Raw genomic sequence first — 72,089 nt, forward strand, 5'->3', positions numbered from 1 at the left:
TTCTCCCTCCTACTTAGACTGTGAGCCCTATGTGGGATAGGGACTGTGTCCCACCTGATTAACTTATATCTACTCGAGTGCTTAGAACAGTGCTTGACACATAGTAAATGCTTAGTAAAATAATAATAATCCTCATCATAATAATCATTTCCTCTGGGCATGCTCTCACTCTCAGGACCAAGGACAATCCTTCATTCCCAACTGGAGGCTCCAGTGTTATCTGATTCATTCAGAGAAGAGAGAAGCAGGAGAGAATATGTCTTTGGAAATCAGATCCTATGTACAGTGACGAGGGTTCAGTTTACTGTCAAGACGCCCATCTGATCAAGACAAGCTGTATCACAACTGTCGTAAAGCTCAGAGATGCCGAGGTAACTTTAGTTTAAGTGACGATATTCTGGACAAAGTAGGCACTCAATAAATACATTTGATTGATTAATGAAATCAGAATTACTGGGAACCAGGAGTGGCAGAAACAGTGTTCTGATGGTTTGGCTGAATCCAGCCTGGGCTTGAAGCTGCCTGACACTGAAGGACTTGTTAAACTCCTCAAGGGTGAAGACTGTGACTACTCCTTTGCTCGATGTGTTTGAGAGCCCAATATAGTGTTGTGCCAACAGGTGCTTGGTAAATACTGCTGACTGACTGACAGGTTGAGTGACTCTTGCCCCTGGCTGAGCACTAAAGATAAAAGAGAACCATCCACCCCGCTCGCTGCTGCCAAACCAGGAGGAATCACAGAAACTTTCTACCTGCAGTCCCCCATGAATGACAAGTTCAGGCAGGGCCTGGCCTGGCAAACTTCTTGGTGACTCAGTGTGGGATGGTGAGGGGAGACAGGGGGTGGTGGAGAAGGTGGGGAAGGGCAAGGGTGGAGGAAAACCAGTAAAACCAGATCCACAAAATTGTAATTACCGCTGGATAAAGGAGGGAGGGCAGTGAAGGAAAAGTAAATGTGTGCATGTGTGTGCGTGCACACACACACACTCACACACCCTTTTCCTGCAATATTACCCTTTTGCCATCATGATGCCCAGCACTTTCCCTTATTAAAAACAAAGTCCTGGATTAATAAGCCCTCCTTCTCCAACTTCAAGGGCCAGAATTGTTGTCCAGCTGGAGTGTGGTCAACTCCGCTCCCCGATACCCAGCTGGATTCTTTCTGGGCGTATCTGGGGGGGTGGAGCTCACTCTCTGTCCCGGCTCCCCTGCCTCCCCACTCCCTCGGGCTACATCAGCTTGAGACTGGGGGATGCAGGTCCGAAAACCTCACCTTGCGCTTCATTTCCTCCTCTTGACTGTCAGCTCGTTGTGGGCAGGGAAGGAGTCTACCAACTCTGTTATACTGTACTCTCCTGAACTCTGAATAAAGCAATAAGTGCTCAGTAAATATGATTGGCTGACTAATTGATTGAACAGTGCATTGGACCATGAGGCCTCACTTTTAACTTGAGACCTTTTTCTTGTTTTCCCCTGCTGGCACCCAGGATGTTTTTTTTTATTTTTGGTTTTCCTTAAACTACTGACACCAAGGTCAATTTAAAGTAGCAGTTAAACCCAGGGACATAATCCAGCATCTTTCCAGAGTAAACAAGATAATCCTGGTGAAACACCTTCCAGAAAAACTTTCTGACCCAACTCTCTTCCATCTCCTCTCCACCCTGGAGCCCCTTTCATGGGCTATGGTGGGGACAGATGCCATGGCTCTTCACAACACAGAAACTGCCCTCTCAAAGGTCACCAGTGACTTCCTTCTTGCCAAATCCAACGGCTTCTACTCCATCCTAATCCTCCTTGACCTCTCTACTGACTTTGACACTGACAAACGCCCGCCCCCCCACCCTTCTCCTGGAAATACAACATTGGCTTCATTGACTCTGTCCTCTCTTGGTTCTCCTCTCATCTCTTTGGCCACTCATTCTCAACTTCCTTCGCGGACTCCTCCTCTGTCTCCCACCCCCTAACTGTGGGGGTCCCTCAAGGTTCAGATCTGGGTCCCGTTCTATTCCCCACCTATACCCACTCCCTTGGAGAACTCATTCGTTCCTATGGCTTCACCTACCACCTCTATACAGATGATACCCAAATCCACCTCTCCAGCCCTGATCTCTTCTTCTCTGCAGTCTTGTATTCCCTCTTACCTTCAAGGCATATCTACTTGGATGTCCTCCCATCACCCCAAGCTTAACACGTCCAACACAGAACTCCTCATCTTCCAATTAAACCCTGTACTCCCCCGACTTTCCATTCACTGTAGACAGGCCCACCATCCTTCCCGTCTCACAAGCCCATCACCTTGGTGTTATCCTCAACTCCTCTCTCTCATTCAACCCACATATTAAATCCTTCACTAAATCCTATTGGTGCCACCTTCACAACATCCCTAAAATACACTTTTTCCTCTCCGTCCAAACGACCACCACGTTATTCCAATCACTCATCCTATCCTGCCTGGATTACTGCATCAGCCTCCTTGCTGTCCTCCCAGCCTCCTTTCTCTCCCCACTCCAGTCCATATTTCACTCTTCTGCCCAGATCATTTTTCTAGAAAAACATTCAGGACATGTCACTCCACCTCCTCACAAAACTCTGGTGCTTGCCCATCCACTTCCACATCAAACAAAAACTCCTCATCATTGGCTTTAAAGCACTCCACTACCTTGTTTCCTACCTCACCTCGCTGCTCTCCTTCTATAACCCAGGCCACACTCTGGGCATGTCACTCCCCTCCTCAAAAACCTCCAGTGGTTGCCTATCAAACTTTGCATAAAACAAAAACTCCTCACTCTTGGCTTCAAAGTTCTCCATCACCTTGTCCCCTCCTATCTCACATCCCTCCTCTCTACTGCCCACCCCATACACTCCGCTCCTCTGCCGCTCACCTTCTCACTCTCCCCCGTTCACGCCTGTCCTGCCATCGGCCCCGGCCCACGTCTTACTGCTGTCCCGGAACGCCCTCCTTCCTCACATCTGCCAAACTAACTCTCTTCCTCTCTTTAAAGCCCTACTGAAAGCTCACCTCCTCCAGGAGGCCTTCCCAGACTGAGCTCCCCCTTTCCCTCTGCTCCCCCTTCCCTCCCCTCCCACACCCCCTCTGCTCTTTCCCCTTCCCCTCCCCTCAGCACTGTGCTCATTTGTATATATTATTTATCACCCTATTTATTTTGTTAAGGAGGTGTACAGATCCTTGATTCTATATATCTTGATGACGTTGTCTTGTTTCTGTTTTGTTCTGTTTTGCTTTGCTGTCTCCCCCGTTTAGACTGTGAGCCCGTCATTGGGCAGGGATTGTCTCTGTTGACAAATTGTACATTCCAAGTGCTTAGTACAGTGGTCTGCACATAGTAAGCGCTCAATAAATACTATTGAATGAATGAATGAATGAATGACAATTTGATACTCCGATGGTAACCTTCTCATTGTGCCTTGATCTCACCTATCTCGCTGCAGACCTCTCGCCCACATCCTGCTTCCGGCCTGGAACACCCTCCCTCCTCAGATCCGACAGACAATTACTCTCGACCCATTCGAAGCCTTTTTGAAGGCACATCTCCTCCAGGAGGCCTTCCCAGACTAAACCCCCCACCTCTTTCCTCTTTTCCCACTCCCTTCTGCATCGCCCTACCTTGCTCCTTGTTCTCCCCACCCCCCGCCCCCAGCCCCACGGCACATACGTACACATCTGCAGTTTCTTTATATGTATTACTTTCTGTTTCCTCTTCTCTAGAGTGTAAGCTTGTTGCGGGCAGAGAATGTGTCTGTCATATTGTTACATCATACTCTTCCAAGCGCTTACCGCAATGCTCTGCACACTGAGAAAGCACTCAATAGATACGAGTGACTGATTCCACGACTTGCCTGCACTGTGACCTCGGGCAAATCACTTCACTTCTCTGTGCCTCGGTTACTACATCTGTAAAATGGGGATTGAGACTGTGAGTCTCACGTGGGACAGGGACTGTGTCCAACCTGATTTTCTCGTAGCCGTCCCAGCGCTTAAAACAGAGCCCGGGACATAGTAAGGGTTTAAAAAAACCTGCCACTATGATTATTGTTGTTATTTTTATTGTTGACGTTGTTGCTTTTATTATTATTATCACAGCCTCGCGGTCCCGGGCCACGACAGGTACCTTCGAGCTTGCGAGAGGCCCTGGCTCCGGGTACCCGAACGGGGGCGACGGCGGGGAGCCATGGCAACCGGGAGCATCCTGGGGGCGAGGAGGAGGAGGGGGAGGAGGAGAGGGAGAGGGAGGAGGAGGGGAAGGGGGAGGAGATAAAGGGAGAGAAGGAGGGGGAGGGGGAGGGGGAAGAGGAAGGGGAAGGGGAGAGGGAAGAGGGAGGGGGAGGAGGAAGGGGAAGGGGAGGAGGAAGGGGAAGGGGAGGAGGAAGGGGAAAGGGAGGGGGAGGAGGAAGGGGAAGGGGAGGAGGAAGGGGAGGGGGAGGGGGAAGGGGAGGGGGAAGGGGAGGGGAGGGGGAGGGAGAGAAAGGGGGGGAGGAAGAGGAGGCGGAGCAGGGAGAGAAGGAAGGGGAGGGAGAGGAGGAAGAGGAGAAAGGGGAAAAGGAGGAGGAAAGGGAGGGGGGAGAGAGGAGGAAGAGAAGGGAGGGGAGAAAGGGGAAGGGGAGAGGAGGAGGAGGAGGAGGAGGAGGAGGAGGAGGAGGGCTGCAGCTGAGCGCGCCGCGGGTGCTCCGGCCTTCGCGGGTGGGCGGGTGGCGCGGCGCTGGGGGCCGGGCTCACCTGGGCCCCGCCCCGTGCCCGCGGCCGGTCGGCGGGCAGAGCGCTGCGCGGAGGAGGGCTGCGGCCAGCGCCAGCATGTCGGCCGGGCCGGGCCCGCTCTCTCCGCCCGCGCCCAGCCCCGCCGTGGCCTTCCCGGCGCCCAGGATCACCCTGCCCGTGGGCACGCACATCCTCAGGACCTATTCGGGAGCCTTCGTCTGCCTGGAGATCGTAAGTGGCCCCCTCTGCCAAGCAACCCCCCTCCTCCTCCTCCCTCTTGCCTCCTGCCCCGTCTCCCCAGCCCCCTGCCCTCCCTCCTCGCCCCCTCCGCCCTCCTGCCGTGGCCCGGGGGCTTCGGCGGGGGCCTGGCAGCCGGCGGGGGGGGGGGGGGTCACTTCGCCTCCCTGGGCCTCAGTCCCCTCCTCTGGAAAAGGGGGATGGAGACCTGGAGCCCCACGTGGGACCGGGATCGGGGCCAACCCCATTTGCTTGTACCCATCCGCTTGGCACGTAGTAAGCGCTTGACAGATAACATCGTCGTCGTCGTCGTTATTATCGTCAACAGGTCGGGCCGCCTGCCTCCTAACACTTCCTCTCCCCCTGCTCTCCCTTCCCATCGACAGGCTCCGCCACCTCCCTCCTAACCGTTCTTTCCTCCCCCTCTTCCTCTTTGCCTTCCTCCTCCCTCTCCCCCTTGGGCACCCCTGCCCTTCTCTCCCCCTCACCCACATCCCCCCACCCTGGGACTGGCAGGCTTCGCCCGGCCAGTGGAGACCCTCTCCTCCCTTGCCCCTGCCCCCTCCCCATCCCCCAGCACCTGTTGCCCGCGGGCACCTGGTGGGTGATGATAATAATGGTATTTAAGCACTTACCCCGTGCCAAGCACTGTTCTAAGCGCTGGGGTAGGTACAGGTTGTCCCAACAGAGCCCGGTAGCGTGCAGCCAGGTAGGCGATCCTGGAGGGGGCTGGAGGATGGGGCTTTTTTAGGGGAGTGGGGGTGAGGAGGAGAGGTTGGGTCCCATTGGAAGGGCCGATCATCCACGAGAGAGGCCTGTGGCCGACCTGCCGCCCTGTGGGCCGGGAACCGGGCCGCCGGGGTCCAGTGACCGGCAGCGGCGGGCCGGAGGAGGTGGTCGTTCCCTCTCCCTCCCTGTCACCCCCACCAGCTCCCCATCCTCTCCTGGGTGGGAGGAGGGGAGAAAGCGAGGACGAGCCTTCGAGGGGGAATCGCCTCTGTACACCCCCCCGCCCCAAATTGGGAACCCGGACTCTGGCGGGTGGAGGTGGGAGAATCCCGCCGGCCCCTCCTCGCCTTGTTGACCTATCCAGCCTGCTCGTTGCTGCTGCTGCTGCTGCTGCTTTGGAGCAGAGTGTCATCTTCTAGGATCCAGAGCTTATAAAGTTTGTCCCAGCCGGGGACAGGGGTGTGCAAATATAAATTAGGCAACTGCTCGTGGAGGAGTCAGAGTTGAGCCCGTTGTTGGGCGGGGATTGTCTCCCTTTGTGAATTGTACTTTCCAAGCATTTAGTACAGTGCTTTGCACACAGTAAGCGCTCAATAAATACCATTCAGTGAATGAACGAATGGATTAAGAGTACCAGGGCCGCAGTGAACCTCTGTCAGGAGAGCTCAGCGGTGGCCGTGAGTCTGGGCACGGTCCTCGTCCCGCCCCTCGGGGTGTGCGGAGCCTGGATTTGGGGGGCTATCGTGCCACTTTTGTGCTGGACTGGTAAGGGAGAGGGTTTGGTGTTCCCACCCGAGCCGGATGCTCAGTCGAATTCAGATTTGAGCCGGACGCCAGTTGTAGGACCCTCGGGGCCTTGGATGGGAGCCCAGGCTGTGCCGTGTTCAGGGGGGATCCATGGACAGCAAACCATAAGGAGGGGAGACCAGACCGAGTTTGGAGTCTGATCTGGAGACACAAAAGGGTTGCGGGGTGAAGGCAAAAAGGGACTGGGTTTATTTAGCCCGGGCAAGATGAGATGGGAAGCCGACTTCAAACGAATCTCCAGATATTCAAACGAATCTCCAAATGTAAGCCCGTTAAAGGGCAGGGACCGTATCTGTTACCGATTTGTACGTTCCGAGCGCAGAGTACAGTGCTCTGCACATAGTAAGCGCTCAATAAATACTGTTGAATGAAATATGTGAGGGATGGGGCCTCACCGTTCTTCATCTCCAGTGAGGATGGTACTCGATATAAGAGATTTATTATGATAAATTAGTAATGCCTTGAGTTTATGCAGTACTTTTAATTTTCCAAAGCAAGTTTGATATTCTCTCATTTTGCCCTCGCAACAACCTTACGAGGTAGGAGGCAAGCCACTTGCCTGCTTGTTTGACCTTAGACCAGTCACTAAACTTCTCTCCTCTTCATTCATTCATTCATTCATTCAATCATATTTATTGAGCGCTTACTGTGTGCAGAGCACTGTACTAAGTGCTTGGAGTGTGTAATTTGGCAAGAGATAGAGACAATCCCTGCCCAACAATGGGCTCAAAGTCTAAAAGGGGGTTGGGGAATAATAATAATAACACTAGCAATAATAACTCTGGTATTTGTTTACTGTGGTCCAGACACTGTACTGTGAGCCCGTTGTTGGGTAGGGATTGTCTCTCTTTGTTGCTGAATTGTATTTTCCGAGAGCTCAGAGCAGTAAATGCTTAATTAATCCGATTTATTGATTGCTTGAATGAATGGATGGATGCAAGGAAGTCGGGTTGGAAACAGTCCCTGTCTCCTGTACTGCTTTCCTGTTTCCTCACATGTAATTTAGGGGTTAAATACCCGTTCTTCCCTCCTCCTTAGTCTGTGAGCCCCATGTGGGACGGAGACTGTATCTGACCTGATTATCTTGTATCTACCCCAGCACTTACTGTTAGTGTTCAGCACAGAGTAAGCACTTAACAAATGCCATTATTTTATGGTGATGATGAAGAGGCAGGTGGCATAATCCCTATTTTCAAATGTGGAAAGTAAGGCACAGAGAGGTTAAGGGCCCGAAGACTTAGAGCAAGGCAGAGGCAGCATGGTGTAGTGGATAGAGCACGGGCCTGAGAGTCAGAAGGCCATGGATTCCAATCCTGGATCCACCACGTTTCTGCTGTGTGACCTTGGGCAGGTCACTTCACCTCTCTGGGCCTCAGTTACCTCTTCTGTAAAATGGGGATTGGGTCTGTGAACCCCACATGGGACGGGTAGCGTGTCCAACCTGATTTGTTTGTGTCCACTCCCACGCTTAGTACAGTGCCTGGCACAAAGAAGGGCTTAAAAAAAATCATTATTATTGAACCCAGTCCTCAGCTTCCTGGACCGTATGCTATGCTCTAGACTACACTGCCTCCCTTGGGTTGCACTGATCATTTAATTTACATCTAAAGAAGACCTTATTTTAGGTGAGGGGGGTTTGAAAGCTTGAAATGTGTTACCTAAGAAAATTGGAATGACCTTCTCTGGGGGTTTTTAAAGAACAGAGACTTACTGGTCTGGAATGACTTAGATGCCTTCTGACTGAGGTGGTGGGCTGGGGGGGTGGGAGGAGTGGGGAAGGTTGAGGGAGGGGGGCGACAACACACCCTGCCCAGTTAATAACTTAATATGAGGTCTCAATGGTCCATAGATTTTTGTGGGGGAGAAGGTCAAGGAGGAAAGACATTTATCAGTCCATCAATAGTATTTGTTGAGCACTTACCGTGTGCAAAGCAGAGCACTAAGCCCTTGAAAAAGTATGAAACAGCAGAATTGGTAGACATGATCCCAGCCCACAAGGAGCTTCCAGTCTACGGGGGAATAATAATAATGATGATGATTATGGTGACATTTTGTCCAAAGGTCAATACGGGCAAATCGACTTGGACGCAGTCCTTGTCCCACGTTGGACTCACCGTCTCAATTACCATTCTACAGATGAAAGTAACTGAGCCACAGAGACGTTAAGTGACTTGCCCGAGGTCACACAACAGACAAGTGGCAGAGCCGGGATTGGAACCCATGACTTTCTGACTCCCAGGCCCGTGCTCTATCCACTACACCAAGCTGCTTGTCAGTTTTTACACACTCCCTGTCCCACATGGGGCTCTCAGTCTTAATCCCCGTTTTACAGATGAGGGAACTGAGGCCCAGAGAAGTGAAGTGACATTACTTCCCTCATTTTATCCTCTCAGTATGAGAGGTCACAAGAGGCAAGGATAATTATCTCCATTTTGCGGGTGATGAAGCTGAGGCACTGAGTGTCACTAATCTGAGATTGTTGTAGGCGGGGAATGTGGCTACCAGATCTGCTGTATTGTACTCTCCCAAGTGCTTAGTTAGTGCTCTGCACACAGTAAGCGCTCAATAAATACGATTGAATGAATGAATGATCGACTGATCATCCCAACAGGGTTATGTTGGGACAAGGACCCAGTCCCCGCCGGCCCCTATGGGACCTTTTGTCCCACGGCCTGAAATCTCATCCTTGCCCCAAACAATACCTTTGTAAAAGGGGTCTGACCCCTCCTGGCACGTAGCACTTCAGAAGGGAAGGGGAGTAGGGTCCCACACTGGCAACCGCTTCTGCCCTCTCTATCCTCCCCCCTCCTCAACCACCCGACCGCCTCTCCCACCTAGTAGCAGCAGCCCAAAGTCAAAGGAGCAAGGTCCCTTAGGAAGCAGCATGGCCTAGTATCCACTAGAGCACGGGCCCGGGAGTCAAAAGGACCTGGGTTCTACTCCCGGCACTGCCACTTGTCTGCTGTGTGACCTTGGACAAGTCACTTCACTTCTGTGGGCCTCAGTTCCCTCATCTGTAAAGCGGGGATTAAGACTGAGCGCCCCATGTGGGACAGGGATTGTGTAAAAACTGATAAGCAGCATGGTGTAGTGGATAGAGCGCGGGCCTGGGAGTCAGAAGGTCATGGGTTCTAATCCCGGCTCTGCCACTTGTCTGTTGTGTGACCTTGGGCAAGTCACTTAACATCTCTGTGCCTCAGTTACTTTCATCTGTAGAATGGTAATTGAGACTGAGTCCCAGGTGGGACAAGGACTGTGTCCAAGCCGATTTGCCTGTATCCACCCTAGCGCTTAGTACGGTGCCTGGCACATAGTAGTGCTTAACCAGAACCGTAATTACAATCATTATTATTAGCTTGTTTCTATCCCAGCATTTAGAGCAGTGTTTGACACATAGTGAGTGCTTAGCAAATGCCATCATCATTTAGGGCCCAGGTCAATACCCCCACTTAGCTTTGGGAAAGGATGGTTAATAATCAACCATCTTTTCCAACCCAAAAGGATCCTGGCTCTGCCACTTGTCTGCTGTGTGACCTTGGGCAAGTCACTTCATTACCTCATCTCTAAAATGGGGATTGAGACTGTGAGGCCTATGTGCAACAAGGATTGTGTTCAACCCAATTTGTTTCCACCCCAGCATTTAGTACAGTACCTGGCATATAGTTTACGCTTAACAAATGCCACATCTCTTTATTGCTATTGTTCTCGTCTGTCCGTCTCCCCCGTTTAGACTGTAAGCCCGTCTAAGGGCAGGGACTGTATGTGTTACCGATTTGTACATTCCAAGTGCTTAGTACAGTGCTCTGCACACAGTAAGCGCTCAAATACTATTAAATGAATGAATGAATGAATAATGGACTAGATCACCACCGTAGCTCCCTCCAGTTTTTTTTTTTTTACCTTTTATTTAAAGTCCAGCCTGGGCACTGGAAATTGGATTTAGAATGCAGAAACAGTTGCAAAATCCAACCTATTGGAGCCCAGTCTGACCATCCCCCAGAGCCAGAATGCTCAGAGACTCCCGCTAAGTGGCTCATTATGTTGCCACGCAGCCGCTCAGAGGAATGCTAGGCCACACACGTCTATGAACACGCTAGCCTGGCAGCATGTAGACCACCGAACATGTGCAGATTCATACGTGCAGGTGCACGTGTGCAGACCCTGCTCCCTTCCATCCATGCCCAGAAGCAGGTCCAAGGAGTTGGGTGTCTCAAAGACGGAGTTTTTAACATGAGAAGTGAGACCCGGTCGTTCGTGGAAAGCAAGGAGTGTGGAACTGCTTCGGTATGGACCGAAAGGTGAAAGGCAGAGTTAATCAGAAATGGAGCGAAGGTGTTGGTGTTTTGGAAAAATCAAACAGCAAAATTCATTCATCGCAACATAACATTGAAATAATTCAAAATAAAGAAAAGCTTCATGTTCACCACTCACATGCAGAAGGGTGGCCCTTCTGTTGCAGTGTTGTCAGTTTTCACAAATTCTCCCTAACCAGGTTGGTTCCCACAAGCACCATTGGTCCAAGCCACCAGATAGGTCCTAAATGTTGACTGGTCAGAAACTCCTTCCATTGCACTCTCACATCCAGCCTTCCCCACCATAGTTCCTAGGTTCTCCCCTTTAATCGTCTCCCCTCTCCCCGCCACCAGATCCTCCTTCTCTTACTCCACCTCACTAGAACTCAATGAAACGGAAACAAATTCCGAGCAAAATTGGCCTGTGTCCAAATTGGAAAACCGGCAGGTCTTCACTCAGCTGGTTTGGCTTGTGAGCACGGGCCTGGGAGTGGGTTCTAATCCTGGCTTCTCCTCCACTTGTCTCCTGTGCGACCTAGGGCAAATCACTTTGTTTCTCTGGGCCTCAGTTCCCTCATCTCTAAAATGGGGGTTAAAACTGCGAGCCCTATGTGGGACAGGGACTATGTCCACCCGATTATCCTGTATCTGTTCCAGCGCTTAGAACAGTGCCTGGCACATTGTAAGCGCTTAACATATACCGTAGTTATTATTTTATTACTCTCTCAAGTGCTTAGTACAGTTCTCTACACACATTAAGCACTCAGAAAGTAAGTGATTCATTCATTCAATTGTATTCAATGAGCACTTACTGTGATTAATTGATTGATCATTTTCCCCAAGGACATGTTTCATCTAGCACCCGAGACTTAAAGAAAAACAAATCAGAGACCGCATCAGCTCCTCCTAAAAAGTTTTGGGTTCATTGAATAAGAAGAGAAAGAGCAAGTTTTCCAACTGAAAAACTAGAACTGCTTTAAAGCCTAAAGTGACGAAGGGAAACCAGGTTATGTGACTGCCTGACTGACGGAGTGACCTATGTCCTCCTGTCAGCCTCCGTGAATCGCTTGTGCTAGATGGCGGTTCCCATAGAAGGCTACGAGCCAGCTAGGGTGACGCGGAAATGTGCCTGCAAATCCTTGAACCAAGCTGTGTCCTAAACACTGCAGAGTTGTGGTAAACACAAAGCCTGAGAGTCAGTGATGACGGGGGAGGGAAGCAGGGTGAGGAAAGAGAGACAAAGAGAGCGCAAGAGATGGGCTGGCCTGAGTTTCCGAACTAGGGGTGGAGTAGGAGGTGACAGGAATGTGGGGTTTCAAGAGGTGCTGTGGAGGTAACATTCCTTCTGCTAACTCCTGAGGCGGTGTGGGTAAAAAGAGGATATAAACTCCCCAGAGGGTAGGGGCCCGGGGAGGGTCCACTGCCCATGCATCGTAGCTCTCATTCAGACTGTGATTTATGACCAGAATGGGCAGTTTTGATTGCGGTGACCGGGTAGGTGATCAGCTACGAAAGCAGTTGTGCACGGCCTGATGCCTCAAGTCTAAGCAAACACTGGCATCATATTTCGGTGGTTTGAAGTTAGTGCTTTTTCAATTGTCTTGGTGATGGCTCTTCCTTTGGAAAGTACATGTGTGGCCCTAAAGAGAAAGTTAATAACTAAGATTAAGATTCTGAGGAGTAGGAGAGAGCTATGTACTGAGTGCAGAGTGAAAGCACACAGCGAAGCAGCGTGGCTCAGTGGAAAGAGCACGGGCTTTGGAGTCAGGGCTCATGAGTTCGAATCCCAGCTCTGCCACTTGTCGGCTGTGTGACTGTGGGCAAGTCACTTAACTTCTCTGTGCCTCAGTTCCCTCATCTGTAAAATGGGGATTAAGACTGTGAGCCCCACGTGGGACAACCTGATTCCCCTGTGTCTACCCCAGCGCTTAGAACAGTGCTCGGCACATAGTAAGCGCTTAATAAATACCAACATTAACATTATTGAAAAGTACAGTATGGTCTATAAGCTTTTTAGAAAAGGGAACATACCTGTTAGCTCTGTTTTACTCTCCCAAGTGTTTAATACAGTGTTCCGCACCAAGAAAGCATTCAATAAATACCAGTGAGGATTGGAACAGGGTTAGATTGGAGGTAGGGAGGCCAGAGAGGAATCTGATGGAATAACCTAGCCTTAGTAATAATAATAATAATTCTGGTATTTAAGAGCTTACTATGTGCTGGGCACTGTACCAAGCACTGGGTGGATACAAGCAAATTGGGTTGGACACAGTCCTTGTCCCACATGGGGTTCAATCTCCATTTTATAGATGAGGTAACTGCGCCACAGAGAAGTGAAGTGATGTGCCCAGAGTCACACGGGAGACAAGTGGTGGAGCCAGGATTAGAACCCATGACCTTCTGACTCGCAGCCCCGTGCTGTATCCGTGATGCCATGCTGCCTTGATTCATTCATTCATTCAATAGTATTTATTGAGCGCTTACTATGTGCGGAGCACTGTACTAAGCGCTTGGAATGAACAAGTCGGCAACAGAGACAGTCCACGCCGTTTGACGGGCTTACGGTCTAATCGGGGGAGACGGACAGACGAGAACAATGGCAATAAATAGAGTCAAGGGGAAGAACATCTCGTAAAAACAATGGCAACTAAATAGAATCGAGGCGATGTACATTTCATTAACATATCTCTTGATATGACAAGAGCACTGACTATGATGGCAGCTTTTTGAAGAGGAACGAGCTGATTTAGGAGATGTTGTGAAGAGAGAACTAGGGGGTTTGGGCAGTAGATAGAATGTGTCTACCAATGGGATTTATTGAGCACGTACTATGTGCAGAGCACTGTACTAAACGCTTGGGAGAGTATAGTACAGCGGAATTGGTAGACATGATCCCTACCCATGAGGAACATACAGTCAAGAGGGGAGATAGACATTAAAAGAAATTATGGATGTTGATGTAAGTGCTTGGTGGGGGCTGAGATTGGGGTGAATATCAAAGGCTTAAAGTACAGATCCCAGTATGTAGGTGATGCAGAAAGGAGAGGGAATAAGGGAAAAGGGGCATTAATCAAGGAAGACCTCTTGGAGGAGAGTTCCTCTTTCAAGTGCTTCATACCATGCTCTGCACGCAGGAGACCAGGGATTGTTTCTGTTGTTGAATTGTACTTTCCAGGCATTTAGTGCAGTGCTCTGCACACAGTAAGTGCTCAATAAATAAGACTGAATGAATGAAAAAATAGCTTTGACTGATTTACTGAGTGCTTGAAAGCGAACAAGGAGTCACAAGAACCTGGGTTCTAATCCCGGCTTTGCCACTTAACTGCTGTGTGACCTCTGTGCCTGTTACCTCTTCTGTAAAATGGGGATGAAGACTGTGAACCAGACCTTGATTGACCCATATCTGTCCCAGCACTTACTACAGTGGCTGGCATATTGTATGCACTTAACAAATACCATAAAAAGAAAAGATATCATCAAGGTTGCGGGTTTCCGGGACAAGGAAGATGGCGACGGTGATGATATAGACAAAGAAGGGAGAATTAGGAGGAGTGGTTTTAGGGAAGAAGATGAGTAGTTCTGTTTTAGACATGTTGAGTGTGAGGTGCTGGCAGGAAGCAGCGAGGCCTAGTCAATTCAATCAGATTTATTGAGTGCTTCCTGTGTGCAAAGCACTGTACTAAACACTTGGGAGATACACTATAACATCAGACATATTCCTAGAGGAAGGAGACTGGCCTGGGAGTCCGAGGACCTTGGCCGATTAAGCCCTTTTTTCCCGGCTCCCTCTCTCTTCTGCGTCGTCTATGAACTTGGATCTGTGACCTTTGGGCACCTGGTATCGCCTCACCCTCAGCCCCATAGCACTTAGGTATATATCTATAAATTTTATATTCTAAAGGATCGATTTCTACAAGCATCTGTCTCCCCCTCTAGACTGTAAGCTCATTTAGCTACCAACTCTGTCGTATTGTACTCTCCCAAGCGTTTAGGACAGTGCTCTGGGACTGGGTTCTAATCCCGGTTCTGCACTTGCCTGCTGTATGACTTTGGGCAAGTCACTTAACTTCTCTGTGTCTGTTTCCACATCTGTACTATTCAATACCTGTTCTCCCTCCGGCTTAGATCTGGCACCCCAGTCGGGACAGGGACAGCGTCTGACCTGATTATCTTGTTTCTGTCCCGGGGCTTAGCACAGTGCTTGGCACATAATAATTGCTTAACAGATATGATTATCATTATTATTATCCAATCAATGGTATTTATTAAGCACTTACTGTGTGCAGAGCACTGTCCTAAGCACTTGGGAGGGTACAATACAGTGGGTAGCCACGATCTGCGCTCTTGAGAAGCTAATAGTTAAGAAGCTAACATCTCCAAGTGGAGAGGTCTTGGAGGGCATAAGAGCTGTGGAATTGAAGAGTAGATGAGAGGTCTATTCAGAGGAGATAGTTGGAGCGGCATGAACAGATGAGCTTCCAGAGAAGGGGGTGTGCAGTGTGGGAAGACCAGAGGACCCAGAACAAAGCCTTGAGGAAAAGCCGCAGAAGAGGAGCTAGCAAGAAAACCTGAAAAGGAACATTCAGAGAGGTCCAAACAGCCTGGTTTATTGGAAATCAATCAATCATACTTCAGACCATGGGCCTCAGAGTCAGAGGACCTGGTTCTAATCCTTGCTTTGCCAGTTGACTGTTGTGTGACCTTGGGCAAGTTATTTAACATCTCCGTGCTTCAGTTACCTCATCTGTAAAATACGGATTAAATTCTACTCCCTCCTGCTAAGACTGTTGAGCTTGATGAGGGACAGGGTCTGCATCTGATCTTATATTTACAAATATCGCTATTATTATTATTATCATTCAGAGGACAATGAAATCAGTACTTGTTCAAAGACCTTTAGTCTCTGAGTGTTTCCAAGTGGAGGGACTGGTCCCCAGCATCAAAGGCAGCTAACCTTCTCACTGTACCTTGATTTTGTCTATCTCGCCACCGACCTCTCGCCCACATTCTGCCCCTGGACTGGAATGCCCTCCCTCCTCAGATCTGCTTGATAATTACTTTCTCCCCATCAAACCCTTATTGAAGGCACATCTCCTCCAAGAAGCCTTCCCTAAGTCCTCCTTTCCTCTTCTCCCTCTCCTGGGTCACCCTGACTTGCTCCCTTTATTCATCCCCCCTCCCAGTCTCACAGCACTTACGTACATATCTGTCATTTATTTATTAATACTAATGACTCCACAGCCCAAGACAATGTCTGGCTTCTCCTCTAGACTGTAAGCTCATTTTGGGCAGGGAATGTGTCTGTTAAATTGTTATATTGTCACAGGCTTGTAGTACAGTGCTCTGCACCGTTAAATATGATTGACTGACCGAGAAGTTGAGGAGGATTAAGGCAAAATTCAGCCCAGTGGACTTGACTATAAGGAGATCAGTGGAGACCTTGGAGAGTGAAGTATTGGTGGAGTGAAGCAGGTCAAGAAGTGTCAGCTGCATGACTGTGGGCAAGTCACTTAACTTCTCTGTGCCTCAGTTACCTCATCTATAAGAGGGGAATTAAGACTGTGAGCCTCACGTGGGACAACCTGATTACCCCATATCTACCCCAGCGCTTAGAACAGTGCTCTGCACATAGTAAGCGCTTAACAAATACCAACATTATTATTAGGTGGAGAGGAAGTGAAAGCCGGCGTTTTGTAGGAACCGTTGAAAGGCAGCTGCACATCCACTGAGGTACCTGTCTATCCATGGATCTATCCATTATCTACCTCAGGATTAAAAATTGAACCTGAAATATGGGTATGTATAAGAGGCTGCCATATGTACACACCCACAAAGTCACACTGGTTAGGATTCGGCGCTCTCACCGCCGCGGCCCGGGTTCATTTCCCGGTCAGGGAAAGTGATTTTGTGGGGAAGCAGCGTGGCTGTGGGGAAGCAGCGTGGCTCAGTGGAAAGAGCCCGGGCTTCGGAGTCAGAGGTCATGGGTTCGACTCCCGGCTCTGCCCCTTGTCAGCTGTGTGACTGTGGGCGAGTCACTTCACTTCTCTGGGCCTCAGTGACCTCATCTGTAAAATGGGGATTAACTGTGAGCCTCACGTGGGACAACCTGATGACCCTGTATCTACCCCAGCGCTTTGAACAGTGCTCTGCACATAGTAAGCGCGTAACAAATACCAACATTATTGTTACACTGAGAGGCATCTACATATCTACTCCCCTTTTTTGGAGAAACTAAAGTAGAAATTGACAAGAACTCTCCATCTTAACATGATTACTTTGCTACTCCACTGTGTGCAGTTTAGCCCTAGAAAGTGTTTCACGAGCCTCAAGCCTTTTAGAATGGAAGCTCCAAAGGGTTCGGCTCGAGAACCAATCAATCAGTCAGTGGAATGGATTAAACACTTACCGTAAGCATGCACTTACTAAGCGCTTGGAGAAGTCCCTGGAACCACACTGACATGTAAAACCTATATTCGTTCATTCAGTCTTATTTATTGAGCGCTACTGTGTTATTATAGCACTGTACTAAGTGCTTGGGAGAGGATGATATAACAGTAGACACATTTCCTGCCCACAAGGAGCTTACAGTCTAGAGGGGGAGACAGACATTAATATAAATAAATTATAGGTGAATATAAATAAATTATAGATCTATAAGTGCTGTGGGGATGGGAGGGGGGATGAATAAAGGGAGCCGGGCATGGTGACGCAGAAGAGAGTGAGAGAAGAGGAAAGGAGGGCTTAGTTAAGGAAGGCCTTTTAGAGGAGATGGCTTTGAATAAGGCTTTGAAATGGGGGAGAGTAATTGTCTGTTGGATTTGAGGAGGGAGGGTGTTCCGGGCCAGAGGCAGGACGTGGGTGAGGATTTGGCAGAGAGATAGATGAGATCGAGGTACACCGACATCTCCTGTGCAATATTTATCAATCAATTACTCATATTTACTGAGCAAATACTGTGTGCCGAGCATGGTACTAAGTGCTTGGGACAGTATAATATAACAATATAACATCGGTAGACACAGTTCCTGCCTACAACAAGCTTAAAACTCCATTTCTCTTCTCTCCTCATCTACCTGCCCACTTCACTGCAGAAAGCAGTGTGGATTCACCCCACAGTTGAGCAAGAGATGTCAAGGTGTAAAGCTGCGTAGTCTTGTTGTCACCCCTCTCAGGGTCACTCATTCATTCAATTGTATTTATTGAGCGCTTACTGTGTGCAGAGCACTGGAAAGCACTTGGAAAGTACAATTCGGCAACAGATAGAGACAATCCCTACCCAAAAGTGGTTCACCTGGAGACTTTCCAGTTACTCTACTGGTCTCGGCTACGGGAAGGAGAGTCAAGCAGAAGCAGTGTGGCTCAGTGGAAGGAGCACGGGCTTTGGAGTCAGAGGTCATGGGTTTGAATCCCAGCTCTGCCACTTGTCAGCTGTGTGACTGTGGGCAAGTCACTTAACTTCTCTGTGCCTCAGTTACCTCATCTGGAAAATGGGGATTAAGACTGTGAGCCCCACGTGGGACAACCTGATTCCCCTGTGTCTACCCCAGCGCTTAGAACAGTGCTCTGCACATAGTAAGCGCTTAACAAATACCAACATTATTATTACCCATCCCATTCCTAGCTTGGGCAGTGACTAGCGAGTGGAAGGCAATCTGCTACAAGTCAAAACTCCCCTGTGCTGGGCAGCAGCGGCACGGGAGAGAGTCGAGGATGGAGACTCAACTTTACTGCGCTGAAGGAGGCCATGGTAAACCACTTCTGTATTTTTACCAAGAAAACTCTACGGACACACTACCAGAACGATTGCCGATGGAGGTGGGGCGTTCTGGGAGAGATGCGTCCATGGTATCGCTATGGGTCGGAGACGACTCGGCAGCATAAGACAGTTCCTGAAGTCAAAAGTGTGGGTGATGCGTTCATTAGAGGATTAAACTCTTGTTCAGTGGTCATGTCCAATAGCTCTTCTCTAGTCCAGCCGATAATTTAGCATTGGTGATATGCGTTGGTGATATCATGCAGTTTCTGGTCCCTCTGAAAAATGTCGAAAGGGAAATCAAAGAGAATGTCGCCCACAGAGGTGAATGAAAAGTCCAAGAGAATAAGCAGAGTTGAGAATTCCTTTGAACATGAAGGGAAATTCCTCACTTGACTCCTCAGTTAGAAGACTGAGCCACCGACTGACCTGTTCCAAATAGCCCAAGAAAGAATGGACATCATTTTTTTTTTTAATGGCATATGCTAAGTGCTTACTTTGTGCTAGGCGTTGTACTAAGTGCTGGGTAAATACAAGTGAATCAGATTGGCCACAGCCACATAGGGCTCACGGTCTCAATCCCCATTTTACAGATGAGGTAAGTGAAGAATAGAGAAGTGAAGTGGCTTGTCCAAGGTCACACAACAGACAAGTGGTGAAGCTGGGATTAGAACCCAGGTCCTTCTGACTTCCAGGACCATGCTCTATCCACTAGGCCATTCTAATTCGGGAATATTCATGCAGATTTGGGAGGGTGCGAGCATGGATCATTCTGATGCACAAATTAGATGAAATTGTCATTTAGTTTCCCAACCTCCTCACTGATCCGTCTAAATCACTAGCAGCCTTTTTCCAATTAAACCCTCTTTTCCCCCACTCTCTCTCCCTTCTCCATGGTCTTTGTACTTGGATCTTTGTCTCTCGAGCATTTGATAACCGCCCCCACCTCAACCCCAAAGCATTTATGTGCATACCGTTAAATTATATATTATGAATTATTTGTATTAATGCCTATATCTCCCTCTAGAATGTAAGCTCCTTATAGGCAGGGAAATTGCCAATTCTGTTGTATTGTTCTCTCCCAATAGCTTAGTTCAGTGCTCTGCCCATAATAGGCGCTCAATAGATATCATCGATTGATTGACTAGCAAGTATCCATCAGTTAATTCTTGTTAATTGTGGAGGTGACAGTAAGTAGTGAGTAAGTGTGAGTAGTCTGCAAAGGACGAAGCAGAAAGGAAAAGAAGCTAAGTGGAAAAGCGCAGAGTGGAGAAAATTAAACTTTTTTATGGAATTCGTTAAACACCTACTACATGCCAGGAGATATACTAAGTTCTGGGGTAGATACAAGCTAATTAGGTGGACACAGTCCACATCTCTCTTGGGGCTCACAGTCTTAATCCCCTTAGTACAGAGGCGCTAACCGAGGCCCAGGGAAGCTAAATGACATGATGTCCACAGTACACAGCAGACAAGGGGTGGGGTCGGAATTAGAACCCAGATCCTCTGACTCCCAGGCCCTTACTTTTTTCACTAAGCCACTCTGCTTCCCTGCCCCCCCCCCCCCCCAGATTGTAAGCTTGTTGTGGGCAGGGAATGTATCTGTTTTATCATTCTACTGTACTCTCCCAGTGCTTAGTATTCATTCATTCATTCAGTAGTATTTATTGAGCGCTTACTATGGGCAGAACACTGTACCAAGCGCTTGGAATGGACAAATCGGTAACAGATAGAGACGGTCCCTGCCCTTTGACAGGCTTACGGTCTAATCGGGGGAGACGGACAAAAACAGTAGCAATAGAATCAAGAGGATGAACATCTCATTAAAAAATAGCAGATAAATAGGATCAAGGTGATGTACATCTCATTAACAAAATAAATAGGGTAATGAAAATATATACAGTTGAGCGGACGAGCACAGTGCTGAGGGGAGGGGAAGGGAGAGGGGGAGGAGCAGAGGGAAAAGGGGGAAAAGAGGGCTTAGTACAGAACTCTGCACACAGTCAGCTCTCAATAAATACAAATGATTAAATGATTCTTTTAGGGTACCTCTGCTATTACTACTATTACTGAGAATAATACCACTAGTATTTATCAAGTGCTACTAGGTGCCAGGCACTATTCTAAATGCTGACGGAGGTAGAGAATAATCAGATCAGATACAGTCCCTGTCCCAGCTGGGGCTCAGAGTAGAAGACTGTGGGAGCTCTGGTGGTAGAAAGCAAGGGATCGCTGACCTCTCTTTCTCTCTCTCGCTCTCTGTTTCTGTCTCTGTCTCTCCCCTCCCCCATCCTGGATTTTGCCAGGACTCAAGACTGTGAGCTTGTTATGGGCATGGAATACGTCCACTAATTCTTGTTGTATTGTACTCTCCCAAGTGTGGACTCTGAGGGCAGTAGTCAGCTATTCTGTTTCCCAGTGGCCCATACTTTCCTCTTATTATTAATAATAATAATAGGAATGGTACTTGTTAAGTGCTTACTGTGTGTCAAGCACTGTTCTAAGTGCTGGGGTAGATAGAAGCTAATTAGATTGGACCCAGTCCCTGTCCCACATGAGGCTCACAGTCTTAATCACCATTTTGCAGGTGAGGTAACCGAGGTACAGAGAAGTTAAGTGACTTGCCCGAGGTAACTGAGGCACAGCAGATAGGTGGCAGAGTCGGGATTTGAACCCAGAACCTTCCGACTCCCAGGCCTGTGCTCCATCTACTAGGCCATCTAGGAACATTCTTGGTGAGCAGAGAGTGAGGAACTTCCTAATCATCATCATAATAATATGAAGCAGCGTGACTCAGTGGAAAGAGCCCGGGCTTGGGAGTCCGAGGTCATGAGTTCGACTCCCGGCTCTGCCACTTGGCAGCTGTGTGACTTCGGGCGAGTCACTTCACTTCTCTGTGCCTCAGTGACCTCATCTGTAAAATGGGGATTAACTGTGAGCCTCACGTGGGACAACCGGATGACCCTGTATCTCCCCCAGCGCTTAGAACAGTGCTCTGCACATAGTAAGTGCTTAACAGATACCAACATTATCATTACTACCAATAATATTAATTGTGATATTTGTTAAGCTCCAGCTATGTGCCAAGCACTGCACTAAGCACTAGGGTAGATAGAAGATAATTAGGTCCCACAAAGGGGACACACTCTAAATAGGAAGAACAGATATCGCATCTCCGTTTTGCAAGGTGACTGATGTAAAGAGAAGTTAAGTGACTTACCCGAGGTCACACATGAGGTATGGGGGCGAAACTGGGATTCGAACCCAGGCCCTCTGACTTCCAGACCCCTGCTCTTTCCACTAGTCCATGCCGCTTCTCCTATGATCTTATCATTCCACATGCATGTTGAGATTGTAACTGTGGGACGCGCCATGGTCTTTTACACCTCGCCCCCCTAATGAACTTGGCCTGGCTTCTTTGTCCAGTAGGAAGTAGGAACTCTACCTTTCCCTGCCCCTAACCTTATCTTAAGATAGATATGCCTCACACCCATAATTGCTCTAGTTAACAGAAAAAGATACTGGCCCTAAAAATATTGGCCCTAAAAGTATTGGTGAGCATCATCAGCAGAATAGGTTAGATAAGGCTGAAGAGAAAGATAAGTAGAAAAGAAACAGCCTTGGAAGAGATGTTGGCACAGAGAAATGATCACTGTGGTTTCTGTTAATTGCATACTATGCGCCAAGCACTGTGTTAAACGTTGGGTAGTTGTAAGATAATCAGATCTGACACATCGCTGCTCCACGTGGGACTCACAGTCTAAGGGCGAGGAAGAACAGGTAATAATAACAATAATAATGTTGGTATTTGTTAAGTGCTTAAGAGCACTGATCTGAGCGCTGGGGTAGACACAGGGGAATCAGGTTGTCCCACGTGGGGCTCACAGTCTTAATCCCCATTTTCCAGATGAGGTCACTGAGACACAGAGAAGTGAAGTGACTTGCCCACAGTCACACAGTTGACAAGTGGCCGAGCTGGGATTCGACCCCATGACCTCTGACTCCAAAGCCCGTGCTCTTTCCACAGAGCCACGCTGCTTCTCTGGTATTGAATCCCCACTTTCCAGGTGAGGAAGCTGAGGACCAGAGCGGTTAATAATAATAATAATAATAGTAGTAATAAGGATGGTATTTGTTAAGTGCTTACTATGTGCAAAGCACTGTTCTAAGCACTGGGGAGGATACAAGGTGATCAGGTTGTCCCATGTGGGGCTCTCAGTCTTAATGCCGATCTTATAGATGAGGTAACAGAGAAGTTAAGTGACTTGCCTAAAGTCACACAGCTGATAAGCGGCAGAGCTGGGATTTGAACCCATGATCTCTGACTACCCAGGCCATATTCTTTCCACTGAACCACGCTGACTTACCCAAGGTCCCACAGCAGCTAAGTGCATAGCTGGGATTCGAGCTCTAGTCCCCTGACTCCCAAGCCCGTACTATTTCCGCTGCTACTGTTGTAAACATATTCCTGACTTTTTCATTCATTCATTCATTCATTCAGTAGTATTTATTGAGCACTTACTATGTACAGAGCACTGTACTAAGCGCTTGGAATGTACAAATCGGCAACAGATAGAGACAGTCCCTGCCCACTGATGGGTTTACGGTCTAAATGCCCAAAGACAGACAAAAACAATAGCAATAAATAGAATCAAGGGGATGAACATCTCATTAAAACAGTAGCAATAAATGGAATCAAGGTGATGTACATCTCATTAACAAAATAAATAGGGTAATAAAAATATATACAATGGAATGGTCGAGCACAGTGCTGAGGGGAGGGGAAGGCAGAGGGGGAGGAGCAGAGGGAAAGGGGGAAAAGAGGGCTTAGCTGAGGGAAAGTGAAGGGGGGATAGAAGGGGAGCAGAGGGAGCAGAGGGAAAAGGGGAAGCTCAGTCTGGGAAGGCCTCTTGGAGGAGGTGAGCTCTAATTCATTCAATAGCATTTATTGAGCACTTACTATGTGCAGAGCACTGTACTAAGTGCTTGGAATGGACAATTTGGCCACAGATAGAGACAATCCCTGCCCAATGACGGGCTCACTGTCTAAACAGATTTTGCACTTTTGTACCTACCATTTTTCATACTCTAACATTTGAGCATTTCTTCCTGTTGCCAAATTCCCGTTGTCAGGCCCTCCTGCTAATTTGTGAGTTCCTTATAGGCAGGCAATATGTCCTCTTCTCCTATTTCAGCCTCCCAAGAGCATAGTATGATGCCATGCCCACAGTCAGTGTTCAATAATTGACTTTTCTCGTTTTTCGTATTTTAAATTTCAAACTTAGTGGGAGAAAGTGCTTCTTTGCCTTTCTAACAACACCTAGGAGTTGAATGGGCCTGAAGAGAGAGGGGAGGATGGAAGGAGAGCTTTCATCACTAACTTCCTATGCCCTCCTTCCCCCACTCATTTAATCAATCAATCAATCTGATTTACTGAAAACTTACTGTGCGCAAAGTACTGTACTAAACACTTGGGAGAGTACAATATAACCGAGTTGGTAAAAATGTTCCCTGCCCACAACAAAGCTCGCCGTGGGCAGGGAATGTATCTGTTTATTGTTATATTGTACTCTCTCAAGCACTAAGTACAGTGCTCTGCACATAGTAAGCACACAATAAAAAAGATTGAATGAATGAATGAGTTTAAAGTCTACACATTCGTTAATCAGCTGTTTCTTTTAAATGACATTTTCAGACTGCAGATGAGCTAGGTGGTTTCCTATGGGCGGTCTTGATGTTTTTAATTCTGCAGTTGCGCGACGCTTTGGTTTTGACGAGAACCAATTTCTCTTGTTTTCTGCAGCTATTTGGAGGGCTCGTCTGGATTCTGGTAGCTTCCTCCAACGTTCCTCTCCCTCTGCTCCAAGGATGGGTGATGTTTGTGGCAGTGACGTCCTTCTTCTTTTCCCTTCTCTTCCTGGGCTTGTTTCTCTCGGGCGTGGTGACTCGAATTGATGCCAACTGGAACTTCCTGGTAAGAAATGCCCTTTCTTTCTGATCCAATGATCATTTCCAAAAAAAAAAAAGTCTGCGGCAGTAAAGTCATCTTTTGTATTGTAAATTATTTGAGAATATGGACTATGTCTGCTACTTCTGTGTTTTTAGGGGTTTAGTACAGCATTTTACACTCAGGTGCCCAGTACAGTACTCTGCACATAGACACTCAAATGGTACTGCTGATATTTTTTTAAAAATTGATATTTGTTAAGCGCTCATTATGTGTCAAGCAGCAGACTACAGCAACAGACTACAGTTCACCCAAACAGGCAAGTGGTGGAGCCAGGATTAGTAGCCAGGTCTTCTGATTCCCAGGCCCGGGCTCTTTCCACTAGGCCACACTGCTTCTGCCGTTGCCCTTTTCCCACAGTGTCTGCCCAATTACTGCGAGCACTCGGAGAAGCCAATAGGGTGTCTGCTGCCTTTCAGTGAAAGCTGCAGATCTTCTTAGGTGAATGTGAGAAAAGCTGTAGTTTCACCTCCACTTTTCAGGCTAAGGGATTATAGCTGCCAAGCTCCCAAATGGTTGCCGAAGGAAAATGGCTGAAAACCTTTTATTTTAGATTCTGGTATTTAAATGCTGTGTGGTTCTGACCCCCTTCTCTATTTGGAACTTTGAAGCACCCAGTTCCCAAAAGGTCCCACTCTAGCAAAAAGAACATATTTTATGACACCAGTTTCCTTGGACGTTTTTTCGGGGTTCTAGATTTTTTTTCTAGAAAGAGGGAATGATTTGAGGAAAGAGGGAATGAAAAATCATCCAAAATGGTTGAAAAACCGTTGCTACTGTAAAAATAAAAAAACAGCCAGTCAAAATACTAAAGGCTACATGAGAGATTTTGGTGGAGAAAAATCCCAAAGATAATAGCTGCATGTATCTGTGACTCTAGGATAGCCTTCTCTAACAATAATAATGATTATTATTATTATGGTATTGCTCTGGCCACTGTATTGGAGAACTGTGTGAAGAAAGCGCGACTCTGAGATGCTCTTTACTCTGTCCTAACTTTTGATAGCATCTGACCATTCTGACCTCTTCAAACCCCCTCAATCCCTTCCCCTCTGATCAGCCCATTCTATCCTTTCTTCCCAGCACGCCCCCAACATCCCCTTGTCCCCTCCACCCTTCTTTCCCAGCACCACCCTTCATCCCCCTTCCACAGCGCCAACCAAGTGAGGACTGTGGAACCTCCGCTCCATTATGGCAAAGCTTTCTTATATCCTCGACTTGTTCTTGGCCTAGTCACTGCTGCTCCTCATCATCAGTGAAACCTGACTGTCCCCAGGTGACACTGTCTCCCCTGATTCTCTCTCTGGTGGGGAGAGGGCTCATTCTTCTCCAATTCCCCAAGATGCACTAGAAAAGGGCAAGAGTTGGCTTCCTTCTTGCTCCCCAGTGCCATTTTTGCACCATCCCACCTCCCATATCCCTCTCTTACCCTTCCTTTGAAGTCCATATCATCTGTCACTCCAGTTACTAATCACAGTGATCTACCACCACTGAGGCTCCTCCCCCAACTTTCTGAACATTTGATCCCTTTTTCACATTCCTTCTCTCTTCTCTCCATCCCTACATTGATCCTTGAGGACTTCAATATCTCTTTGGATGTTCCTGATGACCCGTCTCCTATGTGCTTTATTCATTTATTCAGTAGTATTTATTGAGCGCTTACCATGTGCAGAACACTGTACTAAGTGCTTGGAATGTACAATTCGGCAACAGATAGAGACAGTCCCTGCCCAGTGATGGACTCGCAGTCTAATCTCACTCCTCAACTCCACTGACCTCCTGCTCTACCCCACCTCACCTACTCACCAACTTGGACTTATCCTCATGATTATTATTATTATTATTACTATATTTATTAAGCGCTTACTGACAAACACTGTTCTAAGCACTGAGGTAGATATAACTTAATCATGCCTTGGATATTGTGGACCACCCCCTTCTACTGGAAATTTTTATCTAAGCTTAGCTTCACTGAAAATGTCCTCTCCTCGTTCTCTTCCTTTCTCTCTGGCCGCTCATTTTCAATCTCTTTGTCAGGCTCCTCTTCTGCCTCCCACCCCCTAACTGTGGTAGCCCCTTAAGGTTCAGTTCTGGATCCCCTTCTGTTCTTCATCTACACCCACTCCTTTGGAGAACTCATTCATTCCCATGGCTTCAACTCTCATCTCTATGCGGATGATTTCCGAATCTAAATCTCCAATCCTGATTTTCTCCTTCCCTGAAGCCTTGAATTTCCTTCTGCGTTCAGAACATCTCTACTGGGATGTCACATCGACACCTCAAAATTAACGTATTCAAAACAGAACTCCAAATCTTCCCACCCAAACCCTGTCCTCCCCCTGATTTGCCATCACTGTAGGCAGCACCACCAGCCTCCCTGGCTCATAAGCCCATAGGATTGGCATTATTCTTGACTCATCTCCCTCATTCAACCCACATATGCAGTCTGTTATCAAATCCTTGTGGGTTCTACCTTTACAACATCATCAAAATCTGTCCTTTCCTCTCCATCCAAACTGCTTGCCACACTGATCCAAAGACCTTATCCTATCCCTCCATGACTACTGCATCAGCTCCCTTGCTGACATCCCTGCCTCCTATCTCTCCCTGCTCTAGTTCATACTTGGCTCTGCCACTCAGATCTTTTTTCTAAAAACAGTTCAGTCTGTCTCCCCACTCCTCAAGAACCTGGAGTAGTTGCCTATCCACCTTCGCATCACACCGAAACTCCTCACCAGTGCCTTTAAAGCATCCAGTCACCTTGCTCCCTTCAATCTTACCTCACTGATTTCCTACGACAACCCAGAGCACTCTGCCCCTCTAACGCCAACCTACTCACTGTTTTTCGACTGTGTCTCATCTTGCTGCCGACTCCTCGCCCACGTCCTGCCCCTGGCTTGGAACTCCCTCCCCCTTCATATCCAAAAGACCACCACTCTCCCCAACTTCAAAGCCGTATTAAAATCACATCTTCTCCAACAGGCCTTCCCTGACTAAGCCCTCATTTCCCCTATTCCCGCTCCTTTTTGCATCACCCTTGCACTTTGATTTGTACCCTTTATTCACCCCACTCTCAACCCTACAGCACTTACATATAGAGAAGCAGCGTGGCTCAGTGCAAAGAGTCCGGGCTTGGGAGTCAGAGGTCATGGGTTCTAATCCCGGAGCCTCCGTTTGCCAGCTGTGTGACCTTGGGCAAGTCACTTCACTTCTCTGTGCCTCAGTTCCCTCATCTGTAAAATGGGGATGAAGACTGTGAGCCCTACTTGGGACAAACTGATGACCTTGTATCTCCCCCAGCGCTTAGAATAGTGCTTGACACATAGTAAGCGCTTAACAAATACCAACATTCTAGACAGCAGGGGGTCCTTGTGGCAAGAACATGTCTCCCAATTCTGTTAAACTGTTCTCTTCCAAGTGCTCTGCCCACAGCAATTGCTTGATGATTACAATTGATCAAGTGATGTTTGAACTCATCATCACTAGTCACTGAACAGACTTCAACCTCATCAGCTCTGAAATTCCACTCTCTGGCCATAATCTCCTGATCTACCTTCTCTTCCGTGCATATCTGTCCTATTCCCCCCCACCAGAGACCCCCTATCTTTTGATCTCTTCCAATTTTCCTATGTCATCATGCCCTATTTGGTGTCCGTACTTAACCTACCTTCCCTTGACCCATAAATCTAAGCCCTCATCACCACTCTCTCTGGTGAGCTCAACTCCTTCAGTTCCCTGTCCCTCCACCTATCTCAGACCAGCAACTTGCTACTCTGAATCATCTCCATAGTTTGCTCCCTCTACTCTTGTGCGTGAGCTGTGAAGCACTGCTGATAGTAATCCAGACAGCAGGTCGACTCTATCCATAATAATAACAACAGTAGAGGTATTTGTTAAGCGCTTACTATATGCCAAACACTGTACTAAGCCCTGGAGTAGATAGCAGATAATCAGGTTCCACATGAGACTCACAGTCTAAGTAGGAGGGAGAACAGGTATTGAATTCCCATTTTACAGGGGAGGGAACTGAGGCCCTGAGCAGTTAGGTGACTTGCCCAAGGTCACACAGCAGGTGTGTGGTGGAACCGGGATTAGACACCAAGTCCTCTGACTCACAGGCCTTTGCTCTTTCAATTAGGCCATGCTGCCTTTTCCATGTCTGAGTGATCCTCACCTGCTTTAACTCTGCCCTCTGAAACAATGCTTCTTCCATGTCCACGCCAGAGACAGCTGTTTTAGACTTTTAATTCCCTCCTCAAATCCTCTGTCCTCCCATCTCTTACCCCTAATAATCTTGGCACAAACCTCAACAATAAAATTTAAATCATCAGGTGTGATCACCCTAAAATCTCCCCTCCTCCTCTCTAGTCCACCTCCCACATCCTCTCAAAATTCACCCCCTCCACCTTTTTCTCCAACCCATCCCTTTGCACCTTATCAAAACACTTGCCCCCTCCCCTCTTCCCTTTCTGACAATTTATTTACAACTTTTCGCTCTCCAATGGCTTCTTCCCCACTCCTTTCAAACATGCCCATGCCTCCCCTATCCTGCAAAAAAAATGCCATGATCCCAAGTCTCCCTCCTGCAGTTCCTCTCCAAGCACCTTGAGTGAGTTACCTATACTCTTTACTTCCACTTCCTCTCAGCCAGTTCTCTCCTTGACCCCTCCAACCTGGCATCCATCCCCTTCGCTCCACAGAAATTGCCCTCCTCGAGGCCACAATTAACCTCCTTCTTACCAAATCCAATGGCCTCTACTTCATCCTATCCCTCCTTGATCTCTCAGCTGCCTTCGACACTGTCGACCATCCCATTTTGGAAACATTACCCAACCACGGCTTCACTGACAAAGTTCTCTCCTGGTTCTCCTCCTGTCTCTCTGGCGCTTCTTCAGTCTCTTTCACAGACTCCTCCTAGGCCTCCCACCCCTAACTGTGGGAGTCCCTCGGGGTTCAGTTCTGGGTCCCCTTCTATTCTCCATCTACACCCACTCCCTTGGAGAACTCATTTGTTCCCTCAGCTTCAACTACCATCTCTACATGGATGATTCCCAAATCTCCCTCTACAGCCCCAACCTCTCTCCTTCTTTGCAGTTTCACATTTCCTCCTGCCTCAGGCCATCTTTCCTAGATGTCCACCAACACCTCAAACCTATTATGTCCAGAATGGAACTCCTCATCTTCCCATCCAGACTCTGTCCTCCCTATATCTCGCCTATCACTGTAGACGATTCTGCTTTCCTCCCTGACTCACAAGCCTGTAACTCTGGCATTTTCCTTGACTCATCTCTTTCGTTTAGCCCACATATTCAATCTGTTACAAAATCCTGTTGGTTGTACCTTCTCAACATTGCTAAAATCCATCCTTTCCTCTCCATCCAAACTGCAAATACTCTGATCCAAGCATTTATTGTATCCCACCTCGATTACTGCATCAGCCTCCTTGTTGCTTACTGCTTCCTGTCTCTCCCCACTCCAGCCCATACTTTATTCTGCCGCCCAGATCATTTTTCTAAAACTACATTCAGTCCCATCCACCCCCTCCTTCATAACCCCAGTGGTTGCCTATCCACCTCTGCATCAAGAGGAAGGTCCTTAGCGCTTGCCATGTGCCGAGCACTGTTCTAAGCATTGGAGTAAATGGAAATCAATCAGGTCAGAGACCCTCCCTGCCTTCATGGGGCTCATAGTCAAAATAGGAGGGAGAATGAGTATTGAATCCCTATTTTACAGTTGTGGAAACTGAGGCACCAAAATTTTAAGTGATTAGCCCAAGGTCACACAGCAGAGAAGTGGCGGAGTTGAAATTAGAACTCAGATCCCTTACTGCTAGGTTTGTGCTCTTTCCACTAGGCCATGCTGTTTTCCTTCCTCCTACCTTACTTCTTAGATTTCCGTCTACAACCGAGCCCGCATAAAACTCCCTTCTCCTCAGATTGGCTGTCATTCTCAGTCTCCTTCACGAGCTCTTCCTCTGTCTCCCACCCCATAACTGTGGGGGTCCCTCAAGTTTCAGTTCTGGGTCCTCTTCTAATCTCCATGTACACCCATTCCCTTGGAGAACTCATTCATTCCCATGGCCTCATCTACCACCTCGGATGATGCAGATGATCCCTAAATCTCCATCTCCAGTCTTAACCTCTCTCCCCCTCTCTACGTTCTTACATTTCTTCCTGCCATCAAGACATCTCTACTTGGATGTCCTCCTGTCACCTCAAGCTTAATGTGTCCAAAACAGAACTGCTTATCTTCCCACCCAAACGCTGTCCTCCCTATGACTTTCCCATTACTGTAGATGGCACCACCATCCTTGTTTTGTTTTGCTGTCTGTCTCCCCCATTTAGACTGTCAGCCCGTTGTTGGGCAGGGGTTATCTTTATCTGTTGCCCAACTGTACATTCCAAGCGCTTAGTACAGTGTTCTGTACACGGTAAGCGATCAATAAATACGATTGAATGAATGAATGAATCTCCCCGTTTCACAAGCCCATTGCCTTGGCATTAGCCGTGACTCCTCTCTCTCATTCAACCCACATATTCAATCCACCACTAAATTCTGTCAGTCCCACCTTCACAATATCGCTAAAATCCACCCTTTCTCTTCCATGCAAACTGCTACCATGTTAATCCAATCACTCATCCTATCCCTCCTGGATTACTATATCAGCCTCCTTGCTGACCTCCCACCCTCCTGTCTCTTTCCATTCCAGTCCATCCTTAACTCTGCTGCCCAGATCGTCTTTCTAAAAAATGTTCAGGACTTGTTTCCCTACTCCTCAAGAAACTCCAGTGGTTTCCCATCCATCTCTGCGTCAGAGAAAAACTCCTCACTATTGGCTTTAAAGCACTCAATCACCTTGCCCCCTCCTACTTCATTTCACTAATCTCTTACTACAACTCAGCCCACTCATTTTGCTCCTCTAATGCTAACCTTCTCATTGTGCCTCGATCTCATCTATCTTTTGCCGACCCCTCGCCCACGTTCTGCCGCTGGCCTTGAACCTCCTCCCTCCTCAAGTCCAGCAGACGATTACTCTCCCCCTCTTCAAAGCCTCAGAAGGCACATCTCCTAGATGCCTTCCCTGACTAAGCCCCTCTTTCCTCTTCTCCCACTCCCTTCTGTGTCACCCTGATTTGCTCCCTTTGTTCATCCCCCATCTCAGCCCCACTCATGGATATATCTGTAATTTATCTATATTAATTTCCTCTCCCCCCGATTAGTCTGTAAGCTCATTATGGGCAGGGAATGTGTCCGTTTATTGTTGTACGGTACTCTCCCAGGTGCTTAGTACAGTGCTCTGCACACGGTAAGTGTTCAGTAGATATGATTGAATGAATAAATGAATGAATGCCCATTGTCTGTTCCTGTTGAAGGAATTTGTTTTGATCTGTGCCTCTCACCACATTGTGTATTTTGGAATTGAGGCTCTTCGGTTCATGAGCTTTGGCCATCCCCCCCAGTGATCTGAAAGAGTTAATTCTCCTCCCAAAGTTCCTAACTTACTACAAAGTTATTTCAGCTAAGGGGAGAATTGGACTCGTTTCTTTTAATCCCCGAACATGTTTTTCCAAAGTCTTTATAATGCTTATTCAAATGAGTTAACCAAAGGGACATAAAACATAACCAGCTGTCTGTAGAGGAAGTTGTGCAGCTCAGAAACAGATTGGATGAGGAGACTTAAGTTTCAAGTACAGCTACCTCCAGCATAGTATCCATGGCAGGAATTCTCGTAAATTATCCACCCTATACTTGAGGATTTAAAGTGTGGCTAATGAGGCCTCATCACTTCTAGAATGCCTCAGTAAGACTGGCCCATTTGGGGGACAAAGAAAATCATTTTAGAGCTGTTGCTAAATGATGGTAATGATGGTATTTATTAAGCCATGGTAAAAGCTGTGCAAAACCCAACATTTTGTGTGGTGGGGCAGGGTAATTGTATCAGATAGAGTTCCTCCTGTTCCATGTAGGGCTCTGGGCCTAGGAGGGAGAAAAAGTATTTAATCCTATTTTATAGATGGGTGAAACTGAGAGACACAGAAATTAGGTGACTTGGCCAAGGTCACACAGCAAACCAGTGGCAGGTCTCGAACTAGAACTCAAGTCTCTTGCCTTTCCCAATACGCCACTGACATTCCTTCAACTAAATTCTGATATACTGGACTGCCTCTGCCTTTAGAATGGAAGCCCATTGTGGGCAGGGAATATGACTGTTTACTGTTATATTGTCCTCTCCCAAGTGCTTAATACAGTGTTTTACACAGTGGGCACTCAATAAATTTGACTGACTGAATGAATGAGTGGACAGTAAAACCAAGAGTAAGAGGCTGCTTTAGAATTTTACCTCAACACCCTGAAGGTAACTATAAAAACTATAAAAACTTCTGAAACCAAGAGTAAGAGGCTGCTTTTAGAATTTTACCTCAACACCCTGAATGTAACTATGTATAAAAACTTCTGACAGGGCTTTTTTCTGGGAAGGAGGTGTGGCTTGAGATAGGTCAGTTGCCCCTTTCCACACTTCCCAGATTAATGAATACTTTGTACACTTTCAAAAAAAGCAGATTTTTATTAGTTTGCATTTTCCTTGGAATGACAACTGGAATGCTCTCTAATTATTGTCTTCTGAAAGTGGTAGATTGAAGGGCACCAAAGTGTGTCTCTGTTCACCTTTATATATTCAGCCCATCATGTCCAAAATTGCATCTCTTACTTTCCTCCTCCTTACTTTCCCAACACAAGTGACAACAATGCCATGTTCCCCATCTCTCAAGTCCTTAGCTTTGACTTAATCCTCCACCCTTCTCTCCTTTAACCCTCGACCAGATGGTCTCCTCCAAATCCAGTTGTTTTCTCCTCCACATTTCCAGGATCCACCCCATCACCTCCATCCAAACTACCACCATGCTGGTCCTGCTCCTCATCATAACTTGACTACTGCGACAGCCTCCTCACTGACCTCCCGGCCTCCAGCCTCTCCCCTGTCCAGTCCATACTTCCCTCTACTTTGGATCATTTTTCCATGCATGTGAACATCTCCCCACACCATAAAAACCTTAGATGATAATAATAATTCTGGTATTTAAGCCGTTCATTTAATTGTTTTTATTCCGTGCTTTCTGTGTGCAGAGCACTGTACTTAGCGCTGTGTGCCAGGCACAGTACTCAGTGCTGGGTTGTATACAAGCAAATCCCACATGGGGCTCAGAGTCTTAATCCCCATTTTACAGATGAGGAAAGTGAGGCACATTGAAGTGAAGTGACTTACCCAGAGTCCCACAGCAGACAAGTGGAAGAGCCGGGATTAGAGCCTCCAACCTTCTGATTCCTATGCGTGTGGTCTATCCACTACGCGATGGTATCCCATTCCTCTCTGCATCTAAACCAATCTCATGACCACTGCTTTAAGACACTCAATCAGCTCCCTCTTTCCCTCTATCTTCTCAATCAATCAATCAATCAGTGGTATTTACTGAGCCCTTACTGCGTGCCATGTGCTGTACTAAGCAGTTAGGGGAGTACAATACAACGGGGTGGATAGACATGATCCCTGTGTGATGTTCCTGGAGATTTTCAGCCCTAAATCCAGGCTGAAAGAACCCCTTGAGTCACTTTAGGAGTACCTGCACCCCATGCCTTCATGGCTTCTGTGTCATGAAGCCCTCCTATTCTCACACAAGTTTTGAGGCATCCTCTTCACTGCTCCCCAAGATCCTGGACCCCTATCATTGCCTCTATGTTACTGCCGAAACCCAGACATCTCCCCTCTAGACTGTAAGCACATTATGGGTAGGGAATGTGTCTTTATTTTTATATTGTACTCTCACAAGCGCTTAGTACAATGCTTTGCACACAGTAAGCATTCAATAAATGTGATTGACTGACTGAAGGCATAGAGGTCATAGGGGACTAGCCTACCTCCCTCTCCCAGAGCTGGCCACAGGAAGCCCATGAACAAAGTGCTCCTCCTGTGCCCATGGTTGCCCAGTTCTATGTGTCTCCCCAGTGCCTGAAGCTTCTCCCCCAGCGTCTACCCCAAGGTCTGAGACCTTAGCAATATTTAATAAGTTCTTAACAAGATGGCAAATCCAGTTCAAGATGCCTTTCCTTGGATCAATTACTTCCCCCCACCAGAACCATATGTATTTCCCTGTACCTTCCAGAGATCACATTCTTATCCCCTTAGGGGCAGGACCCTCACTTTTCCAGAGTCCTAACTGCTGGACTCTGAACCTCCAGGAATCCCCCCGACCCCTCCCTGTGCCCTGTGTCCATCTGGGTCCACAGCACGAGCTCTCCCCATGTCCCGTTTTCCCAGGCACCCAGCTTTCTCACCTTCACTTCAGTATGACTGAGGATCTCCTCTTCTTCCCTCAGCATGGCCCCATTTCTTCCTCCCTGATCCTTCTCTCTGGTGGGTTTGGCTAAGTCTTCGAGGAGGGAGGACCACAGAGCGATTCTCCTGGCTCCCTCTTCCCTTTTCTAACTGTGGGGCCAGCAATAATAGTAATGATAATTGTACACTTTTATGTGCCAGGCACTGTATTAAGTGCTGGGGTGGATACAAGCAAACTGGTTTGGACTCAGTCCCTCTCCCATATGGAGCTCACAGTTCCTTTCCCCATTTTACAGATGAGGTAACTGAGGCCCAGAGAAGTGAAGTGGCTTGCCCAAGGCCACACAGCAGACAGGTGGCAGAGGCGGGGTTAGAACCCATGACCTTTTGACTCTATCCACTGTGCCACGCTGCTTTCCCTATCTGGTCCTCACACTTGCCCTCGAGGACCTCCCCCTACACCCTCTTAATAAGAATGTTGGCATTTGTTAAGCGCTTACTATGTGCCGAGCACTGTTCTAAGCGCTGGGGGAGATACAGGGTAATCGGGTTGTCCCACTTTGGGCTCACAGTCTTCATCCCCATTTTACAGATGAGGTAACTGAGGCACCGAGAAGTCAGGAGACTTGCCCAAAGTCACAGATTTATAGCCCCCTGAGAGACAAGGACCATGTCCAATTCCCACCTTTGTATTGCCTCCCAAGGCTTAGGACAGTGCTCTGCATGTAGTAAGAGCTGAATAAATACTATCACTGCTAATATTACTACACCCCAGTTGCAAACTTCATTTCTTTCCAGCAAACCTATTCACTGTATCTTGTTCTCATCTCCACAGCCAAGTTCTTATTCGCTCTCTCCCTTGGGCCTGAAACTCCTCCCCCAACCTCCCACCCCTTACATCAAAGATCACTGCTCGCCCCAGCTTCAAAACCCTTTCTGAAATCACACTCCCTCCTGGAGGCCTTCCTTGATTAATCTCTCATCTCACCATATATCCTCAAGCGCTTAACAAATACCATTATTATTATTATTATAGCACTTCAGCATTTCTAGTTCATCTAAGGACTAGGATACGCACACTTCCACTCACCCCTTTAGTATCTGTATACATGTCTTTCTCCTTTCTGTAAGTTATTTATTTATCTGTCTCTCACACTATATTGTAAGCTCCCTAAAGGCAGAGACTGTTTTTGCCATGTTATACTCTCCCAAGTGCTTAGCATAGTGGTTTGCACAGTTAGCCCTCAACAAATTATTATTATTATCAAGATTAATTTTGCTTCACTTGGCACCTTGTTCATGGGGAAAATTATTAGCCTCCAAAATGACATATTAACAGCATTTTTAAAATGCTTTGAAAATCCACCTTATCTTTTAAAATATTATCACCATTATTGTTACTCTTAAGTGCTTACTTTGAGCCGAGCTTTGGAGTAGACATAAAATAAGCATTTAAAACACATTTTCTGTCCTCTAAAGGACTTCAGTCTAATTAGGGGAAGACAAGGAGCATAAATAGGAGTTACTAACACTGAGAACAGTTAAAGATTAAAGAACTGTTGGGTAGGGATTGTCTCTATCTGTTGCCAAATTGGACTTCCCAAGTGCTTAGTTCAGTGCTCTGCACACAGTAAGCGCTCGGTAAATACGATTGAATGAATGAAAGAACCCAACATTTAAGATTAAAGAATTACATTTGAAATTAACATTTCTCCCCAAACAGTAAGCTCATTGTGGGCGGGGAACGTGCCTACCAACTCTGTTACAGGGTACTCTCCCACACACTTAGCAGAGTGTTCTGCACTCAGTAAATTCAACTGATTGATTCACTAACTGAAAATAAGCCACCAAAAGATATTTGGAAGGGGGAAGGTCTCTGGTTTCTCGGTGCTTCTGTTTGTTTCTGTATTGTACTCGCCCAAGTGCTTAGTAGAGTGCTTTGCATGCAGTAAGCGCTCAATAAATACGATTGAATGAATGAATAAATGCTTCAGGTTCCCATGGTCTTTGGCTTCAGACAGCCACATCTGAATTCTAAGAATTGTTGGAAGTTCTTGGCGGGAACCTGGACACTGGACAGGGAAAGGGAGAGTGGTGGAAAAGTGGGGTGGCGGGAGGGGTTGGCGTCCGTAGATAAAAGATTTTTGCCTGCACTGTTTTTGCCCCACTGCACTAGACACAACTGCCAAGTAGGCAACTAGAGCACACCATATAATTCCTGAATGCAATATTTAACTTAGCATTTAATCATTCATCCAGATATCAGTTGCATTTCCTGTTCCTAATTCATTCAATCGTATTTATTGAGCACTTACTGTGTGCAGAGCACTGTATTAAGTGCTTGCACTGTACTAAGCACTTATGCTTGGTAGATATCTTCACGATTTTCTCTAGCCAGTTTGCTTTTGATACTTTGAAAGTCAGGAAAAGAGGAAGTGTAATCATAGAGAGAAAAATATTAAATAAGGTCAGTCAATGGTGTTTATTGAGCGCCTATTGTGTTCTGTGTTCTTGGGCCAGTACACCAAAAGTGAAAGGCCCAGCCCCTGCCCTAAAAGAGTTTTACAGTCTAGAGGTTGTTGTCTGTCGCATGGTAAAGATTTTCTGGGGTTCATTTGGCATATAATAGCATCATTCCAGGACCCATGAAGAAAACCCGATTATTCTGTTTCTAAGTGATAGATACCATATGCCTGCTTAGTTTTCTTAAGGGGGAAAAAAAATGTAAAATGCGAAGGCTGTGCCAAGTAAAACTTGTCAAGATAGACCTGCTTCCCTTTAATCCTTAAAATCAACTTAGTTGAGCTTGATTAAAATGTTTTCCTCCCTGATTGACTTTATTTCATTATTTGCCTCCCTCCTGAGCAAATCCAGGGTACAAGCTCTCCCCATCTTCAGAGTTCTCCTGAAATCCTAACTCCTCCAGGAGGCTTTCCCAGATTAGCTTTTTTCTTTCCAGGTCATATCCTCCTCACCTCCACTCATAGCTCCCTATAGCATGTTTGTGCAAAATAATTTATACATGTTTCTCTTTAAGCACTTACTCACCTGTCAATATTTACATTATCTTTTTCCCCCTCTCTGTAAAGACCTCCAGGCCAAGATTCATGCCTCTGTCTCTACTGTACTTTCCCAGGGGCTTAATTCAATGATTGCTGGCATGTCTGTCTCCTCTATAGACTGTAAGTTCATTGTGGGCCAGGCATGTGTCTGTTTATTGTATTCTGTACTTTCCCAAGAATTTAGGACTGTGCTGTGCACACAGCTGTGCACACAGTAAATGCTCAATAAGTACAATTGAATGAATGAATCATGTCTTGATATTTGCTTCCTGGGAAAGTTTCACGCCACTTCTGGAGTACAGTTGGTTCAACTCAAGCCACCGTTGTTTAGTGTTTTCTCGATACAAAAACAGTTTTATTAAATTTGCACATAGAATGGTTTTAATGATCCCAAATGATCTTTACTTTTAAAATTGATCTCGGTTCATTACATTCAGGGCTAAGCAGTGACAAAGGTTTAATTCCTGAAAGCAATTTGGATTTTGGTTACTGTCATTTTTCTAAAAAAAAAAAATGTTCAAACCACTTCCCTCCGCTCCTCAAGAACCTACAGTGGTTGCCCATCCAACTGTGCTTCAAACAGAAACTCCTTAGTGTTGGCTTTAAAGCACTCAATCAGCTCTTCCCGCCCACCTTACCTCCTTGATTTCCTAATACAGCTCTGCCCACACACTTTGCCCCTCTAACACCAACCTACTCACTGTATCTCCATCCCATCTACCTCTTCACCGACACCCTCACCCACACCTTGCCCCTGGCCTGGGATGCCCTACTTCTTCATATCCAACAGATGGTCAGTCTCCCAAGAATGTGTCTGTTTATTGTACTCTCCCAAACGCTTAGTACAATACTGTGTAAACAGTAAGCGCTCAATTAATACGATTGAGTGAATGAAAGAGTGAACTTTCAAAGACTTATTAAAAGCACATCTGCCTTCCCCTACTAAACCCTCATTTCCCGTACTCCCTTTCCCTGCTGTCTCACCCTTGCACTTGAATTTATACCCGTTAAGAACTTAATATTCACCCCACCCTCAGATCCGTAGCACTTATATACAGACCTATGTTTTATTTTAATAACTATCTTCTCCTCTAGATTGTAAACTCCTCGAGGGCAGGGAATGTGTCTACCAAGTCTGTCATATTGAACTCTCCCAAACACTCTGTACAGTACTCTGCACACAGTAAGCAATCATTAAATGATTGATTGAGTGGTTAGTGGCTGAGTGATAAAGACCCTTTGGATTTAGCTAAATACAGATTAAATTCTCACTGTTAGCAGTGTCATTTATGGTCCTTAAGTAGAGTCATATATGATCAATTTATTCATTCAATAGTATTTATTGAGCGTTTACTAGGTGCAGAGCACTGTACTAAGCGCTTGGAATGTACATGTGCATTGGCTATTCATACTGTCCTATTTAACAGAATATTGAAACAAGTCTAAGATCCTAAGGATTTTATATTCTCTTCACCATCATTAGTAGTATTTATGGAGCACCCTTTAGCTCAGAATACTAAATTCGGTGCTTGGGGAAACCGTCAAAAGAAGCAAAGCACAAAATCGATCTTCAAGGAGCTTTCGGTCTCACAGGATTTAGTTCTATCCGTCTATTAGGGAAAAGATGCAAGGCACAAAATCGATCTTCAAGGAGCTTTCAGTCCCACAAGATTTAGTTCTATCCATCTATTAGGGAAATAGTTTTAATATTTCTACAGTACTCCATTGGAATTAATTCTTGTGGTATAATATTATATTTTTGTTTGTAAGGCATGATGTTTTGATTATAGATTTGCAATCTTTTACCACCAAGAATGTATGAAATTAGCAATTTAAACCCCTTAAGAATCAGAGGAAGTGTGTAGGGGTATGAAAAGTGTAAATAAAGACATCTGTCTCTATTTCTTCCTTTGGAATATTCCAGCTAATTTTCTGACTCGATGAGCTGGCTATGTTTTGCAGGGTTCCGCTTGCATAACCGAATGTTAATATAAAAAAAGTTATTTTTGAATCCTAGGGATTCAGAACGGTTTCTTTGACTTGCTGTTATAATGGGAAATGCTCTATCTTTCTCTTGTTGTAATAATAATTGCAACTAACTATGAAATATGTCAACTTAAAATAGTGTTACATTAGCTTTCCTTTCCAATTTAAGCATTCTTCATGCTAAAAAATACATGTAGCAGTTGAAACTGGGATTAGGTCAGGGCAAGTAAATAGGGAGGGGGTCATCTCTGTTTAAATCACATTTGGTTTTTCTTAGACTCACAGCCAGTACGAACCAAGGGGCACTGAGGTTGGGATAATAAGTTAAGTCCCATGCGTATATGCTAAGCTCTTACGAAGGACATAAGCCTCCCAAATGAACTAATGATTTCTCTTTTCCTTTTCAGGATTTTGGTTATCATTTTATTGTATTCGTCTTTTATTTTGGAGCCTTTTTATTGGAAGCTGCAGCTACATCTCTGCATAATTTGCAATGCAATGGCACCCAGAGCCCTCTGGATCCTAACCAGTATAATGTCAATGTAGCTGCTTCGGTAAGTGTTCACAGAAGTTTATTTTCGTTTTTGGCAACTCACCTCTCCTCTGCTTCTCCCTTCTCATTTCCCTGGCAATATAAGTGCAGCCTGTGAATAATATGACATAGACTATTTTGCTGCTTCCATATAAACTGGAGACTATAACTCTTCGAGAGCAACGTTTTAGATCCGTATGCCTTAACGCCTCCATTGGCTTTTTTTTTAATGGTATTTGTTAAGCCAGGCCCTGCAGTAAGCCCTGGGGTAGCTACAACCTCATCAGTTTGGATTCAGCCCCAAATGGGGCTGACAGTATTAATCCCCATTTATCCAATGAGGTAACTGAGGCACAGAGAAGTGAAATGACTTCCCCAAGCTCACACAGCAAGGAAGTGGAAGAGCTGGAATTATAACTCAGGTCCTTCTGACTCCCAGGCCTGTGCTTTATCCATTCAGTGCTTGGAACAGTGTTTAGCACACAGTAAGTACTTAAATACCATCATCATCATTATTATTATTAGGCCACACTGTTTCTCTGTATAGGGATTCTGTGGTTTTGCTATGTGATGATATCATCACATCCCTCTGCCTCCTGAAGTCACCCTACTTCATAGCAACAGGTTTTACTGCCTTTTTTGTGCAACAAGCCAGATGCTTTGTGATTTAACAAGCAAGACAAATGCTTGTTTCCTTCCCCCCATAAACTTTTCATGAAGATTTTTAGCCTCAAACTTAATAGCCCTTGGAAAAGTGGCATCAACCAAATTACCCTTAGACATAGCCAGGACAGGCAGCCCCTCCTAAGCCTACCTGAACTCCCCTGCCCCACTCCTTCCCCCCAGCCCCTGTGAGTTTTATTCCCTGCTCCTACAGAGTACAGCAGAATGCTGCTCAGGAGCCAGAGGGTGGAGAGGAGGAGGCGAGGAAGGAGAGAGCGGGGGAGGTGGTGAGAGGGATTGGTTGTCTACCCTCTTTATCCCTCCTTCTTGCTCAGGAGCCTTGGGAGCCTTTCCAGGAGCAAGGTGGATCCAGCACTCTCTGTAGCCAGAGCCTGAAGGATGGGAGGGAAGGAAAGAAGGGGTCGTGGCGGGTGTATTGGGGGCAGCTTTGCTCTCAAAACTGCCATGAAAGTGCTGGTCCAGCAGAGGACCTCCGTCCTAGAGGCCACTTCCTCTCTCGGACCAGGGCTGGGCCCCGCGGATCCGTATTCATTTAGTTTGTATATTTTTGGGTAGGATCACTTTCGATACCATTTGTCTATCAAGCTCAATTCCCCAAATTTATCCTTTCAACTGAGAAAAGCTTCGGGTTCCAAGGAGAGTCAGATGCAGCTCGTGAGCCAGAGATTGCCACAACCCTGACCTAATGCCTTAAAACCACATATGCTGCCGGCTTGGGATTCAGCTAGTCCTGTCCTGATAATTAACCCCAAGATGTCTCGGATAGAGCCAGCGTGACGGCTCCTTTTTGTGGGTTGTCTCTGATTAAGAAACTTATTTTTATGACAAATGGTTCACCTCAAATTCCTGGCTGCCACGCTCCTCTTGGTTCTGGAAGCAGCATGGCCTACTGGGGAGAGGACGGCCCAGGGAGTCCAAAGGACCTGGGTTCTAATCCTGATTCTGCCGCTTGTCTGTTGTGTGACCTTTGGCAAGACAGTTCACTTCTCTGGGCCTTAGATGCCTCATCTGTAAAATGGGGATTAACACTGTGAGCCCCATGTGGGACAGGGTCTGGGTCCAACCTGATTAGCTTGTATCTACCCCAGCACTTAGAACAGTGCTTGATGCATAGTAAGCACTTAACAAACGACATTGTGGTTATTATTCTGTCAGAGAATTTAATTGATGTTTTGTGCTAAGTGTTTTTGTCACATCAAGTGGCAAAGGCTATTTGTTCTTGTCTGCCCGTCTCCCCCAATTAGACTGTAAGCCCGTCAAAGGACAGGGACTGTCTCTATCTGTTGCCGATTTGTACATTCCAAGCACTTAGTACAGTGCTCTGCACGTAGTAAGCGCTCAATAAATACTATTGAATGAATGAATGAATGAATCTTTGTGAGTGAATCCAAGAGTTAAACGTTGGTCACTAAATCATTAAGGGAAAATGCTAAAAGGGTGAAGGTAACAATGAAGAATCAACTTGGTTTTTGTATATTGGTGCAAGGAAAGAGAAAATTTGATTGCAAATGTAATCACTCGAATGTATCTCAAGTGAAGCATCATGGTCTGGTGGAAAGAGCATGAACCTAGCAGTCAGAGGACCTGAGTTCTAATTCCAGTTCCACCACTTTTCTGCTCTGTGACCTTGGGCAAGGCACTTAACTTCTCTGTGCCTCAGTTATCTCATCTGTAAAATGGGAATTAAGATGGTGAGCCCTATATGGTACATGAACTGTGCTCAAGCTGACACATAGGAAACCCTTGGAAATGCCATAAAAAAGAGAGAGCGTGTGGGGAATCTTCTTAGATTAGAGAGATTTGTGAAGGGCACACTTGGAATTGAACTTCTTATGTCAAGTGGTGATGCAGCAATGCTTAACTTCTCAGTGCCTAATTTCCTCATCTGTAGATGGAGATTAAGAAGTGACTCCCATGTGGGACGAGGAATGAGTCTAACCTAATTACCTCTACCGTAGGGTTTAATACAGTGCCAAGAACATAGTAAGTGCTCAACAAATATCAGTAAAAAAGTGAAAAACAAAAAATGTTGATATTTTTAAGTAGCCTGGTTAGAACTCAAACTCTTTTTGCTTTCTTTTAGATTTTTGCCTTCGTGACGACAGTGTGTTATGGTTGCAGCTTGGGTCTGGCTCTCCGAAGATGGCGGCCGTAACTCCCCCTCCACCCCCTTTCACAACACCTGGGGCCTGGTTTAGTGTATATACTTTGGGGTAGGATCAATTTCGATACCATTTGTCTATCAAGCTCATGTTATTCCCCAAATTTAAATTGTGAACTGAGAAAAGCTAGTTGAAAAGTTTCTCAAGTGAATTTTTGCCATCCTATTACAGGCTGAATTTGTATTTTAAAAATATTTTGAATGGAGGAAGGGTCTTTTATCTCCTCTTGTAAATTCTACATTAGAAGTGGCATCTTAGTCTTTGGAAATCACACTTTTACATTCAGAAGGTCCATAGATCACCCCCACCTCCCACGCCGCCCCACACAAAAAAAGGTTGGGGTTTCAGCAGGCACAAAATGATTCTTCTCGTAAATTAGCTGGAACTTTGATAGGTGGATTTTCCCCGAGAGCATGCCATTTTGCCTTGACATTTTATGAGAGGAACATCTGTCTATATGTGGCTTTGACATTTTACAGGGCCTGGCGATCTGAAGTGAGAGCAATAAGGGGATCCTGTTTTGGAAGTATGCTACCGGGATCTGACCACTGTCACCATCTGGGTCCTGGAAATGGACTCGATGGTCAGTCAATCAGTGGCATTTATTGAGCGCTTCCTATGTGCAGAGCACTGTATGAAGTGCTTTGAAGAGTCCAGTACAATAATGATAATAATTGTGGTATTTGTTAAGCACTTACTATGCATCAAGCACTGTACTAAGCACTGGGGTAGATACAAGATCATCAGGTCCCACAAGCGACTTACAGTTTAAGTAGGAGGGAGAACAGGTATTGAATCCCTATTTTGCAGGTGAGGGAACTGAGGCAGAGTGAAGCTAAGTGACCCAAGGTCACGCAGTAGATTAGAGACATAGTGGGGATTGGAACCCAGTTCCTCTGACTCCCAGGCCCGTGCTCTGACCTGCCCAATCTCACCATCAATCCACTTTTCAATCAACCTTAAACAAGAGTGTCCTCTGCCATGTCTTCTGGTCAGTACTGGAACGGACATCTCTCTCCTTCATTTTTATTTATCCTCAAACTTATTTATGTCTCAATGTACAGTTCAGGGTGCATATGTGTTTCCGTGTATATATTCATATGTATGCGTGTTTATTTTTTCACATAGGATATTTGAACTGTTTACGTCTGCTTTACTCCAAAAACAAAAAGATGTTGTTTATTTTCTCTGAATTCATATTTTGAATAGAGTATTTTAAGCAATGACTAGACTTCAGCTATCTGAGTTTCTGAATTCACACTGCACCATGTTAATCAATTGTATTTACTGAGCGCTTACTGTTTCCAGTGCATCTTACTAAGTGCTTGGGAGAGCACAATATAACATGTTCCCTGCCCAAAACGAGCTTACAGCCTAGAGACGAATTTACAGTCTAGAGATCATACCCTTGAAATCAATGTTGCCTTTACGATACTGAGAGTTGTTGCCATTCTAATTGGGCAGAGTTAAGCAGTCAGTCAATCAGTGGTATTTACTGAGTGCTTACGGTGTGCAGACCCCTATACTAAGCACTTGGGAGAGTACAAAATGATAAAGTTGGTAGACATGTTCCCTGCCCACAGTCTAGAGGGGGAGACAGGCAACAATAGAAATAAATAGATTACGGATATGTGCATAAGTCCTTTGGGGCCGAGGGAGGGGTGAATAAAGGGAGCGAATCAGGGTGACACAGAGGGGAGTGGGGAAGAGGAAATGAGGGCTAGTCAGGGAAGGCCTCTTGGAGGAGATGTGCCTTCAATAAGGCCTTGAAGGTGGGGAGAGTAATTGTCTATTGGATATGAAGAGAGAGGGCGTTCCAGGCCAGAGGCAGGACATGGATGAGAAGTAGTCCTTCTTCCTTGGTGGGATCATTCAGCAATGCATTTTGAGTAACTTTTAGGGAATCAAGTCCTCTAGGAACAATGCCTTAATGGCCAGATGGAGTGGCCACTCCATTTCTGCAGCTTCTACCTCTGCAATTAGCTCTGGAAGAGCTACCTCTTGTGGCCAAGGGAGGGCCGGTCCACCAGGCCTAATGAGTTCTTCCCATTTCTCCCCAAAATGTGGTTTGTTGGGTTTTTCTCGGTATTTATTAAGCACTTACTTAAGTGCAGGGGGTAGATCCAGATAGTTCAGTCACAATCCCTGTCTTACTAGGCCAGTAAAAACCCAGGTAACAATAGAATGCAGAAAACAATAAGCAATAGAGTCAACAAACCGAGGCGGTGTCGTCAAGACGAAGAGATGGACCGTTCTGGGAGCGAGAGGCTTCAGACTCCCCAGGGATCCAGGAAAATGGTCCTTGGATGATATGTTTTAATTGACTTTCACACTGGACGTTAGATCCGGGCAAATGACTCGTTTTCTAAAGCATAATGAGCCATATGATCCCCCAGTCAGTCGGGGATGAACAGCTATCAACCCCCTTGAATCTAGCCAGTTAAAAGTTCACTGTGAAATGAATGGCGTTTCTGAAACCATGCTCTTATCAGGAAGCTCTTGGCTCCAAACCATAGATCAAACAATCAATAGTATTTATTGAGTGCTTACTCCGTGCAGAGCACTGTACTAAGCCCTTGAGAGAGTACAATCCAAACTTGTATTATGAATTGTATATTACAGAGTGAAAAACAGTGCCATAAAGAAAGAGATTATCATAGTTTAATGTTGTGTAAAATAAAGCTATACGAAATTTTGTTCTGAGGTTTTTTTTCCCCTCCAAGATATCAAAGGCCTTTGCTTGGTCAACATAAACTAAGTGATTTTATTAAAAATAAATATTTTGGTGGTCTTTGTAAATGAATTACTTGTTAGGTGACTAAGTACAAAGATTATAACTCCTCTTACTGTGAATATGTAGCTTTGTGTATTAAATATGTTCTGTAATTGTGAAGTGAATGACAAAGCATTTGAGCAAAAATTATGACATCTATTTCTTTGAGCATCTTAAATGGTAAAATGAGAAAATGTGTTGAATGGTTCTTAAAATACACTAGTAACTTTAAGGTGAAATCGGACTTCTTTTCTAAATGTGGTAACTAATAAAATGTACATTTGTTAATCCTTTTCTAAGCAGCATTTATCGTCTCTTCCAGTTCCATAAAGCTAACATGACTGATTTGCACATTAAATAAGTTTTGCTTTGTCTCCATTTCCAGAAGTCCAGCCCTTTTCCTGCATTTTCTGCTAACCTTCTGCCTCTCCCTCTTTGGCCCTGCTGAATGAATGCTCATTTTTCAGTCTCCATCAAGCCATCAATGGTATTTATTGAGAGCTTCCTGGGTGCAGAATACTGTTCTAAGTACTTGGGAGAGTAGAATACAACACACGTTACTTGCCTACAACAGGCCTACTACAGTCAGTTTCGAGGCAGCTTATATCTCTATCAATCAATGGAATGTATTGATTGCGTATTGTGTACGCTTGGGAGAGAGCAACAGAGCCGAGTTGGTAGACACGTTCCCTGCCCACAATGAGCTTACAGTCTAGAGGGGGGCTTACATCGCCATCCGTTTTTTGTTTAAAGGAAAGATAACCACCACTTGGGTTGTCTTTTGATTCAAAGACAGCACTGCTACTGATGAGCTTTTATTCATAACTGAGAGGGTTGATGAAAGAGACAGAGTGTCTTGAACATTGTGCTCTTGAAACTCCGGCAGTGCATATTTCCTGGCTCAGTGTAGGTCAAGGGGAGCATTGCTCAGACCTCAAGAGGGGAAAGGTCAGTCCTAGCACCGGCAGGACATGAGCTTCAGTTGATTTTTGTGGTGATGATTTGCACTGAGCCAGCTTTTCTCTCTTTCCCAAGTTTCCTGGTGCTCCGTGGCACACATCTGCGAGATAGCCGGTAGCGACACTTAGACGCAGTCTGTGTTCGTGGAACAATGTCTGAGACTTGAGTAGCAGCTGAATTCCAAGCTCACCCATTTTGCCCACCACGAAGATGGACCTATGGTCGCTTGGTAACTGTTGTCGGGGGATCTTTTCCATTTTCTTACAATAGCAAGGAGACAAGCCAAAATGACAGTGTTGTTGGAATGCTGGTAAGTCATTGGAATTCTTTGGAACAAATGAACCGGTTCTACATCAAGAAGCAAGTACACCCAAGGACACCTCAGAACATCCTTTCTTCCTTTCCTGCAGTTCAGGAAAGTACAACAGTGAGTACTGGGACAGAAAGCGGGAGATCTAAGCCACTCTTCTACAGTAGAAGGAGTTTTGAGGAGAGGAAAATACTCACTGTTTTCCTGAACTTGCTCTGGAGAGAGGATAGTTCTTGTGGAGTCCCACGGTACTGAGATCGTCGAGGAGAGAGGATGAGGGGAGGGCTATGTCCTCATCATTTTATTTCATTTTCCTCCTCCCTGCAGGGGTCAAGTTACAGCCCAATCCTGGGTGGGAGAATCTGGGCTGGGAGAAGCCCAGAAAATGTTCTCCAGCCTGGAGAGTCCCTGAAAATTCTGACCAGATCCTGGGTCTGCCTCAGTCTGCTGGCATGGAGATATCGAATTGGCCAAGACTGGATCTAGTCCATCAGTAACATTGATTGAGTGCTTACTGTGTGCAGAGCACTGTACTAAGTGCTTAGAAGAGTACAGTTGTAGTATACTTGTTCCCTACTCTTGAGGCTGAGGAGAAAAACACTTAAAACTTACAGCTAGAAGGAAGAATGGCTTCTTCCCCTCTGCCTTCAAACATGCCCATGTCTCCCCATCCTAAAAAAAAAAACCCTCTCTCGACCTCACTTCCCCTTCCTGTTATCGTCCTATCTCCATCCTACCTTTCCTTTCCAAACTCCTAGAACGAGTCATCTACACTCGCTGCCTTGAATTCCTCAACTCCAACTCTCTCCTGGACCCCCTCCAATCTGGCTTCCATCTCCTCCACTCCACCGACACTGCTCTCTCAAAGGACACCCGTGACCTCCTTCTTGCCAAATCCAACGGCTCCTACTCTATCCTGATCCTCCTCGACTTCTCAGCTGCCTTGGACACTGTCGACCATCCCCTTCTCCTCCACACCTTATCTCACGTTGGCTTCACAGACTCCATCCTCTCCTAATTCTCCTCTTATATTTCTAGCTGTTCATTCTCGATCTCCTTCGCGGGCTCCTCCCCCTGGCCCCATCCCATCCACTATAATGTAGGGGTTCCTCAAGGGTCAGTTCTTAGCTCTCTTCTGTTCTCTCACTCCCTTGGTGAACTCACTCCTACGTCTTCTACTATCATCTCTACGCAGATGACACCCAAATCTACATCTCCTTCCCTGCTCTCTCCTCCTCCCTCCAGGCTCGTATCTCCTCCTGCCTCCAGGACGACTCCACATGGATATCTGTCTGCCCGCCACCTCAAGCTCAACATGTCTAAAACTGAGCTCCTTATCCTTATCCAAACCCTGTCCTCTCTCTGACTTCCCTGTCACTGTGGATGGCACAACCATCCTTTCTTCTCACAGGCCCGCAACCTTGGTGTCATCCTTGACTCAGCTCTCTCATTCACCCCACACATCCACTCCGTCACCAACACCTGCCGGTCTCACCTTTACAATATCACCAAGATCCACCCTTTCCTCTCCATCCAAATGGCTATCTTACTGTTACGGGCTCTCATAATATCCCGAATGGATTTTTGTGTCAGCCTCCTCTCTGATCTTCCTTCTTCCTGTCTCTCCCCACTCCAGTCTATTCTTCATTCCGCTGCCTGGATCATCTTCCTAGAGAAATGTTACTCCCCTCCTCAAAAACCTCCAGCAGTTGCCTATCAACCTCTGCACGAAACAAAAACTCCTCACTCTTGGCTTCATAGCTCTCCATCATCTTGCCCCCTCCTACCTCACCTCCCTTCTCTCTTTCTACTGCCCACCCCATAGGCTCCGCTCCTCTGCCGCTCACTTCCTCACCATCCCCCGTTCTCGCCTATCCCGCCGTCGACCCCTGGCCCACGTCCTCCCGCTGTCCCAGAATGCCTTCCCTCCTCACCTCCGCCAAACTAACTCTCTTCCCCTCTTCAAAGCCCTACTGAGAACTCACCTCCTCCAAGAGGCCTTCCCAGATTGAGCTCCCCCCTTTTCCCTCTGCTCTCGCTCCACCCTCTGTTCCTTCCCCTTTCCCCTCCCCCCCTTCAGCCAAGCCCCTTTTCCCTCTGCTCCCCTCCCCTACCCCCCCTCTGCTCGTCCCCCTTCCTCTCCCCTCAGCATTGTGCTCATTTGTATATATTATTACCTTATTTATTTTGTTAATGAGGTGTACATCCCCTTGATTCTATTTATATTGATGATGTTGTCTTGTTTTTGTTTTATTCTGTTTTGCTCGGCCGTCTGTCTCCCCCGATTAGACTGTGTGCCCGTCACTGGGCAGTGATTGTCTCTGTTGCCAAATTGTACATTCCGAGCCCTTAGTACAGTGCTCTGCACATAGTAAGCACTCAGTAAATACTATTGAATGAATGAAAGCAATAAGAGTGTATGAAATGGGTACACAAGCACCTTGACTCTGAAGTGACAGATGTAGGTTAGGAAATAGGGAGCTGAGAAATCAGTCACGGAAGGCTCCTAGAGAAGATGTTATTTCAGTAGAGCTATGAAGATGAGAGTCGTGGCCTTATTTTTTTGATTCTCTTTTTGTGGTGTTTGTCAAGAGCTTACTGTATGCCCGGCACTGTTCTAAGCTCTGGGGCAGATGCAAAGTAAACATATTGGACACAGTCAGTGTCCCATGTGGGACTCAGTCTTAATTCCCATTTTACAGATGAGGTAACTGAGGCACGGAGAAGTGAAGTGACTTGTCCGAGGTCCCACAGCAGACAAGTGGCGGAGCTGGGATTAGAACCCAGGTCTTTCTGGCTCCCAGCCCCATGCTCTATCCACTAGACCATTCATTCATTCATTGTCTTATTTACTGAACACCTACTGTGTGTGGAGCACTGTACTAGGTGCTTGGGAGACTACAATGTAACAATAAACAGATAAGTTCCTTTCCCAAAACAAGCTTACAGTCTAGAGGTGGACCATGATGCTTCTCATCTTGTCTGCCAGATATAAAGGGAGACGAAGCACTGATCAGATAGAAGGGTGTGAGCAAGGGGTCACAGGTGGAGGAGGAGAGCGGGAGGCAGAGCACTCCTAGCTAGACTAGAATTGCCCCCCAACCAACCAAACCTTCAGAGTCACTTGGAAGCAGAAATCCTGCACCAGAGTGATCATGGTTGGGGAGAAAATGTCTGGTTCCAGGAATAATAATAATAACTGTGGAATGTATTAACCACTTACCAGGTGGAAGGCACTGTACTAAGCCCTGGGGGAGATACAAGATAATCAGGTTGGACACACTCCCTGTCCCACATGGAGCTCCCAGTCTTCATCCCCATTTTACAGATGAGGGAACTGAGGCCCAGAGAAGTGAAGTCATTATGCCCAAGGCCACACAGCCGACAAGTGGTGGAGCTGGGATTAGAACCTCAGTCCTCTGACCCCCAGGCCTGTGCTCTTTCCACTAGGCCATGCTGCTTCTTGAAAGCAGGGCAGAGGTGAAACACCACACACCTGTCTGTTCTGGCAAAGTCGAAGAATTAGTCACCGCCCTCAAGGAGCTAAGATGTCTTTCCGAAGCCGCAACCTGCTAGTTACTTTAAGATTGAGGTTAAATGTTTCAGGTAATAGATCAGCACGGGTAAAAAAAAAATCCTTAGAGTCGTGTATAGTATTCCATTCTTAACAGTGGCTGTTATCTGATGAAGCGATTAGATGTAAGCATGGTAAGTAAAATCACACCACGGTTAAGAAAATTTTGAGTTCTATTTTGGACTTGAGCCAATTAACAAAATGGCTCTCCTAATAATAATGATAGTAATTATTAGGGCTTTCTCTGTGACAATTCACTGTGCTAGCACTGTGGTAAATTAAGATAAACCAATCAGACATGGTCCCTGTCCTGCACAAGACTCACAACCTAATGGTTCTTCTGCCTCAATTCCACTGTCGATCAAATCCCTAGTTGATAGGAAGGTGTGTGGGTATATATATATATGCATATATTACAAGTATGTGTGTGTATATATATGTGTGTGTGTATATATGTCTTTCCCAATCCATCAGTGGTACCTTTTGAATGCTTACCTTGTGCAATGGAGTTGGAAGACACTGTCCCTGCCCTTTCCCCATTTATAATGCTCTTCTTTAGCTCTTCAACAGTAGTGCTATTGAATGCTAATGCTTTTACATGCAGAACTGATTTTGAGGTGGCGATAGCAATGTTTGTCTTCTTTAAGCACGTCCCTTTCCCTCACTTTGAAATACTTTGATAATAATAATGATAATGGTATTCGTTAAGCACTTACTATGTGCCAAGTACTGTTCTAAGTGCTGGGGTAGATATACAGTAGTCAGATTTGTACCACATGGGGCTCTCAGTCCTAATCATTTTACAGATGAGGTAACGGAAGCACAGAGAAGTTAAGTGGCTTGTCCAAGGTCCCACAGCAGACAACTCGTGGAGCCAGGATTAGAAACCATGTCCTCAGACTCCCAAGCCTGTGCTCTTTCCACTAAGCCATGCTGCTTGTGCCTCTTTTCTAAAACAGGTTGTGGAAGATAGCATTTTGGAAAATTAGTAGTTTTTTTACATATAGAAACAAAAACATTAATTCAACATCTTTTATTGTTGGCCTTTATTTACCCTGTTTGATCTTGCAACTGTATTTACTGTTTTCAATTGCTGTCTTATTCATTCATTCATATTTATTGAGCGCTTATTGTGTGCAAAACACTGTACTCAGTGGTTGAGATAGTACACTGTAACAACAAATAAATGCAATCCTGCCCACAATGAGCTCACAGTCTAGAGGAAGAGACAAACTTTAATATAAATAGATAAACTCTGATCAGATTCATATTGCTTTGGTCAGTTTTGGAGATCTTGGAAATGGATAAATCCCCTTTACCTCATTTGTTATGGGAAATGTACAGTTTCGCACTCTCTCAGCACTTGTCATGAATCAATTCAGACTGCTAAGTGGAGGGAAACAACATCTGTGGGTATATATATGGTTAAGCCCTTATAAAAGTGCTACTAGCATCAAGATGGGAGTGTCAGTTGTTTTTCCCTCCTGGAACATATTCATTCAATCATATTTATTGAGCACTTACTATGTGCAGAGCACTGTACTAATAATAATAATAATAATAATGTTGGTATTTGTTAAGCGCTTACTATGTGCCAAGCACTGTTCTAAGCGCTGGGGTAGACATAGGGGAATCAGGTTGTCCCACGTGGGGCTCACAGTCTTAATCCCCATTTTACAGATGAGGGAACTGAGGCACAGAGAAGTGAAGTGACTTGCCCACAGTCACACAGCCGACAAGTGGCAGAGCTGGGATTCGAACTCATGAGCCCTGACTCCAAAGCCCGTGCTCTTTCCACTGAGCCACGCTGCTTCTCCAAGTGCTACTAGGCACTTGGAATGTACAATTCGGCAACAGACAGAGACAATCCCTGCCCAGTAATAGGCTCACATGGCCCAAGTAATGTAGCAACTTTCAGAATTGACAGTTTGTTAATTATCCATGGAAGTGGAGTCTAATTATGAAGCTGTTCAGGCCTCCATTGGAGACATAACTGAGTGCTTATTCTTTCAGTGTGGGTGAGATACATTACGCAGAATCCCCAGGGAATGCAACCCAATCAGCAAGCCGGACAGAACTATTCATTCATTCGATAGTATTTATTGAGCACTTACTATGTGCAGAGCACTGTACTAAGCGCTTGGAATGTAAAGTTCGGCAACAGTTAGAGACAATCCCTGCCCAGTGATGGGCTCACAGTCAAATCAGGAGAGAGATTCCAGGTAGTACTCCCCTGCTGCAGGTGTACATCCCATTCTCTCTCCCGGCTGACTCATTTCCTGCCAATTGCGCTTCTCCATCTGGGGAATGGTGAGTCCATATGCTTGGCCCTAAGAAAGCCTGAGTATTTATGGAAGTTCTGTGTGTGAGTTAACTAGCACAGTGTAAGCATTGGACTCTGGTCCAAAATCGCCTGTCCACACTGCCTTTCCCTGTGTACTAGACTAAATTTCTTGCCTTAGCTTTGGGGATTTTCAAGAGATTGTAAAGACTGTGAGATTGTCCCTTCTTCCTCCAACAGTAACACCAGTTCCCTGGCTCTTTTTGAATGTCAATAGTAATGCCCACCCTTTGGTTGAGACCTAGATTCCAAAGAGCCTGAAGTCCAATCATGTAGTTGTTTAGAAGCTGAATAATTTGGCCAAAGCAAATTTTTCCCACTGGACCAAAACTTGCTTCAGGGTGAGGTATGAAATTCCCCTCTGTTCTGTCCAACAGGGAGCTGTTTGTATGATGTGTATTCCCTATTTTGAGTTTCAAAGCTGTAGCATCAAAACTGGCTTCGTACTGTCTCAGATTCCAATTGGAGTTGCTGAAATGCCCAGCATTTTTAATATGAAATTTATTAAGCACTTTCTCTCTGACAGTCACTCTTCTAAGTGGTGGGATAGATGCAAAGTAATCAGATTGGACCCAGTCCATGTTCCATATGGGAATCACAGTCTTAATCCCCATTTTACAGATGAGGTAAGTGAGGCACAAAGAAGTACAGTGACTTGCCCAAGCTTACAGCAGCAGACAAGTGGCAGAGCAGGATTAGAGCCCAGATCCTTCTGACTCTCACGCCCATGCTCTATCCTCTAGGCCAAGCTGCTTCTCTTGGCCCTGCTACCTAAATAGCTGATAAAAAACGGTTTGATAGGAGTAGGATCCCACAGCTAGAAAAATCACAAAATAAAGAATTCATCCTCTTATATATAATGCTAGCCCTTCAGACTCATTCCTACCTCCTCCAAGAGGCCTTCCCAGACTGAGCTCCCCTTTTCCCTCTGTTCCCTCTACCCACCCCTTCACCTCTCTGCAGCTAAACCCTCTTCTCCCCGCTTTCCCTCTGCTCCGCCCCCTCTCCCGTCCCATCCCCTCAGCACTGTACTCGTCCGCTCAACTGTATATATCTTCATTACCCTATTTATTTTGTTAATGAGCTGTACATAACCCTGATTCTCTTTATTTGCTATTGTTTTAATGAGATGTTCTTCCCCTTGATTTGATTTATTGCCATTGTTCTTGTCTGTCCGTCTCCCCCGATTAAACCGTAAGCCCCTCAAAGGGCAGGGACTGTATCTGTTACCGATTTGTACATTCCAAGCGCTTAGTACAGTGCTCTGCACATAGTAAGCGCTCAATAAATACTATTGAATGAATGAATTAATACTTGAGCCCTGTATTCAGTCAATCAGTTGTATTTATTCAGCACTTACTGTGTGCAGACCACTGTATTAAGTGCTTGGGAGAGTACAATATGCCAATAAAATACACATTTCCTGCCTACACTGAGCTTACAGTCAAGAAGGGGAGACAGACATGGGCTAGAGGTTGGCAGTGAGATAGACGATATAGAGATAGGTTGGCATTAGAGGAGGGTAGTGTGAAGTGAGGTAGGATGGGGCAAGATGATTGATTGCTATAAAGCCAGAGGTTTATAGCTGTTGGTTCAGTGGAAGCAGCGTGGCCTAGAGGAAAGAGCCCCGGATTCTAATTCCTGCTCCGCCACTTGCCTGCATTGTAACCTGGGTAATTCACTTCACTTCTCTGGGCCTCAGTTTCCTCATCTGCAAAATGGAGATTCAATACCTGTTCTCCCCCCTACTTAAACTCTTAGCCCTATGTGGGATAGGGACCGTGTCCAACCTGATTATCTTGTCTCTACTCCAAGTCTAGGATGATATTTAACATGAAGTAAGCGCCTAACAAATCCACTGAAAGAAAAGGAACTCTGGGATCCAGGAGGTTTTTTTTTCCTTTTATGTTATTCATTAAGCGCTATGTGCCATATATTGTGCTAGGTTCTGGGGTAGATACAAGCTAATCAGGTTAGACACAGTCCCTGTTCCACATAGGGCTCACAGTCTCAATCACCATTTTACAGATGAGGTAACTGAGACACAGAGAAGTGCCCAAGGTCTCACAACAGAAAAGTTGCTGAATTAGTTTTAGAAACCCATCAAAGGGCAGGGACTATCTTTATCTGTTACCGATTTGTACATTCCAAGCGCTTAGTACAGAGCTCTGCACATAGTAAGCGCTCAATAAATACTATTGAATGAACTCAGGTCCTTCCGACTCCCAGGCCTCGTGAGTTGAGGGGAAGGATTGGCGGAGGGCGGTGGAGGTGGCTCTGAAAAGTGGGGATTAATCAATCCATCAGTGGAATTTATTAAATGCTTACTATTAGCAGAGCACTTTATTAAGCTCTTGGGAGAGTTCAATACAAGAGAATTAGTGGACACATTCACTGACCAGAACAAGCTTACAGTCTAAAGATACCTGCCAGAGCTATGGCATCAGCTGTAAAGAACCACCTGGTGGGGTTCTGTGAGTTGCCCAAGATCACATAGCAGCCAAGTGGCAGAGCAAGGATTAGAACTCAGATCCTTTTGACTTCCGGGCCCGTGCTCTATCCACCCGGTCACGCTACTTCTTTAGTACTTACTGTGTGCAGAGCAGTGCACCGATTATTCTGTAAGTTCCCTTGGGGCAGGGATCGTGACTACCAAGCAAGTGCTCTGAGTTCAAGAAATATCATTGATTGACTTGATTTATTGAAAAAGGTGAAACTGTTCCTTCCTATCAAAGGTGCTCAGATTAGCTTGAGGTCATTTATTCATTCATTCAATAGTATTTATTGAGCGCTTACTATGTGCAGAGCCCTGTACTAAGCACTTGGAATGTACAAATCGGTAACAGATAGAGACAGTCCCTGCCCTTTGACGGGCTTACGGTCTAATCGGGGGAGACGGACAGACGAGAACAATAGCAATAAATAGAATCGAGGGGATGAACATCTCATTAAAACAATAGCAAATAAATAGAATCAAGGCGATGTACATTTCATTAACAAAATAGGGTAATGAAAATATATACAGTTGAGCAGACGAGTACAGTGCCGAGGGGATGGGATGGGAAGGGAGGGGGGAGGAGCAGAGGGAAATGGGGGGAGAAGAGGGTTTAGCTGTGGAGAGGTGAAGGGGGGGCGGTAGAGGGAGCAGAGGGAGAAGGGGAGCTCAGTCTGGGAAGGCCTCTTGGAGGAGGTGAGCTGTAAGTAGGGTTTTGAAGAGGGGAAGAGAACGAGTTTGGCGGAGGTGAGGAGGGAGGGCGTTCCAGGACCGCGGGAGGACGTGGCCCAGGGGTCGACGGCGGGATGGGCGAGACCGAGCGGAGCGTGCGGGGTGGGCAGTGGAAAGAGAGAAGGGAGGAGAGGTAGGCGGGGGCAAGGTGATGGAGAGCCTTGAAGCCTAGAGTGAGAAGGTCACCAGCGGGACCAATCCCAATTCCATTCCCAATCCCAGTGAGAATCTCGAAAAATCTTGAAAAATAGCTCCCTTGGGCGGGGACAGCTGCAACAGCCATCAAGGACCACCCCCTGCTGAATTATAGCACCACGCCATAGAATCCACACCATTGTCAGCGGTCACTGCTGTGGTCACTTTGGCCATAAATGGATCCCGCAAGTCAAAAACCTTTGCGTGCTCTTCAGAGTGTGCTGCATCTCTGCCTGCTTCCTCCTTCGCAAGATCACTAACATCCGCCCTTTCCTCTCCATCCAAAATGCTACCACAATAATCCAATCCCTTATCCTACCCCGCCTGGATTACTGCATCAGCCTCCTTGCCGACCGCCCAGTCTCCTGTCTCTCCCCACTCCAGTCCATATTTCGCTCTGCTGCCCGGATCATTTTTCTACAAAAACATTCAGAACATGTTTCCCCCACTCCTCAAGAACCTCCAGTGCTTGCCCATCCATCTCTGCATCTTAGAAAAAACCCCTCACCCTTGGCTTTAAAGCACTCAATCACCTTGCCCCCTCCTACGTCACCTTCCTACTCTCCTACTACAGCCCGGCCCACAACTTTCACTCCTCTAATGCCATCCTACTCACTGTACCTAGATCTCCTCTATCTATCTCTGACCCTCATCTTGCCTCTGGCATGGAATTCATTCGATAGTATTTGAGCGCTTACTATGGGCAGAGCACTGTCCTAAGCGCTTGGAATGTACAAATCGGTAACAGATACAGTCCCTGCCCTTTGAGGGGCTTACAGTCTAATAGGAATGCCCTCCCTCCTCATACCCAACAGACAATGACTCTCCCCCGCTTCAAAGTCTCACTGAAGGCACATCTCCTTCAAGAGGCCTTCCCTAAGTCCTCCTTTCATCTTCTCCTGCTCCTGTCTGCGACACCCTGACTTGCTCCCTTTATTCATCCCCCTTCCCACAGCATTTATGGACATAACTGTGATATATTAATGCCGTCTCCCCCTCTAGATGTAAGCTCATTGTGGGCAGGGAATGTGACTATTGTTGTATTGTACTCTCCCAGGCACTTACTACACTGCTCTGCGCACAATAAGTGTTCAATAAATACCTTTCAATAAATGAATGAATATTATTATTATTGAGGTAATATAGGAAGAGACGAATGATTGAGTGTTTTAAAACCAATGGTAAGGAGTTTGTTGTGGAGGTAAATAGGAAACCACTTGAGGTTCTTGAGGATTGGGGAGATGTGGACAGGACAGGGATCATCTATTATAGCAGTGAATTGAATGCAAACATTAGAGCACTGTACTAAACATTTAAGGAAATACATTAGGAATTATTATTCATGTTGCCTGACCTCAAAGAGCTTACAGTCTAGTCAGGGAAACAGGCCAAAAAAAACATTACAGGCAGAAGGAAGAAACAGAGTATATGGGATACATACATAAGTCTTACTGTGGGTTGTGAGTACTTCAGAACTTAGGTCGTGAGGAAGGGTTATAAAGGCACTTGGGGACTATAAAGTGGGGAGATCAGAAATTAACTGCATTATTTTGTATTGTGGTATTTGGTAAACACTTACTATGTGCCAGGCACTGCTCTAAGCACTGGAATAGATACAAGGTAATCGGGTTTGACAGAGTCCCAGCCCCACACGGCTCTCAGTCTTAATCCCCATTTTACAGATGAGGTAACTGAGGCCTAAAGAAGTTAAGTGACTTGCCCAAGATCACATAGCAGCCAAGTGGCAGAGCGAGGATTAGAACTCAGATCCTTCTGACTTCCAGGCCCGTGCTCTATCCACTAGGTCACGCTACTTCTTTAGTACTTACTGTGTGCAGAGCAGTGCGCCGATTATTCTGTAAGTTCCCCTTGGGCAGGGATCGTGACTACCAAGCAAGTGCTCTGGGCTCAATAAATATCATTGATCGATTGACTTGATTTATTGAAAAAGGTGAAACTGTTCCTACTTATCGAAGGTGCTCAGATTAGCTTGAGGTCACCAGGGTCCACCAGATTTGGGCAGTGGGGTGGCACACCCGTCTCTGCTTCCTCACCTTCCCATTTGTCTTTTGGAAGGCTGTGGAGGTTGAAAGGGAGCAAATGTGTTTGGCATTATGAGCTTCAGCTGGTGTAAAGGCCTCAAAATGCAGATGGTGAGAGGGAACGATCTCACCACGGTTTTCTAACACAGACATGCCTGACCGACTGGCTAGACGTGTGGTTTATCCGAGCAGTGGAGTCCTGGTGCATAAAATGCCCTAGCAAAGACGTCCAGGACCTGTTAATTTTTAAGCACACCTGCTGAACTCCTTTCAGAAAGAAGGAAGCCGTGAACTTGGGGGTGAAGGTTTTAGAAGAGGCAGATTCCATCTCCTACCTCTGACTAATCAGGCAGAAATGAACATGCTACAGTAGCCTGCTGCCTGAGGGCATTTCTCCCACCCAAGAACCTCTGGCTTACGATGACCCATGTAAACATCTATTGCTATTTGATCGAGTGCTTACTTTGGGCAAAACACTGAACTAGATTAGATACCCAATAATCAGTGAGACTATCAATCAATTGATCATATTTATTAAGCATTTAGTGTGTGCAGAACACTGTGCTAGCATTTGGGAGAATACAATATAACAGAATTGACAGATACATGATAATAATAATGTTGGTATTTATTAAGTGCTTACTCTGTGCAGAGCACTGTTCTAAGCGCTGGGGTAGATATAGGGTAATCAGGTTGTCTCACGTGAGACTCACAGCCTTCATCCCCATTTTACAGATGAGGTAACTGAGGCACAGAGAAGTTGTGTCTTGCCCATAGTCACACAGCTGACAGGTGGCAGAGGAGGGATTCGAACCCATAACCTCTGACTCCCAAGCCCGGGCTCTTTCCACTAAGCCACACTGCTTCCCATGCATGTCCCAAAAGGAGTTTGTGGTCTAGAGGAATGGTGGTCCTGAGACTACCATTTTAGGACTAAGCTGACCGATTTTAAAGAAGAAACATAAAAGGGGGATAATGGCTAGAGCCTTCTGGGAATCAGAAGGACCTGGATTCTAATCCTGGCTCCGCCACTTGTCTGCTGTGTGAATTTGGGCAAGTCACTTAATTTCTCGGTGCCTCCATTACCTAATCTGTAAAATGGGGTTTAAGATTGTGAGCCCCACATGGGACATGGACTGTATCCAAATTAATCAGCTTGTATTCACCCCAGTGCTTAGTACAGTGCCTGGCACATGCCAAGCGCTTAACAAATAGCATAAAATAAGTTAAAAGGAACTTGTGACATCATACCACCCATCGTCCCATGCCCTGTGGCTTTCAAACCTGCCTCGTGGCATCCTACCTTTCCAGAATCTCTTCTTCAGAAGAGCAACTCCTCCTGTGATTGCTGACTGTGATACCAGACTGGCCCGCCTGTGAAAAGAGCCTAGAGGTCTTGGGTTTGCCCTCTGCACTCTTGTTCTGGATCTGGTGTGTTGTCAAGGTCGCATTTGCTTTGTTGCATTTTGGTCTTACACTGCTCTGGGAATTTTTGTTTTACTGGAATTTGTTTAGCACTTACTTTGTGCCAGACATGACCAATGAGGTAGGTACAAGATAGTCGGGTTGGACGCAGTCCAGGTCCCACATCCCACATGGGCCTCACAACCTTAATTCGATATCAGTTCCGGGTTATTCCATGACATTTTAGGATCAATGGTATTTATGGAGTTCTTGCTGTGTGTAGAACATTGTAGTTAGTGCTTAGTAAGCACTTGGGAGAGTACGGTATAATACAGTGGAAGCAGCATGGATCAGTGGAGAGAGTATGGGCCTGGGAATCAGAAGGACCTGGGTTCTAATCCTGACTCTGCCAGTTGCTCGCTGTGTCACCCTGGGCAAGTCACTTAACTTCTCTGGTTCAGTTATGACTACAAAATGGGGATACCTATTCTCTCTCCTACTTAGACTGTGAGCCTCATGTGGGACAAGGACTGCACTGTACCTGACCCAGCTCTTAGAACAGTATTTGACACATAGTAAGTGCTTAATACATACCATAAAAGAAAGAAAAGAAAGAAATACCATAAAAAAATTTAAAATAACAGTCGGTAGACACATTACCTGACCAATATCTTTCTGTGGGCAACACAGTGTACTGAGCAGTTTCCAGGCTGCACCAAATTTACTGAAGGTGTCAAAACCTTTTTTCAGTTCCGCTAACAAATAGGTCAACGATGCTGCTGTTCCCTGCCCTTTTCCTGTACTGGTTGTGCAGCAGATTTCACATCTGCTGGGCTAAGCGACCATCTAAAGTTACACTGTGATTCTGGGAACTTCTGCTTATTAATACTTTCCTAGTAGAGCCGGTCAATATATCCCGGCTAGGATTATGCCGGCAGTGGAGACCAGTTGACTGCATGTTGTCCTCTCTGTCAAATTTATCTGCTTTTGCTTGAAAGATGATAGTACTAATGATACTTATTGAGCATCTTCTGAGCATCACTTTCCAGTGGCTTCTTCCCCACTGCTTTCAAACACGCTCATGTCTCCCCTATCCGAAAAAACCCTCCCGGTACCCCAGTTATTGCCCCGTTTCCCTCTTATCATTCCTCTTCAAACACTTCGAAAGAGTCTTCTCTACCCACCGCTTCCACTTCATCTCCTCTAATTCTCTCCTTGATCACCTCCAATCTGGTTTCCATCCCTTTCACTCCTGGTTGTCCTTTGCGTCAGGCAGTCAACTGTGTTTATTTGGCACTTACTGTGTGTACTCTACTGGGTGCTTGGGAAAGTACAATATAGCAATTTAACAGACACATTTCCTGCCCACAGTGAGACTGCAGAGTAGAAGATGAGCTTACAATCTCATATCTATAAGAACACGCCTGTCTCCTTTTCAGGCTCCTCCTCTGCTTCCCACCATCTGTCAGCGGGGGTCCCTCAAACCTCAATTCTGGGTCTCCGCTATTCCCCATCTCCACCCACTCCCTTGGAGGACTCCCATGGCTTCCATCTCTATGAAGATGATTACCAAATTTACCTCTGCAGTCCTGACCTCTCCTTCTCTACCATCTCTTCTTTCCTCCTGCCTTCAGGACATCTCTACCTGGATGTCCCACTGACATCTCAAACTAAACCTGCCCAAAAAAGAACTTATCTTCCCACTCAAACCGTGTCATCCCGCTGATTTTCCCGTCACTGTAGCAATATCACTATTCTCCCTATCTCACAAACCCATAACTTTAGTGTTGTCCTTGACTCATCTCTCTCATACAACCCACATATTCAATCTGTCAATAAAATCCTGTCAGTTCTACTTTCACAGTATCACTAAAATCTGCCCTTTCCTCTCCATCCAAACTGCTCCTATGCTGATCCAAGCACTTATCATGTCTCATCTTGATTACTGCACCAGCTTCCTCTTTGGACCTCCCTGCCTCCCGTGTCTCCGCACTATAGTCCTTACTTCACTCTATTGCCCAGATCAAGTCTCTCTAAAACCACTGTCAGTTCACATCTCCCAACTCCTCAAAAACCTCATTGGTTGCCAATTCACCTCCATGTCAAAATAAAAACTTACCATCAGCTTTAAAGCATTCAATCAGCTGACCCCTTCCTCTTATCTTTCTGATCTCCTACTACAATCCAGCTCACCAACTTCACTCCTCAATCACCAATCTATTCACTGTACCTCTATCTGCTGCTGATCCCCCATGGCCTATCTCTGGCCCGGAACTCCCTCCCCCTTCATATATAATAATGTTGGTATTTGTTAAGCGCTTACTATATGCAGAGCACTGTTCTAAACGCTGGGACATATGACAGACCACCACTCTCTCTGCCTTCAAAGACTTATCAAACTCTTCCAAGAGGCCTTCCCCAACTAAACCCTCTTTTTCATTGCTCCCTTGTCCTTAGATCCATACTCTTGACACTTGCTATTCACCCTACCTTTATCCCCACAGCATTTACGCGCATATCTGTAATTTATTTTACTGTCTCTCCCCATCTAGACTGTAAGCTCCAGGTTGCCAGAGAATATGTCTACCAATTTCTTGTATGGTACTCTCCCCAATGTTTAGTAAAGCGTTTTGCACACATTAAGCATTCTAACACCATTCATTGATTGGTTCACCGATTTTCCAAAGTGCTAAGGTGGTAGAATGGTACTGAGAAAGGAAAATGCCCTCAGGGGAGAAGATCAATTAATCAGGGAAAGCTTCCCGGAAGTGCAGGAAAGAGGGAGAGGGGAGTGTCAGATCCAGGCAGGAGGAAAGGCATGAGCAGACTTGAATGGTAGGAGATGATGATGATGATTTGTTAAACACTTACTATGTGTCAAGCACTGCTCTAAGCACTGGGGTAAATGCAAGGTAATGAGGTTAGATGCAGTCCCTGTCCCACATGAGGCTCGCAGTTTTAATCCCCGTTTTACAGATGAGTCAACTGAGGTTCAGAGAAGTGAGTTTCTCAAAGTCACAAAGCAGACAAGAGGCAGAGCCGGCATTAGAACTCAGATCCTTCTGACTCCCAGGCCCGAGCTCTATCCACTAGGCCATGCTGCCTCAGGAGATTCAGAGAGAGGCACAGTGAGAAGGTGAACTTGGGAAGAATGGAGAGTGTGAGGTGGAATATAATAGGAGGAGGAGGATTAGTCAATAATTTCCCCTTCACTGGGCAGCAGGTTGGATAGTATAGAATTAAGGTATTTTTCAACTATGACGCTCTCATTTCTTTCTTAATTGGACTTGAAGTCTTGGTCTATCCGGGGCAGGAGTCTGTGATCCGTGGGAAAGTTTGCTCTGTGGGGCGGAGAAGTGATGAATCATGGGTTGGATGTTGGCTGGCTTGCCTTCACTGGCCTTGGCGTTTCCTCCTGGGAGGAACGCGCTTTGTCCGGCAACATCTGGCCGGTGGGCGGCCTGTCTGGGGGCCAGTGGGAGGGATGGGAGTGTGGAGCGTGCTGGGTCCAGGGTGGACACTGCCCTTGCTCGGGCTGAGGCCCCATCAGCGACCCCTGAGTGCCAGGATTTCTGTTGACCATATTAAGCCAGCTCCTGCTAGTTTCCTTCCTCCTCTGCCTATCGATAATAATTTGGATATGTGTTAAGAGCCTACAAGGTGCCAGGCACTGTACTAAGTACTAGGGTAGATATGAGATAATCAGGTTGGTCACAGGGAGGGAGAACAGGTATAGAATCCCCATTTTACAGATGGGGAGCCTGAAGTGCAGAAAAGTTAAATAATAATAATAATAATGTTGGTATTTTTTAAGTGCTTACTATGTGCAGAGCACTGTTCTAAGCGCTGGGGGAGATACAGGGTAATCGGGTTGTCCCACGTGAGGCTCACAGTTAATCCCCATTTTACAGATGAGGTAACTGAGGCACAGAGAAGTGAAGTGACTCGCCCAAAGTCACACAGCTGACAAGTGGCAGAGCCGGGATTTGAACTCATGACCTCTGACACCCAGGCCCGGGCTCTCTCCACTGAGCCACGCTGCTTCTCTATGACTTGCCCAAGTTCACATGGTAGGTGAGGGATGGAGTTGGGATAAGAAACCAGGTCCCTTGACTCTCAATCCTGAACTCTTTCCACTAGGCCACACTGTTTCTCCTCTTCATCCTGCCCCTACTTCCCTTTCTGCAATTCCAAAATGGCAGCCTATCTCCATTTGCCACTTATTTGTTTTCTGAGCCAAGTATTGAAGGCGGCATGAGAAGCAGTGAGGAACGAAGCCCTCCTCCTACCTGGGGGCTCTTTCTCCCATTCCCCCCCTCCACCCTCCCGGGGTTTATCCCCTGGAAGATGAGGGGGTAGTCTATTGTTGCTTTAGTTTCCCCTTCTGGGTCAGGCCTGATGGAGTAACCCAAATTAGGCCCTAGTGAGCAGTCCAGCGTGCCCCAAGCCACCCGGAGGTAACCTTTACTGGAGTGGCCAAAGTCCAGGGGGCAACCAAGCTCACATACTGCAGACACAGGTGGGCAGACAGGCTCCGCAGCTCCGGGGGCAGAAACCCACCGGGCCGGAACTTCACCAATGGCACTGTGTAATAATAATAATAATGTTGGCATTTGTTAAGCGCTTACTATGTGCCGAGCACTGTTCTAAGCGCTGGGGTAGACACAGGGGAGTCAGGTTGTCCCACGTGGGGCTCACAGTCTTAATCCCCATTTTACAGATGAGGTAACAGGCAAAGAGAAGTTAAGTGACTTGCCCAAAGTCACACAGCTGCCAAGTGGCCGAGCCGGGATTCGAACCCATGATCTCTGACTCCAAAGCCCGTGCTCTTTCCACTGAGCCACGCTGTGTAGTGTTGCCCATATCCAATCTCCCTTTCCCTGCTTCTCACCAGCTCCAGGGTACAGGACTTTTTTTTTTTTCTCATGGTATTTATTAAGTACTTACTGTGTGTCAAAATGCTGTTCAAAGCACTAGGGTAGTCCCTGTCCCTCATGGGGCACCCAGTCTAAGTAGGAGGGAAAACAGATATCTCGGAAGGACCTGGGTTCTAATCCTGACTCTGCCACTTGTCTGCTGTGTGACCTTGGGAAAGTCACTTTACTTCTCTGGGCCTCAGTTACCTCATCTATAAAATGAGGATTAAGACTCTGAGTCCCATGTGGGACATGGACTGTGACCAGCCTGATTTGCCTGCATCTATCTCAGAGCCTAGTACAGTGCCTGGCACATAGTAAGCAGATAAATATTGTTATTATGTGACTTGCCCATGGTCACACAATAGACAAGTGGTGGACCTCAGATTAGAACCCAAGTTCTTCTGACTCTCAGACCCATGATCTATCCACTGGGCCACACTGCTTCTCCCCCTCATCCGAGGGCCTCCTACCTCACCTCCCTTCTCTCCTTCTACAACCCAACCGGCACACTTTGCTCCTCTGGTGTTAATCTCCTCACTGTGCCTCCATCTCGCCTGTCTCGCCGCCGACCCCGGCCCACATCCTACCTGTGGCCTGGAACGACCTCCCTCCTTAAATCTGCCAGACAATTGGTCTCCCCCCACCTTCAAAGCCTTATTGAAGGCACATCTCCTCCAGGAGGCCTTCCCAGACAAAGCCCCGCTTTTCCTCATCTCCCACTCCCTTCCACGTCACCTTGACTCTCTCCCTTTGCTCTTCTTCCCCCTCCCCACCCCACAGCACTTATGTATAAATCTGTAATTTTATTTGCTTATATTGATGTCTGCTTACTTGTATTGATGCCTGTTTCCCACCCAGACTGTGAGTTCATTGTGGGTGGGAATTGCCTCTCTTTATTGCTGTACCGCACTTTCCTAAGCTCTCAGTACAGTGCTCTGCACACAGTAAACCCTCAATAAATACAATTGAATGAATGAATATCAGCTGGGTCTCAGTGTCATTCTCCCTCTCTTTCTAGCTATACGTCACTTTGTTTTCCTCTCTCCCCTTGAAGACAGGGACTGTACTCGTTGTCCCTACTTTATACTCCCCAATCCCTGAGTACAGTGCTCGGCTTAGGTCCTGAGTGTATTTCAGTGCTTGGCACATAGTAAGCGCTTAACAATTACCATCATTATTATTATTGCACTACACACAGCATCTGTTCAAATACTATATTTTTTAATCGTATTCATTAAGCACTTACTATGTGCCAGGCACTGTATTATGAGCTGGGGTAGATATGGATAATCAGATTGGACACAGTCCATGAACCACGTGGGGCCCACAGTCTTGATCCATATTTTACAGATAAGGTAACCAAACCACAGAAAAGTGAAGCGACTTACCCAACGTGACACAGCAGACAAGTGGCGGAACCGGGATTAGAACCCAGGTCCTTCTAACTCCCAGGCCCATGCTCTATCCACTAGGACATGCTGCTTCTCTACTACTGATTGATCGGGCCACACACACAACTGTCACATAATTTATGTGACAAAAAATGGGGGAGGCCAGCAATTGCCCTGCCATCAGGAGACCCGGACCCAGACAAAAGCCTGAGAACCCTCCAGAGCTCCACAACATGGGTAGGGCTCAGAATATCTCAGAATACCAGAGAAGCAGCGTGGCTCAGTGGAAAGAGCCCGGTCTTGGGAGTTAGAGGCCATGGGTTCGAACCCCGCCTCTGCCGCTGGTCAGCTGGGTGACTGTGGGCAAGTCACTTCACTTCTCTGTGCCTCAGTGACCTCATCTGTAAAATGGGGATTAACTGTGAGCCTCACGTGGGACAACCGGATGACCCTGTATCTACACCAGCACTTTGAACAGTGCTCTGCACATAGTAAGCGCTTAACAAATACCAGCATTATTATTATTATTAATATCTAGCAGAGCTAGGTTGGCGGGTCAAGGGGAAGCAGCATGGCCGACTGGAAAAAACACGGGCTTGGGAGTCGATGGAACTGGGTTCTAGTCCTGACTCAGCCACTCGTCTGCTGTGAGGCCTTGGGCAAGTCACTTTACTTCTCTATGCTCACTTCCCTCCTCTGCAAATTGGGGATTCAATATCTGTTCTCCCTCCTACTTAGACTGTGAGCTCCATATGGGATCTGATTATCTTCTATCTTCCCTAGAACTTAGTTCTGTACTTGGCACATAGTTAGCTCTTAACAGACACCACAATTGGTATTATTAATTAGACCGAGTGACTGGCACAAACACTAAGCTGGTTCCTTTGGCCTTCACTCTAAGCCTCAATGGAACAGTTCAGCTGAGGCCTGAGGTTCTTTTGCATTCTTCTATTGGTTTTCCACAAAGTGAAGACTTTGAGGTGAGTTCCTTGAGGGCTGGGATCATATCCAACTCATTCTATTTTGTTCTCCCAAGTGCTTAGTACAATGCTCTGCACAGAGCAAATTCTCTGGAGATATTGACTCCTTGATTCTGGATGAACTGATTCAGAGGAATAATTGAATCACCTGTTTTCTAATTGGATGAACTTTTAGGGAAAGGGTGTGTGTGTGTGAGAGAGAGAGAGAGAGAGAGAGGAAGAGAGGGTGAGAAAGGGAGAAAGAAAGGGAGCAAGAGAAAAGGAATGAGAGGAAGAAAGAGAGAAGGAGAGAAAGAAAAGGTAGAGACAGGGAGAAGGAGAAAGAGAAAGAGAGGAGAGAGAAAAAGAGGGAAAGAAAGGAAGAAGGAGAGAGAGCAAGAATCAGAAAGGGAGAGGGGGAGAGAAAAAGGGAGAGAGGAAGAAATGGGGGTGAGAAAAAGAGAGAGGGGAAGAAGGAGAGGGGTCTCACAAGCCTGCAACCTTGGTATTATCCTTGACTTCCTTGACTCCACTCTCTTATTCACCCCACATATCCAGTCTGTCACCAAATCCTTCACAACATCGCCGAGATCCACCCTTTCCTCTCCATCCAAACAGCTACCATGTTAGTACACTCATCCTACCCCTCCTGGATTACTGCATCAGCCTCTTTTCTGACCTCCCAACCTCCTGCCTCCACCCACTTCAGGCCACACTTCACTCCACTTCTATAGAAATGTTCGGGGCATGTCACCGCCCCTCCTCAAAAATCTCAAGTGGTTGCCTATCAACCTTTGTATCTAACAAAAACTCCTCATTATTGGCTTCAAAGCTCTCCATCACTTTGCCCCTCTTACTCACCTTCTACATACCAGCCCGCATGCTCCACTCCTCTGGTGCTAACCTCATTGCACCTCGATCTCGCCTGTCCCACTGTCGACCCTTGGCCCACCTCCTACCTCTGGCCTGGAACATCCCCCTCCTCAAATCCAACAATCATTCTTCCCCCCTTTCAAAGCCCTCCTGAAGGCTTGCCTCCTCCAAGAGGCCTTCCCCCATTCTCCACATCTCCCCCTCCCTTCTGCATCACTTCAACTCACTCCCTTTGCTCTCCCCCCGCCTCCCTGCCCCACAACATTTGTGTATATATGAATATATCTATCATTCTATTTATTTATATTAGTGTCTGCTTGTTTCGATGTTAATAATAATAATAATGTTGGTATTTGTTAAGCGCTTACTATGTGCCGAGCACTGTTCTAAGCGCTGGTGTAGATAGTGGGTAATCAGGTTGTCCCACGTGAGGCTCACAGTTAACCCCCATTTTACAGATGAGGTAACCGAGGCACAGGGAAGTGAAGCGACTTACCCACAGTCACACAGCTGACAAGTGGCAGAGGTGGGAGTCGAACCCATGATCTCTGACTCCCAAGCCCGGGCTCTTTCCACTGAACCATGCTGCTTTTCTCTACACTTCTACTTATTTATATTGATGCCTCTTACTTGTTTTGATGTCTGTCTCCCCTCTTCTAGACTTTAAGCCCGATGTGGACAGGGATTGTCTCTCTTTATTGCTGAACTGTACTTTCCAAGCACTCGGTACAGTTCCCTGCACACAGTGAGCACTCAATAAATGACTGAATGAATGAATGAAAGAGACAGAGGGAGAGGGGAAGAAAGGGGGGCAGGGAGAGAGAAAGTGAGGGAAGAGAGGGAAAGAGAAAGTGAGAGATAGAGAAAGTGAGGGACAGAGAAAGAGTGAGGGAAAGAGAGAAGAGGGAGACATAGAGAGAGAAAGGGAGAGAAAGAGGGGGGAAGAGAGTAAGAGAAAGAGGGGGAGAGAGGCAAAGAGGGAGAGGGGAAGAAAGGGGGGCAGGGAGAGAGAAAGTGAGGGAAGAGAGGGAAAGAGAAAGTGAGAGATAGAGAAAGTGAGGGACAGAGAAAGAGTGAGGGAAAGAGAGAAGAGGGAGACATAGAGAGAAAAAGGGAGAGAAAGAGGGGGGAAGAGAGTAAGAGAAAGAGAAAGAGGGGGAGAGAGGGAAAGAGGGAGAGGGGAAGAAAGGGGGGCAGGGAGAGAGAAAGTGAGGGAAGAGAGGGAAAGAGAAAGTGAGAGATAGAGAAAGTGAGGGACAGAGAAAGAGTGAGGGAAAGAGAGAAGAGGGAGCCATAGAGAGAGAAAGGGAGAGAAAGAGAGGGGGAAGAGAGTAAGAGAGAGAGAGAAAGCGGGGGAGAGAGGCAAAGAGGGGGGAGAGAAAGAGACAGAAAGAGGGGAGGGAAAGAAAAAGAGAGGGAGAGAGAAGGAAAGAGGGAAAGAGAAAGAGAGAGGAAGGGGGGAAAGGGAGGCGTGACCTTCACATAACTGCTGCTAGCTAAATCCTCCCAAAGCCAGCAGATGTCAGGCTAAGCTTGACACCGGTGCTGGTCAGGCTCTGCTACAGGGAAAAAGAAATTTTTGGCCAGGGGTGAGACTTTCAGCCTTCACTCTCCTGCTCTTCCATTGCATCTGGCTTTGGGTTGTGAAAAATCAACCTAGAGTGGGCGATAGACATTAATATAAATGGAATTGCCAGTGAATCTCAGATTGCTTTCTCCCCTCCCCGGACTGTGGGCTCCGTGTAGGCAGGGAACGTGTTCACCAACAGCGTAATATTGTTATATCGCATGCTCAGTACAGTGTTCTGCAGAGAGTAAGCACTCAATAAATGCCACTGATCGATTGAGTCTAGTCACATTCACTTGGGGAAAGCATGTAAACTTGCAGGCAGGGAACGTATCTGCTAGTTCTGTTGTATCGTGCTCTCCCAAGAGCTGCACAGATTAAGTGCTCAGTGAATATGATTAACACTTTCAGACCATCAGTGCATTGCTGCAGAATATGATTATAATAATTTTAGTATTCATTAAGTGCTTACCATGTGTCAAGCACTTTTCTAAGTGATGGGGGAGATACTAGTTAATCAGATCGGACACAGCCCCAGTCCCAAAGGGGCTTAAAGTCCAAGTAGGAGGAATAACAAGTATTAAATCCCCATTTTACAGATGAGGAGACTGAGACTCAGAGAAGTTAAGCGAATTGTTCAAGGTCACATAGGCAAGTGGCAGAGCTTGGATTAGAGCACTTACCTAAGCGAATACATCACAATGAGGCCAGCTGGTTAAGAGCCTGGTAGCCCTTGGTGAGGAGATTCTCCTTGATACAGATGGAAATGAGGCCACTGGAGGATTCTGAGGAAGGGAGAAGTGTGTTCTGCTGATGATGAGGTGAATTCACAGCTTCAGCCACTTCTTTCGCCTTGGGACCCGGGGCCACACTTTCAAAGGTGGTTTTCTGTAATTCCACAGCCACCAAAACAGCTAAGCAATAAAACGTCAAGAAAATTAGAAACTCACCCCTGCACAGGCCACCCTCATGAATTCATTCAATCATATTTATTGAGCAAAGCACTGTACTAAGCACTTGGGAGAGTACAATATAACAGGAATGTGTTAATATGTGTTGTTACAATTCAGTAATAATAATAATGACGTGAATGTGTTACAATATAATAGGAATGTGTTGGTAGACACATTCCTGCCCACGACGAGAATCTGTTCATTTATGTTCACTGGGGGTAGGTAACGTTTCTACCAACTCTGCTGCATTGTGCTCTCCCTAGCACTTAGTACAGTGCTCTGCACCCAGTAAGTGCACGATTAATATCATCGATAATGGGGATTCACAAGGGGGAAAGGAGAACTGAATCATGTCTCTCCACCTCTCTAGGTCTCAAACTAAATCCCAGCCTGGGAATTTGCGATTTATTTGTGTTTATCAAGCATAATTTCCTGTTTGGAAAAACAAAATGATTTATAAAGGACTTTAGAGATGGGTCTCAAGAGGCTTTTCAAACTTCCAGCTGCTCCGCCCAAACCACAGTGAAGTCAAGTCACTGTTTCCTTACAAATTCAGAATCAAGGGCTTAGAAACCAAAGGGAAAGTTGAGAAGCAGCATGGCCTAGTAGATAGAGCACCAGGCTGGGAGTCAGAAGGTCATTCATTCTAATCCCAGCTCCACCGCTGGTCTGTTGTGTGACCTTGGACGAGTCACTTTGCTTATTTGGGCCTCAGTTTCCTCCTCTGTAAAATGGGGATGAAGACTGTGACCCCCATGTGGGACAGGGACTGTGTCCAACCTAATTATCTTGTATCTACCCCAGTGTCTAGTATAGTGCCTGGCACTGAGTAAATGTTTAACAAGCACCTTTGGGGGAAAAAAAAAGTTTTAAGGTTGGAGCAAATCCTGAGCAAGGGAAAAAATAGTTCATCACAACTGATGACACCAAAAAACATTCACGTTTGTCAGGTAATTACCTTAGCTCAGCGGAAAGAGCCTGGGCTTCGGAGTCAGAGGTCATGGGTTCGACTCCCAGCCCTGCCACTTAGTTGTGTGACTGTGGGCAAGTCACTTAACTTGTTCATCCCAAGCGCTTAGTACAGTGCTCTGCACATAGTAAGCGCTCAATAAATACTAATGAATGAATGAATGAACTTCTCTGTGCCTCAGTTACCTCATCTGTAAAATGGGGATTAACTGTAAGCCTCACGTGGGACAACCTGATTACCCTGTATCTCCCTCAGCGTTTAGAACAGTGCTCTGCACATAGTAAGCGCTTAACAAATACCAACATCATTATTATTATTATTATTACTGACAAAG

At 46.3% G+C, this 72,089-nt stretch overlaps 1 protein-coding gene and 1 long non-coding RNA gene across 2 annotated transcripts; both read left to right on the plus strand.

The window, feature by feature from the left end:
• Positions 1-4,712: 4,712 nt before the first annotated feature.
• MAL2 (mal, T cell differentiation protein 2) lies at positions 4,713-43,955 on the plus strand. The gene is made up of 4 exons (XM_029062069.2): positions 4,713-4,945; positions 24,336-24,506; positions 40,328-40,474; positions 43,220-43,955. The coding sequence occupies exons 1-4, from the start codon at positions 4,811-4,813 to the stop codon at positions 43,289-43,291; spliced, it is 525 nt and encodes a 174-aa protein (XP_028917902.1). The 5' UTR covers positions 4,713-4,810; the 3' UTR covers positions 43,292-43,955.
• Positions 16,621-20,454, plus strand: LOC120638342. The gene is made up of 3 exons (XR_005659956.1): positions 16,621-16,656; positions 17,905-17,908; positions 20,441-20,454. It is a non-coding gene; the product is annotated as an uncharacterized LOC120638342 (long non-coding RNA).
• Positions 43,956-72,089: the final 28,134 nt, after the last annotated feature.

Source organism: Ornithorhynchus anatinus, chromosome 4 (assembly GCF_004115215.2).
Source record: "Ornithorhynchus anatinus isolate Pmale09 chromosome 4, mOrnAna1.pri.v4, whole genome shotgun sequence".
NCBI classification, from domain to species: Eukaryota; Metazoa; Chordata; class Mammalia; order Monotremata; family Ornithorhynchidae; genus Ornithorhynchus; species Ornithorhynchus anatinus.

Bases quoted from the DNA above. Each gene is read 5' to 3' on its own strand.
- MAL2 (XM_029062069.2), top strand. From the start codon at position 4,811: ATGTCGGCCGGGCCGGGCCCGCTCTCTCCGCCCGCGCCCAGCCCCGCC. The intron at 4,946-24,335 runs GTAAGTGGCCCC...TGTTTTCTGCAG, and splicing joins CCTTCGTCTGCCTGGAGATC to CTATTTGGAGGGCTCGTCTG. The intron at 24,507-40,327 runs GTAAGAAATGCC...TTTCCTTTTCAG, and splicing joins ATGCCAACTGGAACTTCCTG to GATTTTGGTTATCATTTTAT.